The sequence below is a fragment of the Lissotriton vulgaris genome, chromosome 3_1 (assembly GCF_964263255.1).
Source record: "Lissotriton vulgaris chromosome 3_1, aLisVul1.2, whole genome shotgun sequence".
NCBI classification, from domain to species: Eukaryota; Metazoa; Chordata; class Amphibia; order Caudata; family Salamandridae; genus Lissotriton; species Lissotriton vulgaris.
In genome coordinates, this window is record NC_141689.1 from 1,695,147,948 (window position 1) to 1,695,220,036 (window position 72,089).

A 72,089-nucleotide genomic window follows, 5' to 3' on the forward strand; every position below is an offset into this window, starting at 1 on the left:
AAACACATTTTGAACTTGCATTGCTCGTGCACCACATTGAATGGTGCAAGAGCAGTGCAATTCCTCTCATAAATATGCTCTTAAGAGATTAAGGACAGTTCATATTTAAACAGGCAAATGTCACCGTGCTGAACAGCAAAGTGTCACTGAGAAAGGGCAGGAATGGTCCATATTTAAGACATATGGCCCATTTCTAACTTTTCTGGATGCACTGCTACCCTTTTGGCAGCCTAACACCAATGCAGGCACCCTTGCACCATGGATGTTTTTGTACAAACAATCCTGAAAGGCATGTTCTGCTTTCTATGTGTGCTGCAGACTGACTTGTGCATCACTGCAGGGGATAGCATACAATGCTCCCTTGGTCTAATCTACACCCTGCCTCGGCTTGCCCTGACTTTAATTCCTCCAGTTCTCAGGAGCCCTTCCACTTACATTTTCAACCTACTATGAGTAGGCAGAAAATCTCAACGAATTTATCCTGGAAATCGGGGAAAAGCCAGTAGATATGGAAATGTTAATTCTGTGTTTGTGTTGTCATTTCCAATTTAGTGAGCCAAAAAGATTATAAACGCTTTCCAAAGATCTCAAAACAAGAATCTGGTACACAATTAATAAACAAAGTGGGAAAATATAAAATGATGCTGATGGGGTTGTATCATTTTCATTTAGGGCAGGTATCTTTGTTTGAATTAGGGTCCATATTTACTGTTCTTTGATGCCAAGCAACGCTGCACCAAAGTTGTCGCATAGCCCTGTGTCAAATGGAGAGAGAAAAATCCACCCCATCTACCTAGATATGGTTCACTTTTTTCTCCCTCCCAGGGATGCCACACTTTTGGCAGCCTCAAACCAATGCACAGACCCTAGTGCCGGAGTGCAAGGAGGCGTGCATTCTCTGCAGCATATGTTTTATACTGGAAGGCATCCATTCCAGTATAAAAAGTATGATTTAAGCCTTTGATTTAAGCCTTTGTATGTGTGCTATACAATGCTGCACATATGCAAAGCTAGAAAAACAAGGAGAAATGAAAACATTTCTCATTGTTACGCCTACGTCGAGGAGGCATGAGATGTTGGCCTAAATCCCTGTCTACCAATGGTAGAAGATAGGAAATTGTGTCAAAACGAGTGGGTGGTTGCATGAAAACTCCCATGCACCACCCACGGAATGCCCCTTTGAAGCAAAGTAATACAAAGCAGAGCATAGCACAACTTTACATTACGTTGGGATACTATCTAATGCACATCATGAATTGCATTCAATATTAAATCCCACCCTCACACTTTGTGCAGGGTTTGCTTCACATAAGTGATGTAACTGGTGCAATGTGTCCGTAAATTTCAGCCTAGATCTAAACTTTATTTCCTTGACTTCAAAATCTTACACACTTTCAAGACTGGTTACTTAAACACCAGTCCATAAGCCCTTGGGAAACTAAGTAGGGTTCCTCACCACTCCAGTTCAGGACCAAAGCAAAATGCTAATTTTCAGCTGGATAATAGAATTTCTCACAGGCAGCACGAGCTACATTTATCACATTATGATCTAGACTATCCATTCCAAGTTGGGAAAAATAACAGGGTAGGCAGAGGAAATGTCCAATTGGTATGGACCCACTTTTTCTGTCCGAAGTCCTTCTACAAGAGCTACAAGAGAGAAATTTTCTGTGAGGAAATAAGGGCAGTGAGAGGCTATTTCTACCAGCCTTCAAGCAGCTTTATAACCTTGAGGTCCCAAAACCAATCAGGAAACACATCTTTCCAAGCCTTTGTGAGGCAGTCGGTAAATTAATGAAACACTATTTATGCCTTATTCTGTCTTAGTCAGATCACTGCTTTGAGTTGATCACAGTAATTTATTTGGTAAAACAATCAATGATTATGGGATAGGATAATCAGAATAAAATTCCCAGTCTTTCTAAAAAAAATTGGCTGTTGAAGATGTAAAACGGTGACAAGGGACTCGTGTAACCTTCTTTCATGTGCTATTTGTACGGGTTACTTGTATGAAGCAGCTGCTGGCTCTATCAGTCAATCAATCAATCAATATAACTTTATTCGGTCTAAAAAACAATAGGGCATAAAAGTACATGGAAATATTACACATTACACATAGCTATAACCATGCAAAAATATGTAAAAATGTTCGTACGTTAAAAACAATTATAAAATGAGTACATAAAGGAATTTTAGGGGTCAACAACACATCAAATAATATGGTAAATAACCATGCTTGAAATTAACATAACGGTGCAAGTCGAAGTCAGATTTCAGTGCTCCATTACAGTGTTATAGGCAGTAGATACATTTAAAAGAGAATGAGGAGTAGATTACCAGAGAGCAAAAACCTCAAGTAGGATCCGCCATTTGCCCCTACTATCCCCCAGGAGTAAATCCAACATTGCTGCTAACTCTATATACTGAACAATACTGCACTTAAAATTCTTACAGACTAGCCTATCATGGTGTGTCTAACCCTAAGTGATGTTTTCAAAAAGGCACCAACTGTAAAAATTATTCTGGGTAAGCACATGGAATGTAAGTGGAGGAGAGCTGGTCCACTTTGGCGGAGGCCTAGCCTAGCCTCCCTAACAAGGGTCTCAGGAAGTGCTTTGTGCTAGGCATTACAATTTACAAAAGAACATAAAGTGCAATACTGATTGTGCAGAATGATTATTGGGACAGGACAAGACTATGTTCCCCTCTTGGTCTAAGAAATGTTTAAAAAGTAATGACCAATAAATTGTCCCTGCTCTGAAGCTGAAAAGAAGTGACTGCTCCCATCTTGACTGATTGAGCAACAGATACAAAGGGGGGGTCATCTGTATATAAAAGATTATAGTAATGCAACACAGAGGGTTTCAATAACTCATGTTTGAGCCTGATGTTTACACAGTAGTCCTTACATAATGTTTTCACCTCCAACTTGGCATTTTTGGGGATATTGCTGGGTTTGGTAAATGCAAAAAACAACAGTTGATGGACAGAATGCAGAACAATGTCATACATTCACCCCAGTACAGAGATTTGTCCTAAATCCATCGTTTATTTTGCACTCCACACCACCCCAGTTCAGACATGGCCATATGCAAATCAGCCATGAACCTGTGCCTCATGCGAACAGTCCAGCCCGAACTGCCAAACCATGTCTTTCCTGGACCGGAATCAAGCATCCTAGTACCGGTTTCTGGCTATCAGCCGTCTTCAGCCAGGATAGCTTGACTCCAGTGGTGTGGAGAGCATGGGACTCACGTCTGAGCATATCCATCCCACTCGGGGTGACAAATGCAAGAAACAACAGTTGATGGACAGAATGCAGAACAATGTCATACATTCACCCCAGTACAGAGATCTGGGCCTAAATCCATCGTTTTTTCGCACTCCACACCACCCCAGTTCAGACATTGCCTTATGCAAATCAGCCTTGACCCTGTGCCTCATGGGAACAGTCCAGCCCGAACTGCCAAGCCATATCTTTCCTGGACCGGAATCAAGCATCATAGGACCAGTTTCTGGCTATCAGCCGTCTTCAGCCAGGATAGCTTGACTCCAGTGGTGTGGAGAGCATGGTACTCACGTCTGAGCATACCCATCCCACTCGGGGTGACAAATGCAACAAACAACAGTTGATGGACAGAATGCAGAACAATGTCATACATTCACCCCAGAACAGAGATCTGGGACTAAATCCATCGTTTTTTTGCACTCCACACCACCCCAGTTCAGATATGGCCATATGCAAATCAGCCTTGACCCTGTGCCTCATGGGAACTGTCCAGCCCGAACTGCCACGCCATGTCTTTCCTGGACCGGAATCAAGCATCCAACCACCAAGATATACAGAGAAAACAGAGAGTATACCGTATATAACTCAGCCAGGGTATGGAGCCTTATTCAACGTTAGGCAGTCCAACATAATATCCTTACAAAGTTTAGCAGCTGGGTTCAACAAAATACTAATAACCTCAATAAAACCCTGGTTTACCTCAAAGTTGGTAATGAGACTGGGAGTGGATGGTGGTGTACCTAGTAACCATCGCAAAAAGCGTTTTTCGTCTCCCTGAAGAGAACAGCATTTACTGAAGCCCCATACTTCAGCTCCGTTGGTGGCAACACTAATACATTGCGAGTTGCAAACTTTCAGTGGTTTAAACACATTCCCCCTAATTTGTGGTCTAATGATGTTGCATACTGTACCCCTGGTTTTATTTAATTTAATACAGGCTTGAGCAAGATGGGGAGTCCATGACCCTGTTGAACTGAAATGTAATCCTAAATAATAAAAGGTCTCAACAGTCATCAAAACATGCCTCTTAATACAAATTTTATTTAGCTTTATTTGCCCAGGCCACAGGACATGATGTACAACTTTGAATAAATAGTATTTAGATTCAGGCTCTGCATGAAGGAAGCAAAACAGTCCACCTGATGTTTCAATGCTTTTGAAGTGAGGGCTAACAATACCGCATCATCAGCATACAGTAAGGCGGGACAGGGAGCCTGTAATTCTGGGTATATCTGTGTGGGATGTAGATAAATGGGCTGGTAATACATTTAGATATATGAAGGAAATAATAAAGGTGCCAATGAGCAACCCTGCCTCACTCCACTCTTCAGGGGGACTTCAAAAGAAAGCTCTCACTGAGTCGAAGGCAGTGGATAGGTCCATGAAAGATGAGTAGATAGCGGAACGCTTGCCCTTAGTGTATTTAGAGATGGTGAGAGCCAGATTCAGACATTGCTCATTGGTCCCGACTTTTGGGCGGAATCTGAATTGAAAAGGGGAGAGTATGTCCTTGTCAGCTGCCCATTCAACGAAACGGTCATAAATGACTTTAACAATGAATGTAATAGTGCTGTCGATGAGTGAGATAGGTCGATAGCACTTGGGCAACATACGGTCACCCTTTTTGAATATGGGTACTATAGTTGCAGTAGACCATGATGGGGGAAAAATTGTAGATAGGGAAGTGTTAAATACATTTGTGCTTAAATACATTTGTGATAAGGGGACCCCAGGTTTCCGGCATACATTTCAACAAATCCATTGGTACTCCATCCTGCCCTGGGGCTTGCCCTCCCCTGCTTTGGTGGATGGTCGACTTACTAAGAGTAGGGGAAAGTTCTGCAATCTGTTGGGAAAAGTAGCAGACATAATTGTTGTGTCCTCATTGTGGTTGGTAACGACCGAGTGGTTTACCCGGTCCATGCCCGAGATGTTATTTTGGAGAGGGGATTGATAGGGGAATTCCTGGAACAAATTAACTAAGCCCCAGATGTACTGTCCTTTCCCTGGTACACGTGTTCCAAACATTCCCAATCCTGATTTGATAGTTCCCTCTACCTTTTATGTGAGTGCAAATTGTACCCAGTGCGTGCCAGGGAGATGTTGGACTTATTCCTGGGGTGGGCGTTGAGGGCTTTCCTAAGCTTCCAATGTGCCAGGGAACAGACTTAGGTCCGTGTTAGACCTCGAATCATTGGCGTGAGTCTCCCTTCCAATTTGATGGATTGCCTCCTCTGCTTTGATATGTTTTTGCTGGTTTTATTCTTTGGGCACTGTGCCACTGCTAATCAGTGCCACAGTGAGAGTGTTCCCTATGTTAAATTGATGTATTAATTGGTTATTCCATGATTGGGTTATTTGATTCATCTGTCAGCCCCCAGTACAGTGCACCATGTGTGCGCAGGGCTTGTAAATCAAATGCTGCTGGTGGGCTTGCACCACTGGTTGTGCCACCCACAGAAGCAGCTTGTAAGTGTGTCTCAGGCCTGCCATTGCAAGGCCTGTGTGCAGTCTAATACTGCCATGTCAACTTGGCCAATTGCACCAACTTGCCAGTCATTAAACCTTCCCTTTGCTTCATATTAGACACCCCTATGGTAGGCCCAAGGGCAGGGTGCATTGTAAGTATAAGGTAGGACATGCTCTGATGTGTGTAGCATGTTCTAAAAGTGAATTACAACCATTTTGCTTTTTCACTATTGAAGGCTACCTGTTCTCCATAGGCGAGTATGGGCAGTTAGGTTATTACATTATTATAATCCTAACTGACTCAGGGAACATGGTCGAAATTCGAATTTAGTATGCCTGAACTCAGAATAATAAAATACATCTTTTAGTAAAGTTGGTTTAATATTCTGTGTTTGAAAATACCACTTTTAGAAAGTAGGTATTTTCTTGCCTAACTATCCAGGCCTGCCTCTGCTGGGTTGTGTATTCCCTGTCTGGGTTTGTGAGTGACAGGGCTGGGGGATTCCAGGAGACAGGCTGGGGCAGCCCGGTGGTGAATAGAGAGATCTGCATCTAGATGGGAGGGAGGAGTTGCACCTGGGACCTGAATAGGGCTGGGCCTTCCCTCTACAATGCTGGCTCCACCCCCAGTGGCTTGTCTGATGTCTCTACCCTGCACTGTGAAAGGAGAAGAGCAATCATGTCACATAGTGCTTCAGAGCTGTATCTTTTCTCCCCTGTGCTGGCTCGACCTCTTGTGGGGCAGCTGATGTCTCTGCCCTGCACAGTGAAAGGAAGAAGAGAGTCATGTAAACAAAGTGCTCAGGAACTGGTTTGGACTAGGCAGAGGCCTCTCTCCCTTCAGACAACAAGGGATTTTGGGGTATAAATATGGGGACCCTGATCCCAAGAAATTAGATCACTTCTGCAACAAGAAACCTTTCTGCCAAGGAGAAGACCGAAGGAAGCTGCAGGAGTTGTACTGCCCCTCTGCCAGTGTGCTGTTTGATGGGTTGGCCTAGAGTGGTTGCTTCATTGCCAAGGGAAAGGAGAAGACACTTTGTGAAGACTTTCATCTACAGAATATTCTCCAAGGGCTTGAACAGTGATTGCCTCCTGCTGAAGTCTCAGGGACAAAAGACTTCACCTCCACTTCCCCACTGAATTTCTTTGCTGGGAATTCTGACTCCAGACACTTGTGTGCCGCTGGGAGCTGGACGCATCGATAAGAAGCGTGTTGCCGCTGCAGCTGAAATCGTTGCATCGACGGAGGAGCGAGTTTGCCGCATTTCCCTGGAAGCGTGTGTCCATCAAAGCTGCCTGGTGTCGCATCACCGGAGAAGTGTGACGCCATCGTGAGAGTCGCCATTGCATCTCCGGAGAAGCGTGTCGCAGGCCCTGTCGCAGCTCCAAAGTACAGAGTCGTTGCAAGGCTGCCAGGACGTCATTGCATCGTCATTGCATCGCCGCATCAAAGGCGCCATCTTCTCGCATCGCAACCGAATCATCGCATCGCATCAAGGCTCCATCTTGCGCACCGCAACGGGCCAGCAGGCCGAGAATCTAAGCATCACCTCCGCACCGGTAGGAAGCACGAGGCATCCCCTACTCTGCGCAAGCATTGAGGCACAGCGCTTCATCTCCCCCGGATCACGGAACCAACGCATCTCCCCTTTTGCAAGCCTTTTGTTTACTTTGCGTTACGCATCCAGGTACTTTGTTGAGAACTTTGTCGCATTTACCATCAACTTGAACTAAGCAACTTTAATCATCTTTTAAGTAATTTTAAGTGTAGTATTGTGGATTTTTGTCGATTGAGGTCTTGTTTTTCCATCTATATAAAGAATACATATTTTTTATAAAACCTGTGTTGTGTCCATCTGTAGTGTTTTCACTGTATCACTGTGTATATTCACAAATGCTTAACACACTGCCTCTGAGATAAGTCTGTCTGCTTGTGCCAAGCTACCAAGGGGGTGAGCAGGGGTTATTAAGGAGTGTAATCCCCTTATCCTGACTTAGAAAGAAGGGTCCTTATTTTGGACAAAGGTGAATACCATTGCCAACTAGAGACCCCGAGATCTAACAGTCAGCGTTTTGAAATAAAAATTGGCTTGAGTATGGAGTCTCTGATTGTCTCTATTTGCCTATTATAGTGTGGAGCTGTAGATTCCTGTGCGCTCTCTGCTAGGCTGTAGAGGGATGTATTTAAATGTGACTCGAGTAAGGCAGCTAATGACTCTTTTGGTTTTTTCATGCCCCAAACTAGTCGTAAGCCAATCCGAGGAGCGATGCATAGGGAAGGCTAGATTACTTAAGCGGTAAAAATATAGAGCTGCTCAAAGCGTCATGATCGCCCTAAACTGTGGGCAAGATCTCTACTTTGGAAAACCAAGATATAAAATCAGGGCTGACAAACATATAGTCTATGAAGGAGGCTCCCCCCCCCTCTGAATGATGTCAACCTGTTGCAAGCTCCCCCTAGGATTTCGAAAAAGTCAGCCAGGCTGTGGGCAGTAAGGTATTTAAAAAGCTCCTCACCCCTTGCACCTTGCATAATGCCATGCACATTTGTGACAGAGTCTTGCGACCTGAGACTCCCATTAATCTTAGCATTAAAGTAACAACAGAGAAAAAAGTCAACTTGAGTAGCACGGTTGTCTACTTTAGATTGTCGTAGGGATATCAAAATTAAATGGACTGTGATAGTGTGCACAGCTAGCATTAGTTAAATCATGTTTATAAAAGTTTATCATGTAAAAAGCCATGTTAGTCTTTGGTACTCAAAACATTAATGTTAAAAAGGAAGAGGAACTAGATTTTTTCTGTGAACCCTCTACCTGAAGACTTAGGCTAACCCAAGTAGCTAATCCACCGGCTGCGTGAATGTAAGTGGATGAAGTAGCAGGACTTGAGTAACAGACGTAGCCCTCAAAGTGCAGTGTGACAGTAAGCCAGATCTCCTGTAGAAGAATTAGATCAAACTTAGAAACAAATGCCCTCCAATCTTCATTATTGATCTGTCCTTTGAGGCCAGCCACATTCCAGCTAAGGACAGAAAGAGTTCTGTTGTGCGTGTGCAAAGTGTGAGTTGCAGCTACCATTGTCCTTGAAGGAGGGGGCAACACTAGATGTCACAGTAAAATTGTCAAAGATGTAGTACAAGGAGTAGCAGTTGTTAAAACTATTTTAGGGCCTGTGAGTCAGTCCAAATCAGAGAGTGCTTCAAATCTATTAGAAGTGGGTAAAGGGCACGAGACAGGGAAAGCGCTCTGTGAAGCCTGAGCTACTGGCAGGACATTAGAGAATGGTTGACTAACTATGACTGTATTTGCTAAGTTATCTAGGTGTATGTTGATGTCCCTGTTACAGTTAGATGTAGTTACATCAAGTGCACAACAGATTGAACATGAGTTGAGTGGTCCCAGCCTATGATCAAAGGGGGTCAATAGAAAAATATAACGGGACCAAGGAGATGGAGGTAGTGACCCAAATACTGGGTCTAGCATTGAATAACAGATTATGAGCGAGATCTAAAAGATTGAAATTAATCTCAATACAATTTCCATTCAAGTCCCTCTGATGTGCCCATTCCATGTGCATCTCCTTACGTATAGGATATCCTTAGCATGCCGAAATGGCAGTCCTCTATATCGTGCCAGCCAGTCAAAGGTTTTGTTGAAAAGCTGCTCATTGGATTCGCGTTGGTCTGAACACAATGGGGTACCCTCAAAAGACAGCCACATGCAGGCAAGCAGCAGGGGGTAGATTAATACCTGGTAGTTGTAACTGCATTTGGGAGTCACAGGAAGGTTTTCATGTGAATATTAGAAGGCCATCAAGGGAAATGGCAAGCAGTTAATATAGTGAGACAAGTCTCACATTAGGTTCTTCCTGATATCGAGAACCCCTGTGCTTTTGAATGGTGCTACAGAGTTTTGTAATGTTGTGCTTGTAGTGATGCCAGACATAATACCTCATGCCCCAGGGTTAGTGATTTTGTAAATATCCCTTCAGAAATTCCTAGTGCCTCCATCCATTTGATCTCATGCTTCCCTAAGTCGTCCCCTCTATGTTCTATTAATGCTGCATACAGCCGTTTAATTGTACATGGTTGCTCTGCTTCGATCATCTGTAGTATTGGGTTCTCCTTAAATCCCGCCTGACCACCACGTTTATTACCTATAAGACTTCTTATCTGTAAGTACTTGAAAAAAGACCTATTACTAATCCCGAATTCCTGTTGAAGCTCTGCAAATTGCCGTACCCCTGATTCCCCCATCAAGTCTCCCATGTTTCTAATACCTTGTCTGACCCATTCTTTAAAGATTACATCCGAGAAAATATCCGAGGGTAATGTTGTGTCCCCTGCTAATCTTGTATATCCATGAAGTCTACCCAGACCAAAACTCTTCTTAAATGCCTTCCAAATCATATTGGCGGCTTCCAATGTCTTAAACCTGGTTCGCTTGAAGTAGCTTGGCTCCGTATATCTCAGGAAAGCATTATTAGCTTCATCTCCCAAAATTAAGCCATACACTTCTAAAGACCCTGTATGTAATTCCTCCTCTCCTTCGATCCCTCCCAGTAAACAGGTCATTTGTTGCAGAGCCGCTGCCCAATAATACATCCTGAGGTCTGGTAGAGTCCATCCTCCCTTATCATAAGGTAGTGACATGTATTTCAGTGCCCTCCTTGTCTTCCCTTGTGCCCATACGAAGCGATTTACCATATTCTCTAGTTTCTTAAACCATATCAAATTAAAAAACAGCGGAATTGTTCTAAACAAGTATAACACTTTGGGTAGCAGGTTCATTTTCACATAATTAACCCTTCCAACAAGTGTCATGTGCAGATTGTGTATCCTATCCAGGTCTTTTTTCGTTTTTGTGAAAATAGGTGTGATATTGATTTCCACCAACTTTCCTAAATCTGCTGTGATAACAATACCCAAGTATTTACCTTCATTAACCACCCGTGTGTCTGTGCAATCTGTGTGTGCGTTTTTAATAATTTGTGTCTTATTTTTATTCAATGCATAACCCGCTATTCGCCCAAACAGCTCTGCCTCTGATTCTATTTCCCTTATCGCATCCATTGGGTTGGGTGTTATAACCGCTATGTCGTCTGCATACGCAAGAACCTTTATATCTCCCCTCTTAGAGAGTAGTGGTTCAATTCTTGCGTTTTGTTCTAATTTATATATTAGAGGGTCTATATACATTGCAAACAATAAAGGTGAACAGGGGCACCCCTGTCTTGTGCCCCTGGTAATATTAAAGGGTTTTGTGCGACCTGTATTTATCCTGACACTTGCTGTTGGATTTGAGTAGAGTGCTTGTAATACTTTGATAAATGTTTCGCCCACTCCCCCTCTTCTCAAAACAGCCCATAAATACTCCCATGCTACCCTGTTGAATGCTTTCTCAGCGTCGAGTAACAAAGTGGCCATTGGTTTCCCTTCCCCTTCCTGAATATCAAACAGTGTTATCATTTTCCTTACATGTGTTGTGGTATCTCTGTGAGGTATGAACCCGTGTTGATTGACACTCACCAGTTGAGTGATTACCCTGGCGAATCTAGCTGCCTGTATCTTTGAGAATATTTTGGTATCTGCATTGATTAATGTAATGGGTCGATATGATCCAGGTTCTATCGGATCCTTCCCTTTTTTTAGTAAGATTACAATGTCTGCTCCCGCCCAACTGCCTGGGATTGCCTGCCCTTGCTGAATTCCTTTGAAAGTTCTCGCTAAGTCTTTGAATATTGAGGGTAAAAATATTTTATAAAATTCTCCTGGAATCAGATCAGATCCAGCTGCTTTCCCATTTGGTAAGCCCAATATTGCATCATTTATCTCCTCATCGCTTAAGTCATTTTCCAGATATTCTCTATCCTCTTCACTAAGTACTTTACCCAGGATGTTGTCTAGATACTGCTCTATTTCACTCCTATCCCGGACTAACTCCTCCTTATATAACCTGCTATAATATGTCCTAAATACCTCAGCGATTCCCTTATCATCAATGATTATCTGACCTGTTTCGTCTTTAATTTCCTTGATTTCACTTTTAGCTACTCTTTGTCTTGTTCGTGCAGCTAGCGTGCGTCCTATTCTTTCACTGAATTCGTAACTCCTCTCTCTCTGCATGTCATACAATCTAGCGGCCCTAATCTCCACTTCTTCCAGAGCCGCTGCCCTAGCTGCTGTTACTTCTAGAAGTCGTTCAGTGAGCCCCCGCTGTTCAATGGTAGCTAACTCAAGGCGTGCTTCTGCCAAAATCAGAGCGTTGTTCAACCGATCTCTTTCTATTTTTTCCCTCCTCTGTTTAGCAATGGAATAGCTAAGCGTCTCCCCTCTAATACAGGCCTTGAATGTATCCCAAGCATTCCCAACGTTGGTACTCCCTCTATTAATATCCCAGAATTGTTTAATCCATGCGTGCATGTATGTCACATAATCATCGTCTTTCAACAAACCCCTTTCGAACGTCCATGATCCCACCACCTTCTTAAAACCTACTCCTTCAATTGTTAATTTTAGAGGGTTGTGATCTGACAATATACGTGGTAATCTCTCAATTGTTGCATTATTTAATAGTACCCGTGATATAAAAAAATAATCTAACCTAACGCATTTGTGGTGAGGTGCTGAATAAAATGTATATCCAGGATCTGACTGTTTCTTGACCCCCCATACATCATACATTCCATTGTTTCTTACTAGACTCTGTATTGCCCTGCAGACTCTTTTCTTTCTTCCCTTATATTGCCCTGTTGTATCTATATCTAGCCCCTTGGCTCCGTCAATATTAAAGTCTCCTGCCAGGATCACCTGTGACGCCCAAGAAGGCAACTCAGTATCCAAAAAGAGGAACAACTCTGGGTCATCCTCGGTTGATCCATAAACAGAGCCTATGGTAACCCACTCCTCTCCTATAAAACACTCAATCAGGGCACATCTCCCCCACTCATCCTCGAACCTCTTCCTTGTTTTAATATCTGTATGTTTGGTTAGTACAGCCACTCCTCTAATTCTCGCCCCATGTTTTGAATGTGCTAGTACCCTGAATCCCAGTTGTTCCAATAAGAATAACCTATTCCCTTCTACGTGTGTCTCTTGTAAGCATATAAAATCAGCCCCAGTATTCTTTAACAACAGTGCCAGACGCTGTCTTTTTAATCTGTCATTCAACCTGCACACGTTCATAGTAATAATGAGATGCCGCTCCTGCTCACTAAATGTGCTCTCACTGTAGGATTTTCTCCATCAAAATACTCTTACTTTACATGAGTTGGCATAATAGCATTATTAAGAATGTTTCCTCATCAAAGAGTAACACTGAGGGGCATGTTATCATGGGATTTATCTCTGCTTTCTTGGCTTTAAAAGCCAAGAAAGCGGAGATAAAATTATCTCCCTATCAGCAACAGGGTGCTAACACTCAAATTTGCATGTTAGCACCCCCTTGCATCTCTAATGAGATGCAAAGGGGGCGTTCCAGAGAAAAATAATAGGAGAAATGTTGTTAAGCGACATTTCTCCTATTATCAAGGATTTTGCTAACCCTGTTACTGATAAAAAAGCAGCGCTAACCGCGGTTAGCACTGCTTTTTTTTACACCTGGGGCCTCATTTATGAGGCCCCTTGCGCCATCGGAACTTCACTTTTCATGAAGTTCCGTGGCGCAGAAGCCTGCGTGGTATTTATCAGGCATTGTGCAAGGGTCCATGCGCTGGCGCAGGCAGCCCATTGTGCGCCGGCGCAGGGGAAAAGGACAGGAATGCGCCGTATCTTATAGATACTCAGAAAAGAACAAGGAGAACCCTACTCACATAGGAACCAGGGCATGAATTTATATCAAAGAACAACGGCTCCCGTGAACTAGTACTACAAATATATCTTTTAACTATGGCTAAATAGCAATTCAAATAAACAAGGGCTAGCAGGGATGTCAAAAAAGGCCGCACCGTCAATTTGAGAGAGTACTCAAAAACTGTTTATAAACCAAATCACAGATCACAAGATTGTACAATTCTATGCAGCTTGTCACATAATCATGTGAAAACAAAGAGAAAAATAGAAAAATTGTGCACAGTGTCCCAAGTGTACATGTGAAACCAAAAACATTAAATAGACAACATATATAAATTACATACAAATAGGTTTCTCATACAATAACAAGGAAAAAGGAAAATGACCAAAATATTAATAGTGAATGGATAATAGTGTCTCTAAATGATTGTAGGCACTAGTTGTTGGTTCATTTCCTTATGGCGTCGACGGCGTTTCGACCCTTAGGAATATGGGTCTCATCAGGACAAGACAGTAGGGGACATCTACAATTAAAAAGGCAACGTGAGAGTGAGTATGATGTGTGACATGGATTCTACATATATCTAATGTGTGTGGGCCATTGAATGAGGTACCTGAATAGTTGCTTGTATTCTCACCAAGTGTGATAAAAGTTGTAAATGACTTACAGGTAGCCCAGCCGGGTACTGTTGTCATATGTAGAGAAAATTGAAAGGTAAGTTAAAAAGCAGGTTTACTCATTCCGACACTCCTATTAACTTCGGAGGTTGGCATCGTACTCACCACTGTAGTGGTCACGAATTGTCCTAGGGCTTGGTGTTGTCAATACGTGGGAGGCGTGGGCTGTGAAAAATAAGTATCAAAGTGGTACATTATTAATGATGCAGAATGCCTAAGTCAAGATAGTGACTTGGTCTGGAAAAAAGGGGTTTACCTTAAAGTGTAGAGCAGGCGCCTAGTAGCGCACGATGTGTCCACATCTTTATTCTGAATGTTTTGGAATTACGGACAGGACGATGCCTGTAGATAGAAAAAATAATACAGGATTGCGGAGAGTCTATGATGGCCCAGCCAGGTCCATTGATATAAAAAATAGGGCCTATTTTCAGCTGGACGACGTACCTGAATCGGTAAATGTGCCTCTCAGTGGTGTTTCCGTTACCACGCGCTGTTGGTCTGATCATGGAGCTCTGCCTGCATTTCCGGATATGAGTGTGAGCAGGCCCGGCGAGGAGAGTCTGGAAAACTCGATCCTCGACAGGGCCATGAATCAATTGCCGACAGTGTAAAAACGGGTCGATTCCGTTCTAATCTCTTCCGAGTACAGAATAGAAACATCGATGTCTGGCCCCAGTGAAACATGTAGGAGCTGCATATGAAATTCAGTTCTGCAGTAACCATGGTGCGAGATTGTATAAACATGCATAATATTAATAACTCAACTTCTATGTTGAATTTGTGATGGAAAAAATTATAAAGGGAACATAACATTTTATAATTAGGGCAACTAAATTTGAACTTTAAATAATGCTGTCTCTTCCAATTATGCATTTAGTAGCCACATTAAACTGGTATTCTGTATGGCAATTGTATGTAATACATTATCGTGACATATTTAGAACAATTTTATGTTAAACCTGTTAACATTTGCATTCAACGTCATGAATTTACAGATATATACATAAGGGGATTATTATACACAGTGACTATACCATATAGCTCTATGCTGCCTAAAACTACAGAGGTAATCTTAGTAAGAGCAGTCTATGAGTGGTAGCAATGTGAACCCAATTCGAGGTGTTGTGCCCACAGTGTCTTGAGCTGCACCTCAACTCAGGGAACCTAATTCATTATATTGGACACATATCCTCTCCATTCATCGGCTGAGTTCAGCCCGTGGCTAATAGAATCTAATTTGTCAATCCAATGGCATTCTCTGCGTTGCAACAGCTGCGAAATGTCGCCTCCTCTTTCTGGTATAGTTATGTTGTCAATAACTTGCCACTTTAATTGGTCTGCAGTGTGATTGTGGTCCTGTCCGTAATTCCAAAACATTCAGAATAAAGATGTGGACACATCGTGCGCTACTAGGCGCCTGCTCTACACTTTAAGGTAAACCCCTTTTTCCAGACCAAGTCACTATCTTGACTTAGGCATTCTGCATCATTAATAATGTACCACTTTGATACTTATTTTTCACAGCCCACGCCTCCCACGTATTGACAACACCAAGCCCTAGGACAATTCGTGACCACTACAGTGGTGAGTACGATGCCAACCTCCGAAGTTAATAGGAGTGTCGGAATGAGTAAACCTGCTTTTTAACTTACCTTTCAATTTTCTCTACATATGACAACAGTACCCGGCTGGGCTACCTGTAAGTCATTTACAACTTTTATCACACTTGGTGAGAATACAAGCAACTATTCAGGTACCTCATTCAATGGCCCACACACATTAGATATATGTAGAATCCATGTCACACATCATACTCACTCTCACGTTGCCTTTTTAATTGTAGATATCCCCTACTGTCTTGTCCTGATGAGACCCATATTCCTAAGGGTCGAAACGCCGTCGACGCCATAAGGAAATGAACCAACAACTAGTGCCTACAATCATTTAGAGACACTATTATCCATTCACTATTAATATTTTGGTCATTTTCCTTTTTCCTTGTTATTGTATGAGAAACCTATTTGTATGTAATTTATATATGTTGTCTATTTAATGTTTTTGGTTTCACATGTACACTTGGGACACTGTGCACAATTTTTCTATTTTTCTCTTTGTTTTCACATGATTATGTGACAAGCTGCATAGAATTGTACAATCTTGTGATCTGTGATTTGGTTTATAAACAGTTTTTGAGTACTCTCTCAAATTGACGGTGCGGCCTTTTTTGACATCCCTGCTAGCCCTTGTTTATTTGAATTGCTATTTAGCCATAGTTAAAAGATATATTTGTAGTACTAGTTCACGGGAGCCGTTGTTCTTTGGTATCTTATAGATACGGCGCATTTATGCCCTTTTTCTTTTGCCCTAGGGAAGCGCAGCAGGAAGGCCTGCTGCGCTTCCCTACGGCAAAAAGTCATAAATGAGGCCCCCGGTATTTTCCTGACTTAGCCATGATATCCTATGGAAGGTGGATATCATGGCTAAGTTTGTAAGCTCTATCATCAAGCTAAAGCCAAACTTCGAGAGATTATCGTTGGTTTTCCAGCGATATTCTCTCAATTGGCAGTTAGAGCGAGGAATTTTATCACTTCTATGATAAACCTTGCTAATAGCAAGTTATCTCTGCGATAATTTCCGGCGATGCTTAGCGTTAAAAAATTCGTTGCTAAGCATCATTAGCGATAATATCGCTAAACGTTGGTAATATGCCCCTGAATTTCCGAAATTACTCTGATTACTCCAGCACAATTGAAATTCTACCCAGGTCTAGTCATGAATTAAATGTATCTCTGCAATAACATGATTAATGTCGCAATTTAAGCACATAATTAGGAAACAAGCATATCCCTTAGCTTTTTCCACAACTACTCTCACTTTTGTTGTTGAGATGTGAATATTGTCCTTCTTCCATTGGCCATTAAAGTGCCATCCAAAATGTAATTTTCCCCCGTGCTGAGTCATCAACAAACATGAGCTTGTGTTTACATTTGCCATCACCACAAGGAAAAAGAAAATAATCTTATGAAAATGATGAATGATTGGCATATAGACCCAACACTGATGATGAATGTCATGGGGCACTGATCATTGTGTGTGACAATCACACATACCCGAGATACAGAATCTCAGGGTTCACAGAGGATGGGGTGATACAGATGCAACCAATAATTCTACAATGTGCAGAATTCCATGGAAATCAATCACCCCAAGCACAGATAAGGAGAAACCATAAATATTGTCCACTAGGTTTTGGAGCTCCAAGAGTGCAACAGTTGTGAGCTCCAGGAAGTGGTCGAGTTTGATGTTACAGATAAACAGCATCCTGGTTTCCATTGAAAAAACATCACTATGACACATATGGTTAATGAGCTGTGGCAGGGTAATGTATATATACAAATTTGAAATCTTTGCATAAATTACTGTGCACCATATAGAAGCATTTCAGGGAAGTGCACAAAACAGTGTCTGCACACACCAGTGATGAACACGATGTTGGATGATCAGTGGAACTGTCTGGCAATGTGTGATGCTATATTATGGCCGGGATGCCTGTCACCCCCTCCCAACACAATCCCCAAGGATGGGAAGACGGACGCAGGTCTGAACTTTTGGAAGGCGGGAGGGAGTTACCCTCCCGGCCGTATTTATTAAAATATGAAACAAAATTAAAACATTAAAATAACAGTTTCATATCATGTACCATTTTTTCATTTATTACATTACGATGCAGACACGTTCATTGGCTAACCTTAACAAATCTCTAATACAAAGGTTTTCCTAGCCGAGTCTAAACATCCTGCAAATGCATACTTTCTAAAAAATTGTACATCCTACCATTACGGGCCAACGGCAAGGTCGTAACCGGTGTCAGATCCCTACTACCAGAACTCCCCCCTCACGGTGTGAGGGGCGGGCGCACAGAGGACTGTACCTCTGTGCCAACTGCAATTTCCCTTGTCTTTGCGGGGGCCCCTTATTTAACTCGTCGCCATCTTAATGGTCGTCCGAGGACTCGTGTGAGGTGTCTAGAAGGTAGCGTGGACCCCCCTCCCACCCCACACTGTTTAACATATCCGCCATCGCGGATATCCTGGCCCCGGGAAATTCTTCGTAGGAGGGGCATCTAGCCGCCTCCTCCCTGGGAGGGGCCTATGACCGCCTTCCCTTAGGCGACCCCATACTTAGTGGGTGCCGCCTCCCCGTGTGAGCGGCCAATGGCCGCCTCCCCCCGGGCGCTCCCATCCATAATGGGTGGCGCCCCCCTCTAGGGACCTTGAAATTACTGCTCACCGATCATGACCTTACCGCCCGACCAAAATAAATACGAAGTTTTTATACCTATTTAAGAAAGAAAAATAAACTTTACATTGCAATATTTATCCTCCTATTTAAACATTCAACACATCTTTCAATTAGACTGTTACACTCCGCTCCACTAAGGAAGAAAATGTTATGAAGCAAATCATTTTATTGCAGTACAAATATTGACATTTTCATTAACCACTAAACCAGGAGAGAAAAGATATTATCCAAGCAAGTCAATTTTATTGCAGTACTAACGTTGCCATAAGGGGCTGGTGGGTGGGTCAAAATTGCTCCTTGTTCCGTCGAGGGCTCACGTGCAACGAGAGGGTGCAGCTTCCAAGCACCGGAACAAGAGGATGCTTCTTCGGATTGTTGCTCCTTTTATTCCTCTTCGGGAGGGCGTGTACCCTCCTCCGGTACGCCTACAGGGCGTGGCCAACGGTGTGAGTGTCTAGGACAACCCTTCTTGGGCGGGAAAAGGCGCGCCCCGGCTACGCCGCTTCGGGCATACCAGCCGAGACACGCCCCCTGCCCAAAATGGTTTCCCCGGGGGGATCCGGGCCCCCTACCATACGTTCGGGGGGACCGAGTGGTCGCCCCTTTCCATATGGCCGGGATGCCTGTCACCCCCTCCCAACACAATCCCCAAGGATGGAAAGATTGATGCAGTTCTGAACTTTTGGAAGGCGGGAGGGAGTTACCCTCCCGGCCGTATTTATTAAAATATGAAACAAAATTAAAACATTAAAATAACAGTTTCATATCATGTACAATTTTTCATTTATTACATTACGATGCAGACACGTTCATTGGCTAACCTTAACAAATCTCTAATACAAAGGTTTTCCTAGCCGAGTCTAAACATCCTGCAAATGCATACTTTCTAAAAAATTGTACATCCTAGCATTACGGGCCAACGGCAAGGTCGTAACCGGTGTCAGATCCCTACTACCAGAACTCCCCCCTCACGGTGTGAGGGGCGGGCGCACAGAGGACTGTACCTCTGTGCCAACTGCAATTTCCCTTGTCTTTGCGGGGGCCCCTTATTTAACTCGTCGCCATCTTAATGGTCGTCCGAGGACTCGTGTGAGGTGTCTAGAAGGTAGCATGGACCCCCCTCCCACCCCACACTGTTTAACATATCCGCCGTCGCGGATATCCTGGCCCCGGGAAATTCTTCGTAGGAGGGGCATCTAGCCTCCTCCTCCCCTGGGAGGGGCCTATGACCGCCTTCCCTTAGGCGACCCCATACTTAGTGGGTGCCGCCTCCGCGTGTGAGGGGCCAATGGCCGCCTCCCCCCGGGCGCTCCCATCCATAATGGGTGGCGCCCCCCCTCTAGGGACCTTGAAATTACTGCTCACCGATCATGACCTTACCGCCACAGGCCGGATAGTTGACCGGCTATCCGGCCCCCCCACACTCCTACTAAAGGTCATGCTTTTTACAAACCCCTTAACCATGCTATGAAGTCTCCTATGAGTAAGACATTCCCCTCCCGGGACAAATGGACCCCATCCTCGAGATACATGTGATCCCCCCGAATACATCCATGCGGAATGCAGTGCAACTGTGCCGAGCGAAACAACCTACCAAGCTTGTTATTGACCTTCTTTACTGAATGATTCAGTGCTGATACAGAGAGGGCCCCCCGCCACACCTTCCTGGGAATCATGTGGGACTATGCTATCGTGCACCCCGGGATCCTTCTCGCCAACCAGCTAACAGTAGATAGAACTCGCTCGAGTAGTACTCGCCGACCGAGTGTCACCAAATCATTGCCTCCCAGGTGTACTATGATTACAGACGGCGGTGACCTCGTCCGCCCTAACAGTCCCTCGACAAAACATTGAAACTGGTCAATACAGAGCCCGCCCCTTCCGTGGAAGGTCACCCTGCACCCGTATTCCCCAGCTGCGTGAATCATGTCACCTGCTTTGAATACGTCCCCGGCCCGCCTCACGTATGAGTGGCCCACGACCCACACCACTTTTTCCTCAGCCGGTGGTCTCTGACCGCTGGTCCCCAGGTGCCGGGTCGACTGCACAGTCCGCCCCGCATAGCATGCTCACGAAACTGTAAACCAAACAGAAGACAAGAAGCGTGAGTGCATGATATTGGCTTCACAACATGTGCAACCGCACATACCTTTTATAACAGTTCGAGGACCATCGTCCCAATTGTTTCACCTCCTCAACACTCTGACCCCTGGCTGTAGCCTCTGTAGCAGCCCCTATCCTAAAGGAATGGGTCCCAAAATCGCCCGGGTCCAAGCCCGCCGCTGCGATTGCCATTGTTAGCACCCGCCGAAACTGGAACCTTGCCAGTGGGGTGGCGTCGGTGTGTCTCAGGAAGCTTCCCCCCCCATGCTTACGCCCTTTGCGCTAAATATTCCTCAACGCATTTCACCGGGCACATGGGGGACCCTCGCATGCGCTGGACTACAATACTGTCTCCCATAGCACCCTGATCGGTCTTGGACCTGGCTATTGTGACTACCATTGAATCATCCTTGATCAGAATGTGTTCCCGACACAGCCCTCCCTCCATATCCTTCCTATTTTTTGCCACCAGCTCGCTTACCCGCATAGCCCCATGGAATGCTAATGCGAAAGCGGCCCGGAACAGCACTGCCTCGGACTGGGAGGAACATGTCGTGGGAAGTACCGACATTAGCAGGAACAACCTTTCTAACCCAATCGGGCGCCTTTCGTCTACTCTACGGCCCTCGAGGCGTTGCCAACCACGCAGGGCCTTCTTCACCAAAAAGGACGATGTCTGGTCCTTGATGCCATGCGCCTGCGCCATGAATGCAATGGCGGCCCGATGCCTATTGGCCGTTGCCGCTGATCGGCCTGCCCTGTGTAGTGCTACTAAAAACTTTAGGACATACTCCTCCTGCCCCCAATTATCCCTCCCTGCTGGACCTAAAAATGCACAATAGGAACGAAACGCTCCTTCGTATGCCTTCCTTGTCCTGGGGGCTAGGCTTGCTCCCACGAGGTCCTGTAATCCGGGGCACCGAGTAACCAGAGGGCTTCGGGAAATGGTGCCGCCACTAGGTCCGCGGAAGGTAGATAACCCCTGAAGGCCTGCATGTGGGAACGAGAGAGTGCATCAGCCGCCTGGTTCAGCACACCCTGCACGTGCCTCGCCCTGAATTGAACATTCAATCTCATGCAAAGTAATACAATTTCCTTCAGTAATCTCAATATCCACTTGCAGCGTGCTGCCTGATTATTTATACATTCGACTACGGTCATGTTGTCGGACCAAAACACCACTGAGCGATCACAAAACTCATCCGGCCATGCCTTCAGAGCCACAAGAATGGGGAACAACTCAAGAAACCCAATGTTACCTGTGAGCCCACTGGTGTGCCACCACGTCGGTCATGTTTGCGCCGACCATCGATTACCGAAGATGGCGCCAAATCCTACGCTCCCCGCCGAGTCGGTCCACAAACCCAGCTCGTCCGAGGATGCTGGTGGCTTGCCCCACACCACTCGACCGTTGAAATCCGCCAGAAATGCCAACCATATGCGCATATCCTGGTGAACCTCTGCAGACAGTCTTGTGCGGTGGTGCCCTTCCTTGGGACCAACCATGGCTTGTGCAATAGAGCGGGAAAAGGGGCGGGCCATTGGCATCACTCTAAGGGCAAAGTTAAGCTGGCCCACTGCTTGCTGTAACTGATGGAGAGTCACTTTCTCTTTGCCAATGCACAGTTCTAGAGAGGCCCTGAATTTCGCTACCTTGTCCCTGGGCAAACGGAAGCATCCCTTCACCGAATCGAGCTATATTCCAAGAAACTCAAATGAAGTAGATGGCCCCACCATCTTTCCTGGTGCCAATGGCACGCCGAACCGCTTCATGAGAGTGCAAAATTCCAGTAATGCCTGCGCACATTCCGTGTCGCCGGCTGGCACCAAGAACAAAAAATCATCTAGGTAGTGCATAACCTGGGTATAGCCCGTAGCTCTGGTGAACGCCCATTGCAGAAAACAACTGTGAATTTCTAGAAATAAGCACAAGAGATGGAGCAACCCATTGGCATACATCTATCCATGTAGTAGTGTCCTTGAAACACAAAACCTAACAGACGCTGATCCTGTGGGTGTACCGGGAGCAACCAGAACGCTGACTCGATATCTGATTTAGCCATCAGCGCTCCGGGCCCCAGGCGATTCAACATGGCGACGGCCTCATCAAAGGATGCGTACCGCACCGAACAAACTCCTGGGTCAATCGCATCGTTCACCGAAAGGCCCCTAGGAGCCGACAAGTTATGAATTAACCTAAACTCACCTGGGTCCTTCTTGGGGACTACTCCCAATGGGGAACAAATGAAATTAGTGACTGGCGGGTGCCTATATGGGCCAGCGACCCGGCCACGGGCAACCTCCTTCGCAATCTTTCTTTCTACCACCGCCGGATTCTGCTGAACCGACAGCTGGTTTTTACACAGTGATTCCCCCCGAAAATCCCCCGCCGAGATGTGGAAACCATAAGAGAAGCCGTCCCGCAACACCCCAGCGGAGACATGATCAGGGTATTCATTTAGCCAGGGGATCATTGCCATGATATCTACGGGGGTAGGTAACGGAACCCCATGGTCGACATTAGACCTGTTTGGCCCCACCTCTACCCCCTGTATCACCATTCTTGGCTCTGCACGAACTCTCAGGGTGTGAAGAGTGTCCGCACCCTGAACACTCATGCCTGAACTTCCATGTCCCTTGTGGCCTCGTGCACTTGCCTCTGTTAAAGTTCCAGCAGACCCCTTTTTTACCCCCGTTCCCACCACTCCTCGGTTGATGGTCACCAGCGGGGCCTGCTCGAAAGGGCGCCGCCGATTGATGGCGGGAGGGCGCCGACCCATTCCCGCCAAGCGAAGACGACTTCGTCGCGCCCGGCAGGAGCTGCCTCTGCCAAGAGATGGAGTCGAGACAATCCCACGTCAGAGATGAATCGTGCTCCTTGGCCTTACGAAACTTACTATCATAACCCAACCATTCATCGCCCTCATATGTTTCATAAAAATCCATTATCCGTGTCTGATAGCAAGCTAATTCGGTCAGAACCTCGGGCTTACGTTCCCCCATAATTGCAGTAAACATCGCAAATGCCCTGGCCCAATTTGAGATCGTCTCATCAACCCTGAATCCCGCCATTTTTGCATGCCACACACTCGGATGCCACAAATCCTTCTGAGTTTTAACATACTCCAACTCGTGATGGTCAGTCAGGAGAGAAAACATATTCACATACTTATCAGCCCAAATCAATTCTTTCGTGGCCAGCGGAATATGTTGGACCACCTTTTCCCTTCTTGAGGGTAAAGACCCCTCCCTTGCCAATGGCAATGGCTGCTTACCCGACTCACTAGCAGGTCCCGCTGTTTTTCCAACGCCAGCCGCCGGTCGTTCCGAGGGAGCCTGTGGGGAGACAAGAGGGAGATTCGCCTTCGCGGCATCTCGCGATTGCCGCAACTGCTTCATTAGTAACCTGGCCTCTTCGGCCGTGTCTCCTGGTGCCGTAGCACCCCCAGTATTTTTGCCGAGCCATGCGGCCAACTGGGCGGCCAACTCCGGAGGCATATCCTCCTCGTTAGTGGGTGTAACTACAACCGGAATCGGTTGGCCCGCGTCCGGGATCGGTACCGGGGCCTCAACTGGACTAACCGGGCTTGCCGGGGGTGACTCGGAAACTGGGGCCTCCCCCCCTGCCGCCCTATTCCTGGCCCTTCTACCTTTCCCAGCGGGGACTACTCCCGGCAATGCTGGTCCGATGACTTTTTTCGGTCTACCTGTATTGTTCATTGCCGCCATCTGCTTTTTCATGCTCGCCATCTCCTTCATCAACATGCGGAGCATCTGGTCAGTCCCTGCCTTCTTTCCGGCCTTCTTGCCAGGCATCGTTGTTGGATATTCGACCTTTGCTGCTTAACGAGGTCCTGGATCCGAAGGTTCAGAGTCGCTGAAAGAGAAACACAAAAATTACAAGTTCTCAAAATTGCTCCTTGTTCCGTCGAGGGCTCACGTGCAACGAGAGGGTGCAGCTTCCGAGCACCGGAACAAGAGGATGCTTCTTCGGATTGTTGCTCCTTTTATTCCTCTTCGGGAGGGCATGTACCCTCCTCCAGTACGCCTACGGGGCGTGGCCAACGGTGTGAGTGTCTAGGACAACCCTTCTTGGGCGGGAAAAGGCGCGCCCCGGCTACGCCGCTTCGGGCATACCAGCCGAGACACGCCCCCCACCCAAAATGGTTTCCCGGGGGGATCCGGGCCCCCTACCATACGTTCGGGGGGACCGAGTGGTCGCCCCTTTCCATATATGCATAAATATTATGTACTGTAGCATATTCTGTTGGCAATACCACACATGGGAGTAGTCAGTATGCACAGGTGAATATAATTGGAGGAACATCTGTTTGATTATTATTAATAATGGCAAAGGTAGTAGTGAGTCTATTTGTGTGTAAGTCGTTTATACTCAGGAGGATTTTAATGACTCCATTCTGTGAACTGTTGAGGATTCTGCTGCTGTAAGCCTACATGATCACCAACCTCTTTCCCCACCATGTACTTCCATGTTTGAAGCATGTTTTGATGCATTGTGTCCCATCATTTCTTCCAAGAGTCTCTTGTATCATCTGCGGGGGTTACAACTACAGGTTTAAATTGTTTCTCTGCAATAGCACGTCATTGGTTGGTGGTCGGTTCTGTGACAGAACCATCTAATAGGACAAAGGTGCAAGAACTTTGTCTATGGCCCCTTACCAATTATGGGGACAATTGACAACAGTATTACAGGAACTGATAATACAGGAGCACTATTTTTCATCATCTATATTACCCATTCAGCTGAGTCCTGACATGTCCCATTCTCTATTCCTAAATGTGCAAAGAGGTACACTACTTTCCCTTTACTCTAGGTAAGAATATTCCCTGAAAATGTACATTTTAGTTCCCTTTTAACTGTGTTGGGGCCAATCCACACAGGCATATAAGAGTATGTGTAAACAAATACTACAGAAGCACTCCAGATTGACTTTCTGACTTTGCCCCCATATGTTTGGGAAATTGTATACTTTGTTGTTCAAGCAGAAAATATGTGCATTTGGGGTTACTATTATCTATGTGTGTACAACTGATGCCCTCTATACCAAGAGGAAACCTTAGATGTTACAGATGTTCCTCTTTGTGAGTAGTATCTGTTGGGGTGTGCTTGAGTAGATGACATGTTGTGCAAATGTTGCTTATGTGCATCAGTGTCTTGCCATATATCTGTGCATATGGATAGTTGTGATGTGTAGGTTATACCATTGTACTATCAGTTCAGAAAGAGAAACAATTAGGCATGTTTATCAAGGTTTTGCGTCGCCACACAAGGGAGCACAAGGGTAACACAAAATGTAATTGAGAATTATCAAGCCATGCAAGGCCACCTCACATGGCCCTGCATGGCTTGATAATGCAGAGCAAAATGCCCATGGATTTTGGCGTATTCTCAGATTTACAATTAGTGAAAGACCTGGGAATGTATCAAATGCTACACCACCCCAGGTGAGGCCTAACTAGAAGCAAAATACTTATTACTCCGCATTTTTTCCTCTTTCTATGTGTGCTGCATAGAAAAAGGAAAAATGCCTTTCAGGATTGGTTTTGTGCAGGAAGGTACCCCTTCCTGCACAAAACCAATCCTGGCTACAATGCAGGCACCCTTGCAGCATGACACAAGGTTTGTCTGCATTGGCACTGAGCAGCCAAAAGAATGCCAGTGCTAAAAAAGACAGGAATGCACTGTAGGATGGTAAATGCAGGGCATTCCTTCCCTTTCCCTTTAATGCAGCGCAGAAAGGTGGCTGCAATGCTTCTTGTAGCCACTGACTAAGAAGTGTTTTTCTTTATATGGTCTTGGACATTATGAGGAGCAGCATGTCATCGAGAGTGTCAGTCTAGAGTGTATATTTCATATTGTTTTGCAATTCTTTTGAGTTCCTAAGTGTTTGTCGTTAACCTGATGCTCCTTTTCTTTGGTCCTACCCTTCTGTTCGAGATTTGTATAGTCAGCATGCATGTAAAGCAGAGCTGCAAATGTAAGTGGCGTTTGTAATCATGCATTTGTATAGTCCTTGGCATGCAGTTTTGTCTATGTATTGATGTAGCGGTTAGTTTCTATGCCTTTTTTGGTGTTTGCAGCTATGTTCACACTGTCTGGGTTGGACTGACCTATGAGGCAATCTGACAGCGCTAGAAGAACAGACCTGACAGGTCAGTGTGTGCCTGGGGTTTTGTGGCTGTTTGTGAGCGTGTTTTATCATCTGGCAGACTGTTTTGTTTTATAGATGATTTTCCTGATATGACTACAAGCACTGGATACAGCAAGCACACATGCAAGCGGTCTTTCGTACATTGCAAAAAACACGTAAAGAGTATTTTTACAAGATCAACATTGCCTCTATTTGAAAGGATCACTTTTATTTCACTGCCCTGCCTATGGCATGAGCTTGTCTGGCCCCAGGGGCGGCCCTAGGCATGTGCAAGCTGTGCACCTGCACAGGGCCACCAAACTCCAGGGGCCACCACGCCAATATATATCCTTAATATAATAACCCTCTGAGGATGAATGCATGTTTGTGTGGTGGCCCCTGGCAGGGATTTGGCGGCCTCTGGCTCTCTTCTACTTCCTAACACCCTGACCCCCCCTCTTCACTGGCCTCCACGCTCCGCCCGGCCCGACCCCCTCTTCCAGGGCCCCCTACCTACGCTCCCTGCCCAGGGCCACCATGAGCCTAGAGCCGCCCCTGCTGGCCCTTTGCCTTTTTGGACACAATTGGTTCGCCTATTGTTTATTGAAAATGCAGTTGTCCCCATTTTTTAATGGAGGGAACTAGATTTGACTTTTGCTCTTCCTTGCTCATAATGTACATTTGTTTAATGTTTTTGCTTTCTCTGTTGTTTTTCCCTGAATAAATAATTGTTTAGCTAATATGTATGCATGTGTTTTTAATTTTTCTCTGTGAAGAGCATTGTTCATAATTGTTTTTTTCTTACTGGATATGATAAAGTGATGTTGGTGCAATTTAAAAAAAAGCAGTTCTTTGTTGCTATGATTTAGTGAATTTTATGTCATTTCTTTTTCACCTAGTTGAAGTATATGATTTTTTGGGTGGTTATGGTCATGAATATGTTTTGGTACTCGTGGATGGTGGTCTCTTGTTTGTGGTGATGTCCACCATTTCTTGGGGTACTTGTTTTTTTCATATAAATAAAACTGTTTCAAAATGAATAATCAAAGCACAAGGGCAACAATGAAAGCATGAAACAATCACAGAGAATACCAATATCAGTAATTCGTATTATTTTAAATGATTAACTTGAAAATAAGTTATATGACGCTAAAGCTTTTGTCAGTTTATTTGGGTAAGTAAGACGAAAGGATGAAACTAGAAAAAGGAAAAGACAGAGAGGAGAAAAGAAGGAGAACACAAGAATAAAAGATGAGAAATCAGAGAAGGATATTAAAGTATGAAGTAATAGTGTTGTGTCACACAGGAATAAGGGACAATCGGTGTAAGTCACATATCAATAATGAGGTTAGAAAAGTTCAAGGTGGTTGAAAACTTTCAGCATCAACAGTAGAGATACTGAGAGACTTTTTAGAGACATCATTCAGATAACTTGCTATTGGAAGCCAAATTAATTCCCTATTGGCAGCAATAACCGAGGACACCACAAATTCAAGGTCTAATTTGTGATGATAATATACTGCATAACACCATACTTTGAATGAAATATTTGAGGAACTTTTCCAATTAATCGCAAATTGTTGGAAAACAATAGCACCTAAAAGGTCAAGCAATTTATTACGAAATAGGGATGTATCAGTAGGGTCGCCTAGGCTGCTCAGAAATTTAAAGGAGATTCTAAAAGTGGATTGATTATGACAAGTTAGCTGAATTTGTCCCTAAACTCTGTGCCAGAATTTTAAGATAAGGGAAAACCAGTAAAGCACGTGAAAAGGTCGCTATTAGAATGAACACATGACCAGCAGGTGGCTGTGGAGATTACTTCACAAGGAGGAAGTAAGATATAATCTGCCATAAACAAAAAATAATGGTTGTGTCCTATTCGCTGTTGTAGATGTTTTATGACTTTGTAGCCAGAGATTGTCCCATAAAGCTATAGGACAGGTAAGATTAAAGTCTCTCTCCCATTGAAATTCAATTTTGGATTTTGGTCTGCACAAAAGAGAAGCAGAGAGAAGTTTATAGAAAAGGGAAGGTTTAGGAAAAGACATATAAAACTTAAAACAGCCCAGCAAGAGGTAGAGAAGAGACCACAGAGTTATCGAAAGAACGAAGAGATTCTAGCACTAAGTTCATGAGAAGTGAGACTATAGGTTGAAATGAAGAAAGACAATGATAACGTGACTGAAACTGAGGAAATTAAGAAGGTCACCATCCTGAAAAAGATCTACATCCCATATAATACCTTGGATCATCCAAGACTTCCGGTAAATTGGTCTGTTATGAAAGGTAATACATTAGTTGTACCACAAGGTCATATGGAGAAACGTTGTGGTAGATAAATGTTTGGATAGAGAATATGACGATAGCAACAAGCAGGTATGCTTAAACACTAAGGGGGTGATTATAAAGGCGGGCAGATCCCCACCCCAGCTTGATTTACCCCAGCCAAATTATAGTGGTGGGGGTACCGCGGCGGGCGGAAAGTCCGTCAACTGCTTTTCGGCCGGTCAGCAATCGTTACGATTGCCGCCTAAAAGGCACCACCATCCATATTATGATGTCTGGTTGAAAAGCCCTTTTCCATGGCGGGGATGTGCTTTGGGGGCCTGTTGCGGGCCCCCAGTCTGTTGGGGGGTGGGGGTGCCCTTGGGGGGTAACCATGGTATTCCCCTGCATTCTCATGCACAAGGTGGCAGGCACCACCATCACATTGACCCCGCCCGGAAGAAATAACTGATTCCAACTACAAAGGAAGCAGGTGGATTTGGAAATAGCTTTTTGCAAATTAAGTTGAACTGTCTTTGTGAAGGAGTTAGAGAACCAAAGACCCAAATACTTGATCTTAGAAGAAGACCAAATAAAACCTGGTGATAGGAACTATTACATAAAGCCATATTTATTTTAATGGAAGAACGTCAGTTTTATCAAAATTCATTTTATAGCTGGAAACAGATGAGAAGAGAGACAATTCAGCTAAGAGATCTGGCGATGAAATATCAAGATTAGATAACAAAAAGCAGAATGTCATCAGTATGAATGCACTTTTTAAATGAAGGTTCCCATACTGGAAGCCTGGCATCTAAGAGTTATTCTGGATATGAGGTAGAAAAGGCTCTTAAGAAAGATTAAATAACAGAGGAGAAAGAGTGGAACCTTGATTGATTTGTACTTAAATTGGGAAATAGGGAGATGCCATACCATTTACAATCACAGAAGCTCTAAGAAACTTATATAATAAGGATATAAGAGATATAAAATTAGGACCAAATCCATGCCAGCACAAAGCTGAGAGCATAAAATCCCATCCTACTCTATCAAAGTTTCTTTCAGCATCAATCAAGATTGCTGCTAAGAGTATGGCAAAAGATGAGCTTCACCATGAACATCAAAGAATAAACGTACAGTACTTGATGAACATCTCCCCTCAATAAATTCAGGTTGTTCTTTTCTGATCAGCCGAAAATAAAACAGATCTAAATGCAAGGGCAAAATGTTTGCATGGATGCTGTAATCATCATTTACAAGTATAGGGAGCAATAATGTCTGCAATGGGTAGTGTCTTTATCTTCCTTACATGTGAGACAAATAAGTGCTTCCTGAAATGTGTCTGAGACAGAATCAGGAGAGTCGAAATTGGAATAATTGTGTAATAACCATGGAATTACAAGATCAGAGAAACGATGGAAAAGGTCAATAGAGAAGCCATCTGAAGCTTCCTTAAGCATGGAAATAGTAGGACCAACTTTTTTTACAGAGATTTCTGCTCCCATGTTAGAGAAAGTTATAACACTATTCCTAGGAGAGTATAGTTATTGAATAGTTACTGAGTCTGGAAACCATACTCTCACCCATGGTAGCAATGCTTGATATGTAAGGATGCCCGCTGGAAGACTTAGACAAATAGGTTCAGAGGAAACAAGATGCAAAGAACTACACAGAACTATTCAGTGGTATGTCCAGATCATTGCTAGAATAATATTGATAGAGAGATAGATGTTGTTGCATCTTCGTAAATGAAGTCAAATTGGAGGTTCTGGATTGGTGAATGGAGGGCTCTAGCACGGAGGAATTATAAAAGCAGGGCAGAGCAATTCAGTAGTAGATCTTACACACAAGGCCTAACAGAACAGAACCATGTATGAATGGCATGCCTGTAATGGAGATGCAAGCCTCAACCTCAGTGGAGTGGAAATTGCACAAAAACTCTAAAGAATAGGACTCATTGGTGAAAAGAATAATGCTGATTAACATAGATTTAGAATGGAAGGAGGGTGGGAGCATACTGCCACACATCCCAGAACTCAATTTTCACCAATGTAAATGCAGTGCATGATAACACCTACTTCAGTAGTAGTCTTTAATATTTCAACCTTGTTGGTGAAGCACGGTGGACCAACAAGGCAGTGTCTAGAGTTACACAGCACAAGCTGCACAAAAAAGGGCAAAACATTAAACATTCCTACTAAATCAAGTGTTATCATGCACTGCATTCACCATGATGCACTGGGGCAAGTTGAGTGCTGGGATTTAAGGCGGTGAGTTTCCATCCTCCTTCTGTTTGAACAGGCTCCCTTGAGCTACTGAGCTCGTGAACTTCAGTTGACGCACTTGCACTCAGTGAGATGTACAGAGACTTGAGAAGATATTGGGTAGCATTTCCAATACCCCTAAATAGATTTAAATTACTTATTGCTCTCTGCTGATGAAGGAATGAATCAGGAAACACGTGTATGGAGTTACGCAGCACAGGCTGCCCAGAAATTCATCAGTTATTTGCACCCCTGACATGCACTGCTTATGACATCACTCATGACATGTTCTATGACATCATTTATAGCTTCACTGATGGGTGTGGCGCCACGGCCAGGGCGACTGACTCCGGAATCTGGGGATCACGGTTCGATCCCCGGTGCCAGCGGCAGATTAGCCCAGCACCATGTGACTCTGGGCAATAGCTTGCATAATCTTCCTGACGGCCCCCAGCGCCTAGAGACCTTCACGGGTGATTGTTTGCGCTTTACAAATGTGGATTATTATTATTATTATTATTATTATTATTATTATTATTATTATTATGACATCTCACATGAGATCATTGATGATATCACTGATGACAACATACAAACGTCGCTTTCCCGCACATTGGACTATAAATGAATATGGCATTAGAGGCCCGAGAGTAAGTACATAATAGCTAAAGAGAGTATCAGCCATTATTACTACCATCACAGATACAACTCTCTTAGATGTAGAAAGCATGCCTTTTGTGCATTGTTGAAGCTATACCATACTCTTTCACAGCTAACATAGTTCACATTAACAGTCAACTACGGATTTATGGGAAGCCCTGATTGAATGCAGTGCTAAATCTGTAAATAACTGTTCAGAGAAAGCCAAAATAGTGAATGTCACTGACGCATCTCTCACTGACAGAAGTCATAGGCCAAACTTAGATTTTGCTCGATCTTTAGTGATACCAGATCTATGCCCCCTACCCAAATCAGAATCAAAAGAATGGGTGTCAAACAAAGAGGCCTTTCACCTTATGGGACATTTAAAGTATTTTTTATTTGCTTATGGCTGCTATCCTGTGAGAAGACCATAAAAAAAGTCCTTCCAAATACCATTCTATCCACAACCCATTTACCTTTACCTTATCTAATGCTCCTGTTCTGAATCACTGACGGAACCATATCAAGATACCTGCTCCGAGAATTAACATTGAATGCACCACCTCTGCTCTTCTGCACCTTTCGACAATCTAAATCAACTTGCGTACTTGCCACATTTTGCTTACCTACTGCAATTACACTTTTGACCCCCAAAATGATCATCTTATTGAGAACAACCATGTGAGATGGTTCTTCTTTCAGCTTAGCAGACTAAATGGCATCAGCTATACTCCACACTGTAAGTGATGGGTGCCCTTGAGTGGTGCAGATACATTTGCAATCCATGATCAGGTCAGGCTCTAAAAATGATCAAGAAATGTTTTTACAGTGGGATTTGGGTTGCACTGCACTCAATACAGGATATTTCTAAACTCCTCCCATAATGTATTACATCTTCATCATTTGGGAACATTATCTCCACCAACTAAACTGGTGTACTGACAAGGGGAGCCAGCTTCATTGCATGTGTTGTCTCACATGGGCACTCTTTTATACATCAAAGCTGCCATTATGTCTCAGTTCAAATGGAGTTCCACTTTGAACCTGGGATTTATTTATATTACAACATGTATTGTCATTTACTTATGTATGTATGTATTTATTATTTTTTTCTTAATTTATTTATTTGATGATTGTTCCACAATGTTGCATTTGGAGTACTTTCAGGCACAGTAAACGCAAATCAGAACTTCAGAAGGTGAATTGCGGAGTATCACTTTGCTTAGTGAGGAGTGGGGAATGATGGAGTCATATCAGCTGTAGCAGCGGAAAGTCAGATAAAGACAGGCATAGGAAGATGGGTGAAGAAGAAGAATAAAGTGGTGCAGAAGGTAAATTGTGGAGCCTCAATTTTTTTAGTGAGGAGTGGGGAATGTCGGGGCAATTTTGTAACCCGTACCAGCTGTAGCAGCAGAAAGTTAGATAAAAGCAGACATGTAGAGATGGACGAAAAAGAATGGAGTGATGCCTAATGCTTAGCTTGAGCATTATCAGTGTTTCTGACAGAGCATCTATGGTTTCACCCAGTTATCATAAAAAAAAATCAGTCAATCAAATGGGACCTTAGCGGGTCTGTTTTTAGTATTTACCTTTTGGTGAGGTATATATTTGTTGTCTCTAATGTTCAGTTTCAGAGCTATTCATTGTTTTTACCTTTAACTCCCTCTGTCCTTTCCTACATCATTGTTGTTTTAATTTTTGGATTATGTAACTAAGAACAATCCTCTCGAAGTCTCCGCCCTCTCCGTATTCACAATATGTCACTTGATCATGGCGAAATCTAGTAAGTACACCTTGGGGCATATTATCAAGGGGGTTTATCTCCGCTTTTTTGGCTTTAAAAGCAAGGAAGCGGAGATAGAATTATCTCCCTATTACCTAGCTGTCGCTAACACCAGTTATCGACAGCTAGTAGGAGATAGCGACCGTCTTGGGCCCCACTTTGCATGTTAAAGAAATGTATCACTAATGACATGCAAAGTGGGCGTGGCAAGATGTTAGCGACTGGAAACAGTTGCTAACATCGCTATCTCCTATTACCAACTTTTGGAGATATTCGCGCTAAGCGCTAATATCTCCAAAAGCTAACACCTGCCCTGAGCAGTTCTTAGCCATGTTATCCAATGGGAGGTGGATAACATGGCTAAGAGCATTAGCTCTGTAATGCCTGAATATCGCTGACTTTTCAGCGGTATTCATGCATTGCAGACAATTTTTATCGCATTTGCGATAAACCTTGGTAATACCAAGGTTTATCTGCGATAAAAATCGCCGCAGGTCGGCGATACATTTTTGTCTCTAACCAAGCAATAGCGATAATTATCGCTATTGCTTGGTAATATGCCCCCTTGAGTTTGAACTCCCCTACAGCAAAAGAGCAAATAGAAACAAAACAAGCATTTGCCAACAATATTGGGCTAATGCATCAATATATTTGACGTTAAGATTTGAATGTATCCTCCGGTGACACATTTTTTTTCATTTTAGGTTTATCAAGGCTCAATTTATGCCTGTTTTTTTCTGAAAATGTGATATATATCAACATGTATTTACGTTTGCAGTTTCTTTGCAAGAAATATGCGTTTCGGCATACATTTTTAACTCCTCGTTCTACTTGTTCTTCAGTCAGAAAAATGAATTATGATCGGGAATGAACAAGTTAAGCACAAGGATCAATAAACTTGCAGCTGTTTTGCTTTAGATGATTTAATGCTTCCTTTCAGTACTTTATATGTCCGTGTAGAAGTTAATGCTATGGATTTTCCAGAGTCCACCACATGCTGGAATATTACAACTACAGTTTGGGAAGAGCCTTCTCATTGTGGCTAGATTCGAACTATAGCAGTTGTCAGTGGCTAAGATGCCCTGCTTCTGAGTCATTATTTCAGTGGATACCCTTATGGTGGATAGTTTGATGGCATTGTGTTAGATGATTTGGCAAAGGATTTTGGTGGTGCATATTTCGTAGCATCTATTAAACTGGCATTGTTAAGACATTTAATTTCTCTTATCACCTATCTATCTCTGTTGTGTATCACAACTTGGACTGAATAAAATGTAGCATGATCACGATCTGATATCTGATTACTGAATAGCTCCACCATCATTGGCCTTGGGCAATCATATTTTAAGCTTTGATGTTTGGAGACAGCACAGGTTCCAACATGTGGTTCGGCCTATGTGCACCACCTTACACAGAATATACAAGCTCTAATAAAGAGATGTGCCACAGTGCAGTATATTGCCTGCATTCACAGGAGTGTTCAGCAATAGATTGAAATATAAAAGAATTTCTGTACAATGGTTCGAAGATTAATACATGAATTGATCAGCTCCTGAGGTAGGGTTTCATGATAACTTGGCACACAATATACTACAGCAGACGTGAGAAAGACTTAGGGTTAACAGTGTAGTTAGCTGCCATGCATGCAAATGGTTTATATGTAGCTGAATGTGTTTTAAAACCACCCAGACTCTAATCCCTCTAAATAATTTTCTGGGCTTGTACATAGAATCTATGTTGATACATTTCTCCCTGCATCCCTACAACATCAAAGCCATATTTATTGAGCACTTCAAATTTCTACTTCATGGCTGGGCTATCTTCTACTACATGATGTGGAATCTGACAATCAACATGGCCTTGGGTAAATGACTTTCTGTTTCCCCTTGACCACTGTTTAGATGAAGGCAGAGACTGAGACATGTGCTCCTTTTATCTGATCAATATATAATAGTCTTCCTTTTTCAATCTATTTATTCCACTCCAACCTCTCTTCCGTGAGATTCTTCAAGGTAACTGGTCAAGTCTACCTCAAAATAATGAGATCATCCACCTTCAATGCCATCAGTCTGGTAACATATCGTGGTAAAGGGAACACTCTTTAACAGAGTCCCCTCAGAGACTAAAAGGCATATTATCAAGGACGGCGTTAAAAATTATAATGGGCATGATAATATGCCCTTGAGAATTCCATTAGAAGTCCATGTTCTGGTGTGAACATGGGCTTCTATTGGAATTCTCCAGGGCATAGTATCAAGCCTATTATCGCCGCTTTAGCTGCAGTTTTCTGCCGCTAAACCGGCGATAATTTTACCGCCGTCCTTGAAAATATGCCTCTGTATTCTCCTAGCACTCTCTCCTTCATCGACTGATATTTGTTTTTTGAACCAATATCAAATACCATAGTCCAACTGAGCTTCGCTGATCACAGCTCATGAAGTCACACAAGAGAAATATTGCTGTTCTTAGCACATACTCAATCTTGCTCAACCATATTAATCTTCTTGGCAGTGACGCCACTTATGAGAGTACATCTTTGTCGAATTTCCTACTCTGCACAGAGAGATAATGCTGATAATTGTATGCCAGACTCTCTGCTGAAAACCCCATCTCTGTCATAAAAAGTGTAATTTGATATCATAACACAGCCAACAACAGCCAAGCCTGGGTTTTGCGCTAATTACGCTGTTCCCATTCTTTAGGGAAACCTAGCCTTTCAACAGCAATGGTTTCTCAGAGTTCCTAGTGGACCTTCTCATTTAGCCCTCGTACGTTCCTACACATAGCATTCTATTGACTTAGGAGCTGGTGTTAGGAGGAACACTCCTAGGTCTGGCTACCCTAAACACAGAGATGCTCTGCATCTTAAAATTGATACATATGCCACATTTCCACAGTGACGCATTATGCAATATGCACAAACACAGTCCTTAAGGCTAACATTTCAACTTGGGGACCACTCCACATCTCAACACATCCATGTGATGACTGCTTGCAGTAACTCTTCTCTATGTTCCATCGTACTTTGGAAGAAATGCAGGTATTAGACTGAGTTAACAGTGTGCATCGATGAGTTCCAGGACATAAAATCCTTTAAAAAAAATAACGTAGGTGTGTGGAACACTGAGGAAAATGCATTGATAAAAGATCACCCACTATTTTACAACTGAACGGTCAACATATTTTTATGGGATTTCGCTAGTCAAATCCCTTGCACCAACATCAACAAGTGGCATTCTGTAGAGAACTTACAAGTGCTGAAGTAATACTCACGAGTAAGTCCTGCCCTTGAACTTCAATGACTAGTTGTAACATCATAGTAAATACGATGTAATGTATGCAAGTTTAAAATAAACCTATCTTAATCCAGTGTGTTACAGGGGGGGGGGCAGCCCTCCGGGTGCGTGCTACAACAGTGCTAGGAAGCGCGCTGCAAAATGAATCACGCCCACACGCTATTAAGACTTAGCTCGGACTGCCGTCCCAGTTCCGCTTTCTTTATTTTATTCATTACGCGTTCACGCCAGCCGGCGTGAATGCATGGGCGGGGCTACTGAACGTGCACCAGCGGGGAAAAGCTAGTGCGCCAACTGTTACATCCCATCTCAACTCAGTCTTCGACGATGGTGTGAAAAGTCTGATTGTTCAATTACTTAACAGGCTCTCTTAGGCGGGTGCTCAGGGGCGGGTTTGCTCTCAGAGCATACCTGGTGGCCCCTCTACTAATCAGGGGTGTGGGGCCCAGTGTCCCGGGAGTAGGGGCCACGTCCCTGGTGACCTTGATGACTCCTAGGTTCTCTGGCATGGGAGGTTCGTCAGACTGTTGATCCTCAGCCCTTGGGGGAAAGCCTGGATGCTCTTCAGTCTCCTCCGAGTTGGTCTCGCTGGTGGGGAGGGGGACATGTGGGTCTATTTGCTTGAACCAAGAGATGCTGCAGTTCACCCTTTCTCCTACTTTCTCAACAGTCACCATTGTTCCTTGCCAGCCGATCACTGTCCAGTGTCCTTTTTCGTAGCATGTGTGGAATTTGCCTCCAGGTCTTCTGTCCCTCAGGATGACCATGTCCACTGGCCAGAGTGGGTGGACGGCTGCTCTCCGGGCTCAACTGGCCTGGCTGTTGCGGTTTTCTCGCCTTAGGAACACTCCTTCTTTGTCATGGGGAGGGGGGGAACCACCCGGAAGCACCGGGAATCACTTCACAGCGTGGGCCGGAGAACATGAGCACCCGCGGAGCCTGACGCGTTGAACAGTGTGGGGTGCTCCCGTATTCTCGTAGGAACCTCTAAAGTTCTTGCTCAGGGTCATTCTGTTCTGCCACTGCGATGCGAATCAATTTGTTTATTGTTCGCATGAACCGTTAAATCTCCCCGTTTGCTTGTGGCAATGGGGGGATGATGCGCCGGTGTTGGATGCATGAATTCACGAAATTCGTGTCCTTGGAATGGGGGTCCGTTATCGCTGCAGAGTTCCTTTGGACAACCGAACATTCCAAATATCTTCTCCAAAGCGGGGCTGACATGCAGAAAAGCTGTTGAGGTTACTACCTACTATTGGGTATTTGGAGTAACTGTCAATGAGAGCTAACGTGACTCACCCATCTGGAAATCTTCCGAAGTCCACACTCACTTTCGCCCAGGGGCTCTGCCCATGCTCTTCTGTGTGGATGGGGGCTGGTTTCAAGGGTCTTCTTGAAATTTGGCATGAGGGGCCCTTGCGGACTAGTTCTTCAATCCCGGCATCCATTTCTGGAAACTAGACCTTCTCTCTCATGCAAGCTTTCATCCGTTCTGTCCCTTGGTGACCTCCGTGAGCCAGTTGTGTTTCCCGCAGTTGCACGGACGCTGGGATGATGATCCGAGTCCCTCGGAGGAGGAGTCCCCCTTGGGTGAGACTCAGTTTGTTCCTTACTCGCCACATGTGCACTAGGATTTCCTTTTCTGGGCTAGACCATGTGTTCACTGACTGAAGTAACTGTCTCCATAGCCCTACTTGGATTTTGTTCTGGACGTAGGACATCACCGGGTCATCCTTGGCCGCAGCGGTTATTTCTTCCAGTGTCAACGCCCAGGGGCATGTCAGGGCTGCTAGAATGTCTAAGTGTGCTTCTGTGTCATTGCTGTTCTGTTCTTCCTTCTCTTCTTTGGTCATGTCTGGGTGCCTTGATGGGAAGTCACCCGGGTTCTTGGCCCCAGGTCGGTAGACCACCTACATGTCGTAGTGTTGGAGCCCGATAGCCCACCTCTCAATGCGTGGGGGAGGGTGGGGCGCTGATCCTTTGAAAAGCAAAAGACACACAATTGATGGACGTAATGAAGAACAAATCAAAACATTCTCCCCCAATCCAGAGATCTGGGTTAAATCCATCATTCTTTTGCTCGCCATGGCACCCCAGCTTAGACCTGGCCATATGCAAATCAGTCATGGGAAAAGTCCAGCCCGAACTGCCATGCCAGTTCCTCCCTGGACCGGAAACAAGCATCCTAGGACCGGTTTCAGGGTTTCAACCCTCTTCAGCCAGGATAGTTCGATTCAAGTGGCGCAGTGGGCCCAGGACCCACGTCTGGGCGTACCTGGCGCACTTAGGGCGAGAAAGCAAAAGACACACAATTGATGGACGGAATGCAGAGCAAATCAAAACATTCACCCCAGTCAAGAGATCTGGGTTAAATCCATCATTCATTTGCTCACCATGCCACCCCAGTTTAGACCTGGCCATATGCACATCAGTCTTGACTCTATGCCTCATGGGAAGAGTCCAGCCAGAAGTGCCAAGCCAGGTCCTCCCTGGACCGGAAACAAGCATCCTAGGACGGGTTTCGGGGTTTCACCCCTCTTCAACCAGGATAGCTTGATTCCAGTGGCACAGTGAGCCAAGGACCACATCTGGGCATACCTGGCGCACGTAGGCCGAGAAAGCAAAAGACACACAATGGATGGACGGAATTCAGAACAAATCAAAACATTCACCTTCAGTCAAGAGATCTGGGTTAAATCCATCATTGTTTTGCTCAAAATGCCACCCCAGTTTACACCGGCCATTATGCAAATCAGTCTTGACCCTGTGCCTCGTGGGAACAGTCCAGCCCGAACTGCCAAACCAGGTCCTCCCTGGACCGGGAGCAAGCATCCTAGGACCAATTTTCGGGTTTCTCCCCTAGTCAGCCAGGATAGCTTGATTCCAGTGGCACAGTGAGCCCAGGACCCACGTCTGGGGATACCTGGCGCACTTAGGGCGAGAAAGCAAAAGACACACAGTTGATGGACAGAATGCAGAACAAATCAAAACATTCAACCCCTGTCAAGAGATCGGGGTTAAATCCATCCTTCTTTTGCTCACCAGGCCACCCCAGTTTAGACCTGGCCATATGCAAATCAGTCTTGACCCTGTGCCTCATGGGGACATTCCAGCCCGAACTGCCATGCCAGGTCCTCCCTGGACTGGAAACAAGCATTCTAGGACCAGTTTTGGGGTTTCACCCCTCTTCAGCCAGGATAGCTTGATTCCAGGGGCACAAGGAGCCCAGGACCCACATCTGGGCAAACCTGGCGCACTTAGGGCAAGAAAGTAAAAGACACACAATTGATGGACGGAATGCAGAACAAATCAAAACATTCACCCCCAGTCAATAGATCTGGGTTAAATCCATCATTCTTTCGCTCACCATGCCACCCCAGTTTAGACCTGGCCATATGCAAGTCAGTCTAGACCCTGTGCCCCCTTGGGTGAGACTCATTCTGTTCCTTACTCTCCACATGTGCACCAGGCTTTCCTTATCTGGGCTAGACCACGTGTTCGCTGACTGAAGGAATTGTCTCCACATCCCTCCTTGGATGGTGTTCTGGACGTAGGACATAACTGGGTCATCCTTGGCCGCAGCGGTTATTTCTTTCAGTGTCGGCGCCCGGGGCATGTCAGCTCTGCTAGCATGTCCAGGTGTGCTTCTGTGTCATGGCTGATCTGTTCTTCCTTATCTTCTTTGGTCATGTCTAGGTGCCTTGATAAGAAGTCAGCCGGGTTGTTGGCCCCAGGTTGGTAGACCACCTCCATGTCATAGTGTTGGAGCCCGATTGCCCACCTCTCAATGCATGGTGGAGGGTCGGGTGCCGATCCTTTAGAAAGCTGCAACAGAGGTTGATGGTCTGTGATAACGGTAAAGGGGCGTCCGCAGATGTATAAATGGAAGTGTCTGCATCCCCATGGGATCACCAGGGCCTCCCGTTCAATCTGCAACTATCGCTTCTCCATTGGCTTAAGCGCTTTGCTAGCGTAGGCTAGGGCAGCCTATCTCCCTGGTTCTTGTTCTTGTGTGAGGACTGCCCCTAGGCCCACAGAGCTGGCATCTGCAAGTATATCGGTCCTCTTGGCGGGGTCAAAGTCCACCAGCATGGTGTGGTTGAGGAGCACTTTCTTGACTGCTTGAAATGCTGTCTCTTCAGCCTGACCCCATCTCCACATGGCATTAGCTCGGGTGAGGATCCTAAGAGGCTCCACAAGGGTGGCCTGGTCGGGGTTGAAACGGCCGCAGTACGTGGCCTTTCCCAAGAAGCTACAGACCTCCTCGACTGTGAGCGGTGCAGCTAGTCTTGATCGCTTGGGATTGCCGTGGGTCAACTTGCAAGCCCTGTTGCGTGAAGGTGTGCCAAAGAATTCAAGTGTATGTTGGAATAGCAGGCACTTCTCCTTGTGCAATGTGACTCTGTGTTCTGACAGCCGCTTCAGTGTCGCTTTCACGTGCTGATAGTGCTCTTCAACCATATTTGAGTGGATAAGGATGTCGTCACTCACGTTCAGAACATCAGGGAGTCCTACCAAGATTTCTTTAACTGCGTTTTGGAAGATCTCTGCGGCAGATGATATGCCAAAATTCAGTCTTTTATACTTCCTGAGGCCTAGGTGGGTGCTGAACATGGTGATATACATGCTGTCTTTGGTAAGTGTCAGTTGGTGGTATCCAGCATTTAGATCTAGTTTTGAGAACCACCTGGAGCCATTTAGATAGGCTACGATGTCATCCATGGTTGGTATTAGGTGACGTTCACACCAAATTACCTTGTTCGGGAGGCGCATATCTATGCACAGCCTGATCTTTCCTGGTTGACTGGGTTTTTCGGCTATTACCATAGGCGACACCCATGGTGTGGGTCCTGACACCTTCTCAATGACTCCCTGGTCTTTGAGCTTTTGTAGCTCCTCCTCTACCAGTGGCCCGAGGTGAAATGGGATCCCCCTGTGTCTCAGCCCTGTCGGTGGGATGTAGGTGTCTATATGTAGCTTTATTGAAGCCCTCTTTATCTTACCTACCACTTTGAATAGGTCTTTGAACTGGTCTATCAGTTCTGCGGTCAGGTCTAGTTGTACTTTCCTGGCGAACATTTTCAGTCCCATGTCTTCAGCTGCGTGGCTGCTGAGTAGCGTGTCCACCTCTTGGTCAATCACGTGGTTATCAATGGTGATTTTGACACTTCCTAACTGTACTGGCACAATCATCTCGCCTTTAAGCAGTAGTGGCGTGTCACTGCCGTATGCAAATATTTTGGTATTAATGGTCTGAGTGCTGGTTTGGGCCTCAGCTTGTTGTACTGCTGGATTCCCATTACTGTTGAAGAAGTGCCGGTGTCGATCACTGCATTGACATCAGACCCAGCAACTTGGACTGTGCAGCGGGGTTGGGGTCGCCTTCTGCTCTTCAGGGCTCTGGTGAATGAGACTAGATATGTTTATCCTTCGTACTCTAACGTGGACGCATCCTCTTGGTAGGCGGGTTGTTCTCTCTTCTTGTTCCGAGGTTGAGATGTCAGCGAGACATGCAACACCTGGTAGACAATTCGTCTCATCAGTTTTGGCCGGGCCCCTTTCTTACGCTGCATCTTCCTCCTGCACACGGATGCAAAATGATTTGCAATTCCGCAGTTGGTGCATGTCTTCCCTTGTGCCGGGCACAACTGCGAGGGGTGTTCCTCATACCCACAGTAATCGCAATGGGTCTTCGGGGTCTGTGGCTGACGCTCTTGTTGCCTGTAGGACCTGTCTTTTGTCCTGACCGCATCTGCCTTTTCCGTCTTTACCTTGTCGCTCTTCTCTGGCCCTCTCATCAAGGCTACATCCATCACCAGGATGTCGTTCATTAGTATGTTCGGTTGCCTTAAGATGAGGCCGCGTAGGGTCGTACTGCGCATCCCTAGGATAAGCTCAGCTCTGATTTCTTCGGCTGCTCGATCCCCCACAAGGTGAGTTGCGGCCAGCCCCCTTAGTCGTGCATAAAAAGCATCAACGGAATCGCCTTCCCTTTTCTTTGCTTGTCTAAGCTTAAAGTGTTCGAAATACGGGTTCAGTTGGGGGTCAAAGTGGGCGTTCAGAGCAGTGACCGCTGCAGCATAGTCATCGGGGGGCCTGTGTCCGGTAGGTGCTTGAACAGGAGGTAGATCTCTTCTCCTGCATAGTGAAGTAGAAGTGAGCGCTTCCCTGCCTCGTCCTTTTCCCATGTCACAATGAAGTTGTTCTCTAGGCGGCCAAGCCACGTTTTCCATTGTGGTGTGGCTGTGGTGGGGTCCGCAGACTCACTGAAAGGAGGCAAGACGCCAGATGGAGGGTGGTGTGGTACCCCCGGTGCTGAGGCCTGGGCTGCGCCGTCCTGAACCCCTGTCTTGCTTGGCGTGGGCGCGGTTTGATGGCTTATTGAGGGGGCTTGCTGCTGACGGATGGCTTGCGGAAGTCAGTGCCACTGTGTGGAACTCACTCAGACTGGAGTACCAGGGTATTTTTGTGGCCCTCTTCAGGTTTGTCCACACGTGGTATTGGTGGTATGCCAGGCGAATGTGACAGGGAGCAGCTATGTATGCTGCTTTGGTTGGTGCAACACTGTTTCCACGGTTGTGATTGCTCTGGGTGGGGCCCATGTGGTAGGCCTGCAGAGGTCTGGAAGAGCCTTGTAGCTCTGACCTCCCCAGTCCTGCTTGGTGCTGCCAATTTTCCTTCTCTGTTTTTATTTCCTCTTTGCCAATACGCTGGGGCATCCCACCCTCGTCGCCAGTGTTACAGGGGGGGTCTGACATCCCGTTGCACGCTACGGCACGGCAGTGCTAGGAGGCGCGCTGTAAAATGACTCATGCCCACACACTATTAAGGTTTAGCGCGGAATGCCGTCGCAGTTCCGCTTTCTTTATTTTCTTCATTACACGTTCAGGGGCGGGGCTACTGAACGTGCACCAGCAGGGGAAAGCTTGTGCGCCAACTGTTACATCCAGTGAAGAGCCCCTCATAAAGAAGGTCCATTGCAAATATATGAATACAGTGTTTTTCCAGCTGAAGACCAGGTTGAAAGCTATAGCATTACTATTTTAATTTGCACCTTTGTTGTGTGATTTATATAAAAAAAACGATGCATTGAATTCATTTTCAGTTCCGCAGACACATTTCACTGGGTGACTGCAAACGTGTTCATTACTGCTTTCAATGTGTGCCTGTTCTACATGGCACACGTTCTTCAGCACTTTTGTCCCTTAAACAGCAGAGGAGCAAATGCTATTTATATTACAATAGAAGCAAAGTTAAACACAGAGTACACAATTCATATTCACTTGGTTGGAACAATGTTTTCCTGACGCAATGCCGTTTCTTGCATAAGAATGTGACATTTTTTGTTTACTTTTTATTTCTTTTTTTAGCTAGAGAAAGAATTTTGAAAATGAAAAGAGGAAATGGGAGGGAGCAGTGACTCAGAGCACTTGGGCTTGCATCTTGTCATGAGCCTTTATTGTCTGGAAAGCAAAGCTAAGTGTAGCCTGTCAAATGACTACTGCTGTGTTTAACTAGGCCTTCTGTTACCTACCTAGAACTCTAACAAAAACATGTTATAAGCATGAACATTTGTATATGAGTTCTAGAACTATTCACACCAACTCAGTAGTTTTGAAGGCAGGTACTGATAGATGACATTAAAATGAATTATTTAGTTGAAGATTGTGAGTTTGAGCTCACATATTTGAATTGCATATGCTTGGGTGATTTACTGATAAAGAAAGCAGGGTATCAAAAAACCCTCCATTTTTTTGCCACATTACCTCGATCACGCATTGTAATGGTAATAATTGAAATTAGCGTGCCATTTGGGCTTCAAAGTAAATTCATCCAAGAAGTAGCGTCATGAAAGGAACTGCGACTAACAACGGATTGTTGTGAAAAGGAAAGTTTGTAAAAATATTTTTTCATATAAAATATTAAATATCAATCTTTTTAATGTTTATTTTAATTGCAGAAATACAGAAAAAACATGTTACAGACCTATTACCTATATTTTGACTTAAATATTTAACATTATATTATTTACAAGTGAATACATTACATTGTTTACAATTATATATCTCACGCTTAACCCTTAGCCTGCGGAGATAATTCCGCCACGGTGCTGGGGGGCAGGGGGGTTCGCGCAGCACTGCCATGCTCGTGACGGAACCACTCTGTCACGAGCCATGCGCGCGCTGTGCTTGTGACGGAGTGGTTCCATCCCGGCCCCACCCGCTCAATAGAACGTCCGCGCAGGTGCAGAATTCATGCAGCATGGGCGGGGCGGCCGTGCCGTTGAGGACCACTCCGTTATGTTATGTTATGTTATATATTTGCTTATAACGCGCACTGTTAGTCGAGACTGTCCTGGCGCGAGAGAGGATTCAGATGTCAGGTAAATTAAAAGCAGATGGTCTACAAGGCTTGCCTAAATAAGTGAGTTTTTAGATGTTTTTGGAAATATGTGAGGTTTGTCGAATGCCTGAGAACGTCGGGAAGATTTTTCCACAGCTGAGCAGCTCTGACCATCAAGGATCGCAGTTGACGAGGAGGATGGTAGAAAGCAAATCTGACCCTTAGGTAGGACGGACACGGGCCATGTAAAGCTTTAAAAGCCAGAGTCAGGATCTTAAAGCGTACTCTAAGAGCGACTGGAAGCCAATGTAACTCTGAGAGCTTCTTGCGTACGCTGAGTCTCCTAGGGATGTTAAAAAGGAGCCTTACTGCCGCGTTCTGGAGCACCTGCAATTTGTGAAGCAAAAAGTCAGGTGCGCCTATGTAGAGGGCGTTGGCGTAATCCAGACGCTAGAGAATAAGTGCTCTGGCCACTGTTTCTTTTGCCTCTTGGGGAAGAAGAGGAAAAAACTTCCGGAGAGTGGTTAGGGTCCCATAACAAGTTCCCGCCAATCGCGTGATTTGATCCCGGAAGCATAAGTCAGCTCAGAACCAGATCCCTAAGTTCTTTGAAACCCCGCAGTCCCCAGTGGGGCAAGGGAATCCCCTAGGCCAAATGGATTCCTTAAAGGCCGCCGGAAAGTGGCCGTACAGAAGTATCTCTGACTTGTCCTTATTACACTTGAGACAGGCCCGAGCAAGCCAGGCAAACACTCAGGACAGGCACTCCCGGACACCATCTGTACAGAGGTTGTTCTTGTCCCAAGTGAAGAGAAGTTGGGTGTCGTCGGCATAAGCCATTATTTTCGCACCCAAGCTCTCAGTCAAGCAGACAAGGGGGGTCAAATAAACATTAAAAAGCAGGGGAATCAAAGTCGACCCTTGTGGAACTCCTGTATCTACCCTGCTGTTCGATGAATGGTAGGGCGGAAGCCATACTTGTTGGAACCGGTCTGTGAGAAAAGATTTGAATCAGCTGAGGGCCGCGCCAGTGATGCCAATGTCCTCCAGCCTAGAGAGAAGCTGGACGTGGGGAACCGTGTCAAACGCGGCAGAGAGGTCCAATAAAATTAGAGCCGCTCTGCCGCCCCCGTCCAGACATTCCCTAATGGCCTCGGTGACTTCCACGAGCGCGGTCTCGGTGCTAAATGAGGTACGGAACCCGGACTGGGCAATATGTAGAGCCCCCGTAGATTCCACAAACTTTTCCAGCTGTCGAAAAGCAGCCTTTTCACAGACCTTGGCTAGGGCCGGGAGCAAGGAGATGGGCCTATAGTTGGAAATAATCAGAGGGTCCGCTGAAGGTTTTTTGATCAGTGTTAGGAGTTTTGCTTGTTTCCACTGGGGAGGTACAATACCTGTTTGTAACGACTCATTAACCAAGTCGGTTACTGTAGGAGCAATAACCTCCGCCACACTACTCAAAACTCTAGCAGGGCAGGGGTCTGCAGGAGACCTGGACTTCAGAGCTTTTAGGATGGCCAAAACGTCCTTCTCTTCAACTTTTCTAAAAGAGCACATCACGACTTTCGACTTTATGCAGTTGGATGAGATAGAAAGTTGGAGAGAATCAGCTTGGTTTCGGGCCCCCTGAACAGATATGGGGTAGCCAGAATCAATAGGTTTAAGACTCTCTTGAATTTTTTTATTTTTTCGATAAAGTAAGTGGACAGTTTCTCACACCAGCCCTCAGATATAGAGGCCGACAGAGTTTCTGCCACTGGAGACGTAAAACTTTTAACAATAGAGAACATTTCTCTACTGTTGTTTTTGGCCTTGTGAATCCTGTCTGCATAGTGACCTCCCTTAGCCTTCTTAATTGCAGCATAGATGTCTTTTTGCACTGCTCAGAGTTCCACCTTAGCTACTGGGCAGTACTCTCGCCTCCAGATTCTTTCCCGCTCCTTACAGCCTATTTTTAAGGTTTTAAGATGTTCCGTATAACAAGGAGAGGAAGAGGAGGCTCTAGGCCGCTTTGTACCTTTGGGCTCTGGTAACAGGCTAACCAAGGATCTGATCCATGTCGAGAAGTTCTCAACCGCTTCTTCTAGATTATCAGACTTGGCTGGAAGAGTATGGGTCAGGGTTACTGCTAAAGCTGGGATACTAATTATTTGGAGAAAGGGGACCTGATGCTCTTTAGCTAAGGACCGAGCTCTGTCCATCTCCCAAGAGAAGCCTACCAAGAAATGGTCCGACCACGTAACTGGACGAGGAGTATCAGATGTGATATTAAAATTGGTATAGAGAAGATCAAGGCAGTGTCCTCCAAGGTGAGTAATATCCTGACCCTGTGTCCTAAGATGAGCCAGGGCGCATAGTTCACCCAGATCCCTGACCCCCGGGGCTGTGGGAACATCCATATGTATATTAAAATCCCCCAAGAGCAGGAACCTGGGGAACCTCAACGCTCTCTGGGTGACTAGCTCCTCCAGAGAATTGATAAAGGAGCCCAGAGGACCTGGAGGGCGGTAGATCAACAGCCCGCCCAAGGTGAACTGCGGAGCGAGAGCAATCAAAAATTCCAGTGCTTCCCCTTCTTCAATGGCACCTGAGCATTCCTTCATCAGAGACCATTTCTCCCTATAAATTACAGCTAGTCCTCCCCCTTTGCCCGAACTACGATCTAACCTTGTTATCTTGAAGCCCCTGGGTATAGTCAGCTCAATCGTCGGAGCACAGAAGGTGTGTAACCATGTCTCTGTGATGAATAAGTGGTCAAGCGAGTTATCAATTATCAACTCGCGAACCTCTTCCGTATGCTTGACTAAAGAACGCGCATTAATGAGAGCAGCGCGAATTCTGGAACCAAAATCACCGTTAACCGGAGGGGTAGGGGTGGAGGAAGATCTACTGAATTGAAACTGACATATAGGGCAAGCCCTATCAATGGAGTGTAGAACCTCCCATGGCGTCCAGTTGCCACACAAGTTTTTATTGAGGGAGTGAAGTAGCTCTCGGCTATATGTGATAAGGGAATCTAAATTTTGGTGCCCTAAATGTACAGCGCCTCTGGCCCTGTGCGCTGCCGGGGCGCGGACAGGCGCACCTTCGGCGCGCCATCGTCGCGCCCGCTGCGCTCCTGGAAACACATTTGCTTCTTATGCCCTGCCTCCCCGAAAGTTCACCGTGAGCCCTGCGCTGCTTGTCTTCTTATGCCCTGCCTCCCCAAAAGCGCTAGACCGCTTACTCCGGCCAGGCTTCAGGAACAACACAGCCCAAGATGGCGCCTCACCCTCCACTCAAACAGCACTGTCAGCTGCGGTGGAACGGGGCGAGGGAGGCCACAGGAGGAGCGAGAATGTGCAAAAGATGCAGTAAAAAATGCAAGTATTAAAAACAGTGCTCAAACATAGTAAGTGGCAATTTTTAAAAAGGAGTTAGGCGCCAGCATCTAAATCATGCCTGCGCTCACTGAGTAGCCTGACAAGCTTTTAGATGTAAATAGCGAGCTCGTAGATGAAAGATCAGCTCACACTAACACAGAATCCCCCCAGCAAACCTCAGGCGCTGCCACCAGCACAGCGCGTCCGTGGCTCATGACAGAGTGGTTCCGTCACGAGCACTCAAAGGGTTAAATTGGAAAATTAATTCCCATCAAAAGTATTTTTTACTATCCATTAATAATTTGTAAAATTGATATGTAGATTTAATTAAGTCATTTTGTTATACACCCACATATTTATATATATAAGTTTGCCAGGGTGTTTTCCCTTGCACTTCGGAATGGATAAGAGACAAAAAGCAGGCAGCCACATGGTTAACTTACAACTTTAAAGTACAAGGTAAAGTGCCTTCGGAAATTAATGCAAAGGATGCTGCCACTCAGCTCTATATGGAAATGACTTCTCTGAGAAATTAAGAGGGCACTTTTTCACAGTTGTATTCTTGAAGGCATGCTTTTACTGTGTCAAGAGGAACAGAAACAAAAATGCTTGGGATAACATTCTCAAGGCATTATGGACAATGAAGTCCTGGTAACATGTGGTTACTTTGATCAGAGCGATAAGAACTTGATCAATACTCAAAAGAAAATGCATTGGCAGGAAATGAGTCAGAGTATTTGTTAAGCGCTTTCTGTTCATGAAACAAAAAGGAACAATGAAAATATTAAAGTGATCGACATTTGTCTAACAATGTGTTTGCCTTTTTAAGCCGTTCCTAACTGTCTGAGACTGCAGTATTTTTAAATCTCAGAGCAACTAACCCTCGAGCTAGGCACAATATTAAGACCCAACGAGGGTCAATATGCATTATGCTATATCATGTGGATTACCTGCTGTGAATAAAACTGCTTTCTGCTTACATTTCGATTGGATGGGCTTGTGTATCATGCTGTGAAGACGTGTGATTTTCCTTATGCAATATATATATATATATATATATATATATAAATATATATGTACTGGTGGTCGCAAGTAGGTGGTTATAATTAGGACCTAGTTTCCATAGGAAAAGCATTTTTTGACTTGGCTATAACTTTGGTGTTATTTGACCAATCTGCATGAAATTTTGCTAAAAAGTGTCCCAGTGGGTACTATGGATTGGGAACGTTTTGGGGTATGCAGTGGGGAACAAGACTTTGGGGCACGAAATAAGGTTGCATTTGTACTGTTAATGCCCATAGGAACCTTTACCCACCTCCAAAGCCCAAACTGCTGAAAGGACTTACACCAAATTTGGCAGGGAGGTAGATGGTGGTTCAAGGAAGTGCCTTTTGCTTATTGGGTGTTAATCCATTCAGTAGTTTTGTAGAAATTTAAGTTTACGTTTAAAATGATAGTGATAGCTCTGGCCACGAATATTTTGCGGTGGTTTCACGATGATTCACAAATGCACATGCCAACGGGAAAGCTCTGATTGGCTAGACGCAACCTGAATAGAAAGTTGCAGCCCCCAATTTATCTATTGGGAACAGTTTTCGAGGCTGAAAATGTGTGTGAAAGCCCACATAAGGGGTCAGGGTGGAGATACTCTGACCCTATGGTTGATAAATGGAGGTGTTAGTCACACAAGGTATGTTTCCAAAATTACTTTTTTAATCCTGCGCGATATTTGCAATGACGTCAAACATCATGCGCAATTAAAAATTGCATGTATTATCGGGGGGACATCACGAATATCAATATCATGGCAAATATTGGTGAACCATTCCTGCTCATTCATATAGCGCTATTGAGATTCTGATATTATATTCATAGAATTATTTATATAGTGAGTTATATACTGTAATGGTTATAATTAATTATATAAGTATAATTTTTTTATGTAAGGGTTGCCATTGAAATCCTGCTTTTACTTTCAGCTTTCCCGACGTGATCGCGGGGACCGCAATGAGCGATGTCATTCCGATCTCCAGAGTGACAACGAAAACGGAAAATAGGTTTCTGAGATGGTTGTTGTAGAAATACACTCGAAAAACATGAGTTTGAAGTACACAGTAATAAACCTCTAGTGTGTAAAATACCATAATGTATGTGCTAATATGTGTGTTCACTTAATGCACGATCGTTGCGGTTAACAATGTCATTGTGACGTTCTGAATAACCGCGAAAACAAAAAATAGGTCCGAAAGATAGATTTTAAAGAAACTTAGTACCAAAACATGAGTTTAAACATGCTTGGGAAGAAGTATGAATAGTGTAATGTGTGTAGGGCAATGTTCAGAATTGATTTTTTTCCATATTATATTTGGATGCTTTGGAGGCCATTTAAGTCCTTCCTTTACTTTCTGCTTTTGTGACGTAACTGTGGGGACCGTGAAGAAAGATGTCATTGCGAACTCTTGAGTCTCCGCGAAAGTGACAAAGAGGTTTTATAGATCGTTGTTCTAGAAATACACTGGAGAAATATGAGTTTGAAGTGTACAGTCTTAAACCTCTATTGTGTAGCATACTGTAATGTGTGTGCATGTATGTATTTTCACATTTTATGGGGAAGGTACAATCATCGCCGTGAGCAACATCTTCGTGACGTTCCGAATAACCATGAAAATAGAATATAGGTCTGAAGGATGGTTTTAAAGAAACTTAGTGCAAATATATGAGTTTCAACATGCTTTGAAAGAATTTGCACAGGGCAATGTTCAGAATGGATTTTTTTACCCATTATTTTTTAGTGTGTCCGTGGTCATAGAATGTCTGCTTTTGTTTTCCATTTTCGCTATGGATCCACGAGGATCACAATGTTATTTTGAAAATCCCCAAAACCTAAAGCAAAAAAAACCTTTAGAAAAAAACTTCACTATATTTCGGGCACTAGGGTAGCTCTGAAAAGAGCCATTGCACTGGCTATGTGTATATGGCTGCTACACTTAGGAGCAGATGCAGAGTTTAAGGTAAGTTAGAAACACCCTGTTGCCTTCATCTGTAAAATGCACTCCATCATTTCTGTAAATTCCATGCATGTAAAAACAGAGATTATAGTTATAGATACTGTCATTAGAAATTTAAAAAGCACAAAGGATACAGGAACATTATAGTTAACAATTAACATTTAAAAAACCTTAGAAATTCACTAAGAAAAACAAAGGTTAGAGAGACATTACAGTTAGGAAATAGAATGTGTTTTAAACGTAGAAATTCACTGAAAAAACAAAGGTTACAGGGAAGTTATAGTTAGGCTGACATTTCACTCGTACAAAACCAGACAAGTTCAGCAGTTATAGTTAGCTGAGCTAACTATAGCTCACATCTCGGCAAAGCACTGCTTATGGCCTCACGTATTACTTCATTCATGATATGGTCAGTGGTATCACTGATGACATCTCAAAATATATCACTGATGATATTACTGATGACACCATCCTCAGAATCTCTGATGCAGCCACCCACACCCCATGTAACTATTTATACACCCATACCAGTACTTACATACCGACACACTCATTCATATGTCTATACACATCCACTCACTCACCCATACAGCCACTGATACACCTACTCACTCACTAATACTGTCACTGACATATCCACTCATACACCTATACAGCCACTCATACACTGTCAGACACTCATAGAGCTACCCACACACCTACTCACAAACTCATAGCCAATCACACTGCCACTTACTCACCCATACAGTTACACACACACCAACTCACTTATTCCTACAGATACTAACACATACTCACACACTCACCGACACAGCCATATGTGTACTCACTCACCCATACAGCCCCTCACACATGCACTCATGAACATATACATCCACTGATCCACCCACTCACTCACTCATCCATTCAGGGAGTCACACACACCCTCACCAACCCTCACACTCATTCCCCCATGCAGGTACTCAGACAACCAATAAATAACCCATATTGCCACTGTAACTCTTCACCAACCCATGCAGCTGTTTACACACCACTGACAGACTCAAACAGCCCTTCACACTAATTAATCACTCACTCATACATTCACTGTGACATATATAATCACTTATACAGCCAGTTACACACCCACTAAATCATCCATACAGGCACTCATACACCCACTGATTTAGTAATACTCCTTGCTGTGTACATATATTTAACACTCATAAACTTTTTAGAAACACTCACTGTCACCGGATGAAGTCATCAGTAATGTCATCAATGATGTAATCTGAGATGTCATGAGTGATATCATCAGTGATGTCACTGACCATGTCATGAGTGATGTAATATGTGAGTTCATAAGCAGTGTATTGGGGGGGCGCGAGTTATAATTATTCAGCTAACTGTAACTTCTGAATTTCTCTGGTTTTGTACGAGTGAAACGCCAGCCTAATTATAATGACCCGGTAACCTTTCGTTTGTTCAGTGAATTTCTAAGGTTTTTTAATTTCTATTTCCTAACTATAACATGCCTGTAACCTTTGTTTTTTTCAGTGAATATTTATGAGTAGATAAAAGTTAATAGCATATATTATTACATTATTGTTTTAATCCATTTTTAAAAAAATATTTGTAAATTATATTAAAATATGTACTTTTAAACGTTAAACTAGATTTACATATATTGGAATTGAGTAAATATAACATTATTTTCTCTGAGGTTTTATTTCAAGTCCTTAACCCATTGATTTTGACAAGATGGTGTTGCAGTACCAGTGGTTGGCCATGTTTGATGCTGGATTTACTCCCAGTCTGAGCTGGAGTACTTGTAGCAGTATAAATGTATGGAAGTGAAGTTTGTGAGTAGGAATGGTCCCACTCTTTTGTAGGTTATTAGACATCACTTCCTAATCCCTCCCTCTTTCCCTTAAGCCCTCCTTAGTCCCCCCTGTTCCTCTCCCCTTTGAAAGTAAGTAGTTTTGATTTTACAGCCACTCCCCTCTGTCCCTCCCAAATTTACTACTAAAACACATACTTGTGTGTGGGGAATCTGCACTTGGGAGGGAGACCTACACACAGAAAAAGATACATTACAGATATAATTTTGTAAATAGAATTTTGTATTGTAAAAAAAAGTACTGAACAATGCAGTTCGCGAATACACCCCGGTGTAGTAGGGTTACTTTCAAGTGTTCGCTGAATGTGACTGCATTTAATCACACCATCCTAAATGTCATGATTTTACAATTTACTACGAAATGAACAAAATAATTTTTTTAACAAGTTGGGATGACATGTAGCTCTTGCGCAAGACATATTTTACCTCAGCCTTGCAAGTGGCCAAGCCTCAACCCTTTAGTAGAAGCCCTCAGAAAATGCCATAGTTCTTAACAAACTTTGGCCATTATCAGGCCTACCCTTGGTACAGAAAGTGGGTGTAAGCTGTGTCTCTTCCAAGACACATCAACACTTCAGGGTCATTAACTCCTGGACTATTGTGAGAGCTGCAGAACTGCTACAGATTGCTGAAAATATACTACGCTTCCCTCACACAGGAATTTCTTGCCTACCTTTGCTTCTCAGCCTATCTACTTCTTTTGATATTGTCATTCATTCCTTTTTGATTACCTTTCCAAAGACCAACTGGATATATTAACGTGGTACGAGTAAGGATGCTTACTTCTGACTTGTCCAAATAGTCTCTAGCAGTTAAAATTGGAAACTCTTTTTATTGTCTGAATGGTGTAAAACAATATGTCCCTCAAAGTTCCAGGGGCTGATACACAGATCTAATCTGAGACAAAATCCTAAACGTAATACTTTTGGTATTCACAGGAGGCACTTATGATTTTTAGTATTCACAGAATGCACTTACGACTCCTAAGTTTACGTCTGCAATCGGGCCGGAATTTCCGCACTCGGGCCAGAATTTTCGCACTCGGAGCGGAAACCCGGCACCTGTGTTGGAATTTCCGCACCCGGACGGAATCTCCGCATCCGGGCCGGAATACCCCATTTGGGCCCGATGATCATTTGAAGTGCCTAACATCCACCACCATCTTCAGCGAAAGTCAATTAACACTCGCTGCAAGACCAGCACCACAAACCATATAAAAGCAGCACACATTTAAGGAATATGTTTGGCCACAGAGCGTTCCTGTTTCATTTGTTGTTCCTCGCTAGTAGAAAATGTAGGCGAAAGAAGAGCTTCACTACTGAGGAGACCACTGCTGAGGAGACCACCATGATTGTGGAGTACATTGTGAGGTACCACAAACAACTATACGGTCTCCCACTTTACTGCACCAGTGGCACACAGAAGGCAGCTCTATGGAAGCAATTAGCCACTGCTGTCAAAGCACTGGGGGAGGATGTGCGCACAGTCTGTGACATCAAGAAAAAGTGGCAGTACGAAAAGTTGAGGGTGAAAGAGAAGTTCTCCAGGTTTGAGTTAAACAGCATTCTCCCTGCCCCACAGTCTGGAACACGCCTCTATCTTACCCCACTTGAGGAGGATGTCCTCACTACAATCCACCCCCATGCTCCATGTCTGTGAGTGATGTCCACAACATGGTACCAGGTAAATTGGATGACAAGAATAAGTATATAAAAAGAATGTCTGTGTTGCACTGTCATTCTGAGTAAGGTTTATATAAAAATATAGTCAGTCAGAGGTTCATGTGTTTCCCTCTGAATGTTGCACCACAAGTCCCAGAATCCTTTGGATTAGAAATGGCAAATCCCTTTCCCACTATTTAAAACACGGGCCCAGTAGTGTTCTGTATATACCTAACACTGTTAAGTAGCAATTGAAAAAGTGCCCCTTCCACTTATCCAGCGCCGGCTTGGTCAGTCAAGACGTGGGGGTTGCATGGTACAGGAAAATCAACAGTCAATGGAATAGGGCAATTAATACAAACTATCCAAAATGTAACTCACCTTGCACCTGCCAAAATCACAATTCAGAAGGTAAGAGAATCCTTATTTTAAAACATTTCATTACCATATTCCGTTGTCTATTTCCCACCCTACCATGCCATTATATCCTCAACACCCCACTGCTCCTACCTGCACGGTCATGAGAGCACTTCACAATACTGTTAGCATGCAGAAGACACGAGGAAATATCTCATTAGTTTCACATGTATTTTTTTGATTTGGTGACTTTTTTCTCTTCTCAGCTTTTGACACATTCAGTCAGAGTACAGTTAACCACAGTAGCAGAGGTCCCTGCATCTTTTGGGAGACAACGACATCATCCAGAGCAAGGCATACCATCCTCACTAACAGGTAAGTCAAACTGGTCAGGAGATGGTCAAAATGTCAGCAAACAACAGAGGGACATATAGTGCCCGAATCTCAAAGGTAACCAGGAAGGAAAAACTAGCTTTACATCCATTGGAATTCTGTAAGGACATTTACCTTTAGCAAATGACATTTGTAAATAGGGAAAGACAAAATATAATATATCTAGGCTCATTATACCTTTGTTATTTGTGAACATCACATGTATTCCACCAACACTTTCAGAACTGTGAACTCAATCCTGGAATCGAGTGCCACAACAAGTAAAAAAAAGTCCCCAACGTATTGTAATCGTTTTTTGTAGACTACATCAATAAATCCAATGTTAACAAATATGACTATGATGAACAAAAAATGAGATATAATTGTCAGGAGTATTGAAAATGCATCCACTGTCCAACATTGAATGTTTTTACTATACATGAAATTGTCCATCGACCCAGCTGATTATATATGTTATCATTGGAGGGCATGTTTTTTGGCCCTTAACAAAACACGATAGTGGACCGAACTTCAGGATTTGTTGTGTCAATTCGATAGACTTTGCTTCGAGGAAGTGGGGTCATTTTATGCTAAATGTGGGATCACTCATGATATTTAGTGCTACACACTTCTGCAACGGTAGTGCCCACACTGCTTGTGATTATCTTTGTGCCTGAAATTGAGTGTATGACACGTGGCAGCACAAATGTAAAGATATGAACACACTTATCATTGTAGGTCCATTGGTGTCCTCCCAGATTCCAACACCCACATTGACTTCTGCTACAAGGTTGTCTGTGACTTCTGGTCAGGGACCACACACTGGGCAGGTGTGGATCATGGTAAGTAAACACAAGTATAATGTACCTAAATGCTCATGAAATGCGCCTTTAATCTCCACTGTATGTTGTATGTGTTTTACATCACTGTTATCCTGCACCACAATTTACCTACACATGGCATTCAACCACTTACCAGATCACTCCATGGTGGCTAGTGAAACGATCGCACAAAATGTATGCCAAGTGAGTGCAGAATGGACATAAAATAGTGTCACATGAAGTGTCCTAGGCACAACTGGATTGTAATTCAATGATATGAAAACTCTCTTGCAAAATATCAATGGTAAAATCAGATTGAAATTGTTGTGGATGAGGCTCACATGCATGCCAGTTATGTTATTTTGAGATGGGTGTATGCACTGCTAAGGTGAATCTTCAGTAAGGGTAATTTAGAAATCACTTGACTGAAAAGCACAATACAAATCTAGTGTAGGCGGAAACCATCAAAGCTTTGCAACTTACCCACAAAGACCCGAGGAGGACGGGACAGGGCTATCCCCCTTGACCCTTTGTTAAGAGGAGGTAAAGAACACTTGCTTCATTTTGCCTTTCCACCTACTGACTTTGCCTTTCTCCAAGGACATTTTTTGTTCCGATCTTTATGATTTGTCGATAACTATTTTGTTACACCAAAATAACACTATGACTTCCAAGGGGGATAATATAAACAGTACAACATGGTCCATTGCCACAGAAGTCGATAAAGGCATATCTCCCCAGTCCACACATAATAGATGGACCAAGCAATTGCCCTCACAAACAGTAGACACAGACCAAGCTTTCTCGAGGTTAGATAAGTTAAACACCCTGTGCAAAACTACACATGTTTTAGTAGAAACACTGCTTCCAGCCGAAAGCTTCTGTGTATCACCCGATACCGACAGTCCCTTCCAACCCCTCCCATCATCCAAAAAAGCCAACACTGAAAAGTCTCAAAGGATTGCATTTCCCCAGTTCTCATCTGCTAAAAGGAAACGTATTGGGGTTAATAACATTGGGAACCAATCAAAATTCCTAAAATTGTGCTTAAGCCCCACAGTTCCAGTCAGCAATTCTCCCACGACCCCTGAGGCAGTCGAGAAATTAGTCGCTCCAGCATCTCCTATACAGCTGGATTTATTATCCCTTATTGAACAACTAGTCAGCTCTTTCATATCACCATTGATAGAAAAAATAAACACACTAGGGGACAGGCTGATGGAAATGGAGGAAACCATCAAGTCTAAACTGATAGCCAATAAAGGTTTTGTAACACCTAATTGTCCCCATCCACCTTCTACTCTCAAAGACCCTAAGCCAATCACGCAAGACAAAAGGGTTTCAACCCAACCAATAGTCTCTAATGCACCAGCCCCAATAGCTCGCAAAACCTCTTTTACACCTGTTTTGCCGCAGCTTGCTGCTCCTAGAGCACAGTATAATAAAGTTACTCCTATCCAACTCCCACCGGAGGCAGCTCCTTTTGTGTGTGTCCTCGCAGGAGTACCAGTACTTTCACCTGGGAAAACCGAGAGACAACACGACCTGCTGAACAAGGTTACATTTTGGCTGACTAAAAACAGACCCCTGCCACCTAACCTCTAGGGTACAATAATGAGTGTTAGAAGGGTGGGTTGGCTGGGCCCCCTCCAAAAAAATATCCCTGGTGATCTAGTACTCGTTAGATTTAGGCAGAGACACATTGTCCTGTACCTGCGTACCTGTGCACCCCAAGTGGGAGATGGCCCAATCTCCGTCTGGGATTTGCATGATTTCTACCCTAGAATGCCGTGCATCCCCTCACCCAGTTTAAAGGTAGGGTGCAACATGTTAATGGGCAGAGGACTCCATGTATTGAGCAGCTGTAGTTTTCCCACGTATACCCGACAGGAATCATTGTTTTATAGTCCTAAGTATTGAACCCCTATTAATTACTGACTGATTTAATCTTAACCTGTGAAAAGTATGTTATAATTAAGATATTTATCCCCACAGGTTGGGCAAAAGTTTTTAACTTGTAGATACTATGTGTTATTGTATGTATGTTTTTATGTATAACTGATTGATTTAAATTGTACGCTTTTATGATTTTTGAACCAAAATCGAATAAAGCTATACTGACTGACTGACCCACAATGTGGGATCCTTGTCAAATGTTCATTCTTCTTGCCTCCTCTTCTATTGTATTCACCTATATAAATGTGTGCAGAATATATGAGGTTATGATGTCTGCTGTACATCGTCCGTTGTCAGCTAAGTTCTACCATGATGTTGGAAATGGAGTATGGGAAAAGAGGACACTCAATGGATGGACATAACAAATGTGTGATCTCTCATTCCAAAAAGAGATTTGTGACTTCATGGGTAGGGACGCACAAATGGGCAACAAAATGTACCTTACTATTGCACATCTCACATATGAACTCTGCAATGCAATGTTTGAACTGATGTGCAAATGTGAAACTGGTCAGCTTGGTGATGTGCACTCTTTTCGACTTGTCAACAGACAACATTATACTCTTGAAACATGTTAGTCTTAATGGTGAAGGTGTGGTCAATGTAATGCGGAAGACTCCTGATTATTTATCCCCTTCCTTAAAATATCAGTAACCTTCTCGTCTGCTGTCAGTGCTGTGTGGTTGTAATAGCTGGCAATTGCTGCATGGAGCAGGGGGCCACATGTAAAGTCCATGAGGCAAACATGCTGCACACTGGCCCCGAATATCCTATCAATGGTCATTGACAATGTTAGCTCACAGCTACCACCTGGTGTACTGAAATATGGACATGTATTTCTCATCACAACTGCTGACAGGATGACACCAGTGCAGTGTACAACATCATCCGGGGTAATGCAAGACATTCTGGCTGCAGCAGTGAAACCCACTCACACCTGTCCATCAGGTAATTGTTGCGGCAAGTGTTTCCAGATCATAGATTACAAAACCATGACAAAGATCAAAATCCCCTTCTGCATAGAATCTGCAGTCATTGTTTACAAAGTTACATACAAATTATAAGTGTCACATGAGCCTCTTTGTAAATTATTAATGCAGATCATTGAGTATGGTGTCACTTCCCTCTACAGCTGCTGGATCAGGGACGGCTTCATCAACAAAACCTATGAGGAGCATGTTTCAGAAGTTGACATCAGGGGGTTTCGCAAAGGGACATAAGGTTGTGGCTGGAGCTGGTGAGTTTGCTTGTGCAATGTACATCTCCATTTAACACCTCAGTGCTATTGTGTGAGCTGTCACTTGTAGGGGTACCCAAACCAGGTCATATGTGCGTCTTCTGATGATGCAAAGTACAGTTAATCCAATCCTTGTGTTGCACCGCATCTTAAGCTAGGTCACTTACTTCTCTTGTTGGTACCTCTGTGCTGCAGATGATGATGATGATGATGAGGATGGACCTTCCACCAGTGTTGGATGACGGGCAATCAAAGGGGAAAACCTTTTCTCCTCCCAGCAGTAATGTCGGCTGCAAGTACTGCACAAGAGGAAGAAGAGGAGGAAGTACCTGAGGAGGCTTAAGGTTTGGAGGATGATGGTGACTATCTGTTCATCCTCTCCGAGGATGGCAATTCTGATGCCATTGAGAGAAATGTTCCCACATTGCTCAAATTTTGCAAGGACTCACACGCTCCGCCCAGCAAAGTGCCTCAGCCTCCTCCAAAACAAAAGATTGGCTGTCCCCAGCATAGATCCAACCAGCCACAGCTCCCAGGCACCCCAACACAGACATCAATCCCTCATAGCCCTCACATCCAGGACAGATGTGGTGGTTCCCCTACACACTTCTTTCTATACAGTGTATCCTAGGCATTCCATCCACCATCTGAGGTAGCTACCAACCCTGTTGTGGTGTAGGTATCCCCTTCGGCACCATTCTCCTATCCACATGCTTCCCCCTGTCACCCCCCTGATGTTGGACCTGCCAGTCTCATCCATGTCCAACCCCTGCAGTGAGGGCCTGCACCTGGCCATGGTCACCAGTGGAAGCAGGACTTCTTCTAACAGCAAGCAGATGTGAGAACGGACATTCATGCCATAGGGGCAACCCTGTCAGACATGTCTGAGGCCCTGCAGAACATGCGCCAAATCTCTCAGGTGGTGGACAGACTGACCCATGTTTTGGATATAATGGAAAGATCTTGGAAAGACATGCCTAAGAATATCAGAAACATAATATCCCTCCAAAGACATCATGCATTGGCCATGAAGATGATGGAGGGCATGATGAAAGTGATCCAAAGTCTCCTTTGACGGTCAACGCAGGAAGGAGAGCCATCACATCAGCCTGCAGCACATCACACCCATACACCTGTGCCACAAACTGCACAGGACCACAACAAGGGTACACACCCACCACAACACCCTGAACAGGCACTCCCACCACCTGCACAACCACCACCATGCCCTTAACAGGCACTCCCACCACCTGCACAACCACCCCATGCCCTGACTAGGCACTCCCCCATCCTGCACAACCACCACTGCACCATGAACAGGCACTTCCCACCATCTGCACAACCATCAACGCACCCTGAACAGGAACTTCTACCACCTGCACAACCACCACGACTCCATAACAGGCACTACAAACACCTGTACAACCAGCCCCTGTCCACGTACAAACACCAACTTTATATACACAATCTGCCCCTGACATGAACTTCATGTACAAGCACATGCACAACTCCCAACTGAACGTAGGCAACAACCCAGACATGATCCCTCACAGCGGTCCTCACCTCCGAAATTGTGAAGTCGCAAGCACCATCCCCACTGATCACATCCCAAAAACCTTTTGACCAGTGTGAATATTAGTATCTAAAAGTAATTCTCTTCACAAGTCAAGACTCTGTTGCCTATCATGTCCTGATATGCAAATGTATACAAATGTTGGTGGCCTAGAGATGTGAGGATGTATGTTTGTGTGTGACACATGTACAAGTATAACCCAATCATTGCAACAAGCCATAATGTGCAGAGCAGATGACTCCCAAAATATAAGTCCATATTTTGTACAAGACATTCACAATGCAGTTAAAAAAGATAGAGAAAGTATGAATCAAAATAAGATTGTATGTAAAAAAAAGTGTGGAATTTGTAAAACAACAATAGTCCGTTTTGAAGGGTAGAAAGGGAAACAAATGATGTTCTTACTACAGAAGGAGAAGGGAATTTGGATTGGGGTGGGGCAACATAAATATAACAAGCAAGGGAGCGTCAGGGGAACCAGTCTATTTACAAGGAGAAAAGTAATTAAATGTCCACAAAGAACATTCTGTCGAAAAGGTCAAGTGTCCTTCTGGTCATCCTCTAGTACCATAATGTCCAGATCCTCTGAGTCCGATGCAGGTACCTGGCTGGCCAGTGCAGGACCAGGCACCACACGGGGTTGGGACACACAAGGGTTATGGGGGAAATGGTGTGGTGCAATAGACAGGGGGAGACATTGACAGTGGTGTGGGAGGGATGTTGGATATGACAGACAACTTGGCTGCAGACAGGGTATTGGCACTGGCAGTGAGGGTGGCAAGAGCTCGGGCAGTTTCCTCTTGCATCATGTGCATCTCTAGACACATCTGCAGGAAGATGCAAGAGGACATGTCTGGCTGACCCTCACATGCCCACATCAAGTCCTCTGGTACAGCCACAGGAGGAAAAACACAGGGAGGGGTTTGGGTTGAACATGAGGGGTGTGGTGCCTCAGGTTTCGGAGCCAATGTTGGTGTCGACTGGCAGCTACGATGAGGGGGTCTATTTGCAGGGGATGCAGCTAGATGCCCCGGTTGAATGGGGGCCTCTAAAGTTAGGTAGGGGCTGAGGGCAGGCTCAGGTTGTGTAGTGGCCTGCCCCATAACACCTTGCAAAAAGTAACTGTGAATGATCCAGAGGAGAGTAGATCCCCCCTGGCCAGAGGTGTCCAGTTCTCCCCCCTTCAATGTCCTCAGCTTCCACTAGGTCTGTAGCACCAGAGGTGTCTTCATGCTCAGTCTTGGTGGGCCCAATCCCCCTGCCTCCTGATGTCGAAGGTCCCACCTCATCCTCTTCTTCCTCGCTAGATAAAAGGAGTCATAGCTGCTGGTGCCCCACAGATGTCCTGTTCTGAACCATGTCCGGCTGTTAGTCCTTTTGGCCAGCTGAGCCCACTGAAATGTAAGACAAATCCTGATGTAGTGGTTGCACACATCAGGACAAGACACATACCTAGATGCACCAAGGTCAGACTGTTTTCCACTGATCTCATAATATAGTTGTCAGTGTTTATGAGCTTAAATTATGTGTATGTTCACTGTGATCTCCTAATTTCAGTCTAACATAGACATCTCATAAGATTTTTGGTGGCTTACACATCTGTACAGGGCAAACCTCAACTTTGGCATTCTTTTGATCTGTGTGTTCTTTCACTGCTACATGGGCAGGTGCCAAACCCAGTCTACAAGAGGAGATCATAGAGAGTCCAGATGATATTGAAATGGGCCTGTGATATGGAATCTCTGCACTTTTACGTCTGGACAAATGTTATCTGCTGTGTAGCATTGTATGAGACAACACAAATGTCGATTGGCGGTCACAATTCCATATAGGGTCTGGGCTATTATGTTTGCTAACTTGTGAGTCTATCCTTTTGATATTCCCTCACAAAAGCTGATAATCCTTCAGAGAAAAATCAGGTAGTGCTGTGCACTGGTGAACAGTAGTGACTCGTTGTTACATCTACCTGTACATGACAAATTGGCATACAAGCCACTGAGAGTAAGATGTGTGCCTGTGGACACACTGGGCAAACTTGGAAACCCTTAAGAGTAAGGCAATGATCTCAAAGTCTGTCTTGAGTCATGGCACATGCTGATCAGTCCCAATCAGAACCCAAGCTCACCGAATGCTATGCAAGTCACAGCATCCAATAGTCATTGGCCTCTCATACACACACTGGACAGAGTCTGTACCATTCCTCATCTAATGCACACATCAGTTATGATTCCCTTGGTTCACTGTTAGTGGCGCTGGCAGTGCAAGTTTCAATACAAATGCATGTGTGGGGCTCAATGTCATGAAGAAATTACAACTTCCAGAACTCACTCTGCCCTGTACAGTCAATGTGCTACAGTAAGCTTTTTGCTTCATGATGACTGCGACATAGACACAGAATAGGTAGATGGAGGCATGGGACACACAATGGTACAGCTCTGTCTTCACTCACATCAAACTTCCAGACGCATATTGCATATAATGCACTTACCAAGACTTTGCTGCTCACGCTCTTCCAGCTGAGCTTGGAGGGTCAGCCAAGCTGCACGCAGGACACTCCTGTACAGTGGCAAGGGGTGGGAACAATGCACATGGTGCTGGGAAGACGAGCCCAGTAGCTCGGGCCCGGGCCGAGCTTTTTAGGTCCTCCCAGCGCGTGCTGCATGCCCTCGCCTTCCTGGTGTAAATGCAGACTGCACTGCAGCGCTCAGGAATGTTGGCCCATAGTGTGACTCACGCTGTATTACTCAGCTGTTCGTCTGGCCCACCATATAGCTGAAGATATTTGGTCAGCACCACCTCAGCTAAAATGTCTAATTCGCTTTCAGTTAAAGGGGTTGCCTTCTCCACATAACCCTCAGCCACTATGTGGGAAAGAAGGTTGAGAAGAGCAGCAGGATGGCAAAGAATCAGATCTGTGAGAGAGGATGACTCAGAATGAACACAAAATGACCTGACAACAACTCCCTGTGATGTATTTCCTGGCTCCCACTTCCTGTATATAATTTTCTGAATGAGATATTGGGTTCCGGTTCAATTTCGGAAGTTACGGACCGAAAACATTATTTCCGGTTCCAGAGCACCAGGTCGGTATTTGAGGCGCACACTCCACAACTGGAAATTACATTTTTGAAACGTAATCTCAGAAATTGAGCCAGAACCCATTATTTCATACAGGAAAAGATATGCAGGAAGTGAAAGACAGAAAATACATCACAGGAAGTATTTGACTGCCTTTTTGTATTCATTCGGATTTATCCACAATCACAGATCAAATACACAGCCATCCTTTTGTTCTGTAATGGAGAAACCTAAAATGACAGTGCTAGAGAAAATCATAGACATGAAACAAAAGGGGAACACCCCATTTAGTGACATTTTGGCTAGGACAGGGGGCTGACACAACATCAAACGCCAGTTTAGTTTTCTCCTCCTTTGCATTATGGCACATGTAGTCCATATTTAGTGCTCAACACAAGAATTGTCTGTTGTGTTACGGAAAATTGGGGGGAAGCAGTGCTGTGTATCCCGGACACATAGTGCCAGATTCACCCATAACATTGTCATTAGCATTGTGGGCCCATCATTTGTGGGGGAGTCAAATCTGTTGGGGGCAAAAACTCTGACACTGCAATAGTTAGACCCTTTTGTGATTCAGAAACCCATCCTCATACGGTTTGGGAATGTCTCTCAGAACATGTACATCTTTTCCTCTGAGTCAATAAATTTTTTAGGGACATCCACTATACTGATTGCTGACATGGGCACATGACCTGATGCACGGTCAGTCTTTTGACTACTGTCAACAGCTGCAGTTTAAATGCAGTTAGTGTGGCTTGCAAAGTAGTCTCAAGATGCGATTTTTGGGCAGAGTTGTAATTATCCAACTTTCATCATTGACAACAGACTACAAATCACATTTTGTTCATGACACAACAGGTTGCTCATGTGAAAAACTTGGCAACCAGCTGATCATTGACTAGCATACCCTGACTTCTGTTATGTGCAATGGCCCGGTTTCCTGGATTCAGAGCTAGCTGAGGTGCAAGAGGTATGTGTAAGCCATGCATTAAAGCTATAGTGTGCAAAACACAAAAGGCTAATATGATCTTGCACACGACTTCAGGGGAGTACATCTGAATCGCGACTTCCACAGACCAAAATTGTGCTCTATGATGGCTTGAGTTTGTGTGTGTGCCCTATTGTACCTACACTGCGGTATAGTGGTTGAATGTCTGTAAGGTGTGAGAAGTTGTGGGGAAAGTGCATACCCAGCAATGAATTTTGTTGCGCGCACTGCACGCCAAATTTGATGCAGTGCGCGCAACAAAATTCATTTTATTTATTTATATGTTTACTTACCTGCATTTGGCCGTATTCCGTAGTTTACTACCCTCCACCCAGCCCCTCCCCCACCCCACGTCAGCACCCAGCAGCACTCCTACCACTGACCTCTACTGACAGAACATGATCTATATTTTGGTACATGCAGTGTCTGTTGAGACTGTGTATGTTGCTTGATGATTCTTCTAGTACACTGGCTGTTAATGTATGGTGGCATTCATACATTTCATTCACACATATCCCTTATTTTTAGCACTTGGTACTTACCCAGTAGCCACATGTTGCCAAATTCTCCTGCAGCCATCCACTGAACAAGAGGTGACATGCGGAATACAAAGCTGTCATGGGTACTCCCTGGAAACACTGCATTCACATCAATTATTCTTCCACTGACTGACATCATAGACAGCCTGCACATTGATGGAATACAATTGGTATCTGTTGCAGAAGATGTGTGCAATGAGGCAGGGTGGCTGAAGGGCCACACAGGTACAATCAATTGCACCCAGCACACGAGGGAAGCGAGCAATGAGATAGAAATCTCTACCTGCCCTTTGTCTCATGGTCAGTGTATGGGACATTCATATGTGGGAATGGGCTCTTGCAGTCATGCAGCACAGTACTTGATGCAAGTACTGCAACTGGCTTGCCTGAGAGATACCCACAAGGTCATTGGAGGCCCTTTGGAAAGACCACGTAGCAAAGAAATGGAGAGCAGAAAGGATCATGAGATAGCCTGGAATGGCCTGGGAGCTGTAGGTCACAGAGTCAAGTTCCTTCTCCCACTGACATACCATCTCCAAGATGACTTCTGGACAGTATCTGGCCCTGACACCTTGGCTGGACATCCCAAGTAAGTTGATCCTTTGTCTGAAGATCCACTGTACTCTCCTCCTTCTCCTCCTCCTCCACCTCCTTCTCCTCCTCCTCAAGTCGTCTTGCAGCATGGCAAGGGGCAGAGCACCAACCACATTCAGCGACATGTTGAAAGAGTTTGTGTGTGTTTGCTTTCCTTTTATACATGCTGCAGGTCTGGTGTTGGCTGTTGGGCTGTAGTGTGTCAGCTGATGCATAGTGGGGGGATGGTAGGCACTTGTACAGGTGTTTAGCAGAGAAGAAAATGATCAATCGGCCAGAGTGTGGGTATTCTGGCCCTGATGCGGAGATTCTGGCCCGGGTGCGGAAGTTCTTGTACAAATGCGGGATTTCAGCTCCGGTTGTGGAAATTCCGGCCCGATTGTGGGCGTAAAGTAAGGAGTCATAAGTGTATTCTGTGAATACCAAAAATAGTAAGTGCCTTCTGTGAATACCAAAAGTAGTAAGTTTAGGATTTTGTCTCAGATCAGTTCTATGAATCGACCCCCCAGTCTTGACCCCACCTCTACATTGACGCACTCAAGGTCATCAGAACTGGATCTTTATCATTTAAACAATGATAACACACATTTGTACCTCAAGGTTTCCTCTCCTAAGGATATTTCTCTTCTATCATTGAATACCATTTAAAGAAAGATGACCATTCACCATTTGAAATTCAACCCCTGAGATTCCATATTCACTCTGTATCTAACTACATAAATATATCAACAAATAAATATAAAATCAGGTGCAATTATTATTATTTGTTTAAAATACATCTCTTCTTTTATTGGCCATGTGTTGCTGCTGGGCCGAAAGAAAGGAGAGTGTCAGGTAAACAAGAGAGGTGCTGTTTACTTTTCTTCTCCTGGTTTTCAAGAAACCGCAGTACCAACTGAATAATTGCCTGCTGTCTGGCTCCTAAAATGACCCAGTTAAAATCTTCTCACAGTGTAAACTGTTTGCCAGGCATTGGCTAAATTATCTGAGGATCCAGCATTCTAACTCTTTTGCTTCCATCTTCTGAAACTCTATTCCATCTTAATCCCCCTACACGCATTCCTCCTTATTCAAGGGCATTTGATCCATTACCTCTTGCTACAGTGGCCCATGCCAACATCCGCTGCTCTCTTCTCTTCCTCCCATGACCCTCAGCACTTAAGTCACTCTAACCCTTCTATACTTCTGGAGGCCCACAGCTAATATGCCACTAGGGCCCCTGCACGACAAGGTGACATGTCCTGTATACTCCCCCAATCCCTATATATCCCACTTTCCTCAGCTCACCCTACAATAAGACTGCTGTGGGCCTGCTACTGCATTGCTTACCAGGGCCAACACAAATCCATGACAAAATGCCCCACTCTCCCAATCTCTTCCACTCCTCCCTTTTCCCCCACCTATCCTTTGCTATAAACTTTCTGAGGGTGACCGCCCTGAGACCCTCGAAGGAGGTCGCTCCCCTCGTTGCTCCTCAGCCTTAACCTGGTATCGTAGCGCTGCTTCTGCTGAACTCGTTTTTGATTAAGCTGCTCTGCCATCAACTTATTGAAAGACTGCCCATTGTTTGCTGATTGATTGGACATTGCTGCCGCCTCTGCCTTAGATTCCATTGTCCCGCTGTGCCGCTAGACTGCTCATTAATTAGTTAATAATTTGACATTGCTGCCTTTGCCTGCTTGCAAAATCGCGCCTGATTGTACCGATCTCACTGGTGTTGTTGTGACCTCCATTACCTGTACCTGTACCCCTAGCTCGTCCCGGCCGCCTTTTGGCTTGCAGCCATTTTGTTGTTGTTGTTGTGACCCCCAGCCCGGCTCTCCGCCCCGCTCCCCGCCTCCCAGCTGATCCGCCCTCGCCCCTCCCCCTCCCACTATCCACATATGACAGATGCTTTTGCGTGCAGCGTTCACGTGCAGCGGTCGCGCCCCATGCGCGCCGAAGGTGCGCCAAAGGTAAGCCCGTATACGCCCGTCTGCACCTGGACCGCACCCAGCGCCAGACCCCCTGGTCCCCGCATTTCTCAATCCGCCCGCATTGCTTATGACGCCGCAACCCTCTCCGCCCTTAACCCTGGCTGACTCCTGAACTGCTATCAAGCCGCCCCAGGAAACACCCATGGTCCCTTCACCTGCCTCTCCTGCAAGTTCGACTGCATCAGGACCCACACCAAATCCACAAACTCCAATCAGAAATCCAATACTAACCACCTAAAATGCATCCTGACCAACACCCGCTCAGTCCACAGACACTCCATCGAACTGTGGAACCTACTCGACACTACATCGCCGGACGTCGCCTTCCTCACAGAAACATGGATGAACACCTCATCAGCACCCGACATCGCCATAGCCATCCCAGAAGCCTACAAGATCATCCGAAAGGATCGCACCAACCAAACAGGAGGAGGCATCGCCATCGTCCATAAAAACACCATCTGCATCACGACCAGTTCCGACGACAACCTCGCTTCTGCCGAACACCTTCACTTCCAGATTCACACCGACCCCAAAACCATACTCAGAGGCTCCCTCATCTACAAACCCCCTGGCCCCCGCACGCAATTCAGCGAAGACATTGGTGACTTCATTAGCCCACATGCCCTCTCCTCCGAAAACTACATTCTTCTGGGAGACCTCAACTTCCACCTGGAAAAGAAAAACGACAACGCCACCACCCTTCTGGATAACATGGCCAATCTAGGACTCACACAACTGGTAAACACCCCCACACACTCTGCCGGACATACGCTTGACCCCAGCAAGCACATCTTCTTCGACCACACCACAGCTCTCCATTGGACGGACCACAGCTGCGTTCACTTCAATTACAAAAAGCCCACGACACACAACCCCCCCCAACCCATTTCCCGAAGAAATTGGAACAAAATCACCACCGACCAGCTCTTCACATCGCTTCACCAAAATCCCCCTGCCAATTCGTCGGACCCTAACCAAGCAGCCACCAACTTCACACAGTGGATCAGCCACAGCGCTGACAAACTAGCACCCCTGAAAAACCATCTGATCAAGCAAGGCAGCAAAAAAGCCCCCTGGTTCAACGATGACCTTAAAAAATCCAAGAAGTTCTGTCGTTCTCTCGAGAAAACCTGGAGAAAAAACCCAACCAATGACAACCTAGCCACCTTCAAGAACGCCACCCGCAAACACCACCAACTGATCCGATCCACCAAGAAATCGGCTTTCAAGGATCGACTTGACAACAATGCCCAAAACAGCAAGGAACTATTCAACATCGTCAAAGAATTCACCAACCCCACAGCCGGCACAAACGACATTTCTCCCTCCCAAGACCTCTGCGACTCTCTATCCTCATTCTTCCACAATAAAATAGCCAAAATACATAACAGCTTCGACAACCAGTCCGACAACATGCCCACCCCACCCATTTCCGAACCAACACCGCCCTTTAACATCCTTTACGCCTGGAACACAATCACCACCAAAGATACCAACCGCCTGATGAACTCCATCCACTCAGGATCGCCTACCAACCCTTGCCCCCACCACATTTTCAACAAAGCAGACTCCATCATCGCACCCCATCTCCGCGACGTCATCAACAGTTCTTTCAACTCCGCCACCTTCCTGGAAAGCTGGAAACATGCCGAACTCATCGCCCTCTTGAAGAAACCCACAGCAGACCCCACTGAACTTAAAAACTACCGCCCCATCACGCTCCTCCCATTCCCTGCCAAAGTCATTGAGAAAGCCATCAACAATTAGCTCGCCGCCTTCCTCGAATCCAACAAATCACTCGACCCTTCACAATCTGGCTTCCGGGCCAAACACAGCACCGAAACCGCCCTCATCGCAGCAACAGACGACATGCGAACACTACTGGACAACGGAGAAACAGTTGCCCTCATCTTACTTGACCTCTCCGCAGCCTTCGACACAGTCTGTCATAACACCCTAATACAACGCCTCAGCAACATCGGAATACAAGGAATTGCTTTGGACTGGATCATCTCATTCCTCGCTGGAAGAACCCAGAGAGTTCGCCTTCCTCCCTTCAAATCAGAAGCCAAAGAAGTCATCTGTGGCGTTTCACAAGGATCATCACTCAGTCCAACCCTCTTCAACGTCTACATGAGTCCCCTCGCAGCCATCGCGCTCCAACACAACCTCAACATCATCTCCTACACAGACGACACCCAGCTGATCCTCTCCCTCACCAAAGACCCTAACACAGCCAAAACCAACCTTCACGATGGAATGAAAGATGTAGCTGAGTGGTTGAAGAAAAGCCGTTTAAAACTGAACTCGGACAACACGGAAGTCCGCATCTTAGGGTCATCCCCTTCGGCCTGGGATGACTCCTGGTGGCCTCCAGCCCTGGGAACCACCCCCATTCCAACGGATCACGCACGTAATCTGGGCTTTATCCTGGACTCCTCCCTCTTGATGACCAGACAAGCCAATGCCGTCACATCATCCTGCTTCAACATCCTACGCATGCTCTGAAACAAGAAAGACGGTCACTCACGCACTGGTCACCAGCCGACTGGATTACGGAAACACCCTTTACGCCGGAACCACAGCCAAACTACAGAAAAAACTCCAACGCATCCAAAACGCATCAGCAAGACTCGAGTTGGACATCTCTCGGCAAGCTCACATTTCCGGCCACCTGAAAGATCTCCACTGGCTCCCCGTCAACAAGAGAATAACGTTCCGTCTCCTCACCCACGCACACAAAGCCCTCTATAACCAAGGACCCGAATGCCTCAACACGAGACTGTCCTTCTACACCCCCACCCGCCAACTTCGTTCAGCCAACCAAGCCCTCGCCGTCAATCCTCGCATCAACAGATCCACCATGGGTGGAAGATCCTTCTCCTACCTAGCGGCCAAGACCTGGAATTCTCTCCCCACCCACCTCCGCCTAACTCAGAACCACCTCTCCTTCAGAAAGCAATTAAAAACGTGGATATTCGATAAGTAATTACTCCCGCCTCCTCAAGCGCCTTGAGACCCTCTGGGTGAGTAGTGCGCTATATAAATTTTTTAACTTGAACTTGAACAGGGCTCCTAAGGCCCCTTAAGACATGCCTCTTATTTTCCTCTCACCCAGCCTCCTTGCTTATGATATATTTCTTCCCTGCTGCCTTCCTCATGAATTCAGCTGTGTGTCAGGGATCTGAAATGTTGGGCCAATCTTCCAGGAACACTAGCAGAGTTAAAGACAGTGTAACAGAGGGGTTCTTGCTTTATGCAGAGAAGAAGGTTTTATAGAGAAGGAGCGTAATATAAA